At 26.2% G+C, this 65,437-nt stretch overlaps 3 protein-coding genes across 3 annotated transcripts; all 3 read right to left on the reverse strand.

The window, feature by feature from the left end:
• Positions 1–1,631: 1,631 nt before the first annotated feature.
• LOC129965403 (uncharacterized) lies at positions 1,632–11,764 on the reverse strand. Its single transcript, XM_056079250.1, has 9 exons — positions 9,591–11,764; positions 8,629–8,670; positions 6,421–6,990; positions 5,631–5,784; positions 4,715–5,216; positions 4,043–4,212; positions 3,260–3,389; positions 2,734–2,946; positions 1,632–2,288 (listed from the first exon to the last, which is right to left on the reverse strand). The coding sequence occupies exons 1-9, from the start codon at positions 9,637–9,639 to the stop codon at positions 2,148–2,150; spliced, it is 1,971 nt and encodes a 656-aa protein (XP_055935225.1). The 5' UTR covers positions 9,640–11,764; the 3' UTR covers positions 1,632–2,147.
• An 11,838-nt stretch (positions 11,765–23,602) lies between these two features.
• Positions 23,603–34,079, reverse strand: LOC129965371 (uncharacterized). Its single transcript, XM_056079203.1, has 9 exons — positions 32,227–34,079; positions 31,255–31,296; positions 29,049–29,618; positions 28,266–28,419; positions 27,351–27,852; positions 26,679–26,848; positions 25,896–26,025; positions 25,370–25,582; positions 23,603–24,923 (listed from the first exon to the last, which is right to left on the reverse strand). The coding sequence occupies exons 1-9, from the start codon at positions 32,273–32,275 to the stop codon at positions 24,783–24,785; spliced, it is 1,971 nt and encodes a 656-aa protein (XP_055935178.1). The 5' UTR covers positions 32,276–34,079; the 3' UTR covers positions 23,603–24,782.
• Positions 34,080–46,854: 12,775 nt separating this feature from the next.
• Positions 46,855–57,076, reverse strand: LOC129965395 (uncharacterized). The gene is made up of 9 exons (XM_056079240.1): positions 54,912–57,076; positions 53,950–53,991; positions 51,737–52,306; positions 50,947–51,100; positions 50,031–50,532; positions 49,359–49,528; positions 48,576–48,705; positions 47,571–47,783; positions 46,855–47,121 (listed from the first exon to the last, which is right to left on the reverse strand). The coding sequence occupies exons 1-9, from the start codon at positions 54,958–54,960 to the stop codon at positions 46,981–46,983; spliced, it is 1,971 nt and encodes a 656-aa protein (XP_055935215.1). The 5' UTR covers positions 54,961–57,076; the 3' UTR covers positions 46,855–46,980.
• Between the last annotated feature and the right edge of the window lie 8,361 nt (positions 57,077–65,437).

A 65,437-nucleotide genomic window follows, 5' to 3' on the forward strand; every position in this document is an offset into this window, starting at 1 on the left:
TTTGTAAAGTATAAATTACAGTTGAGAAAAAAACAAGTTCACTAAAATTCATCACATCGAATACATAAGAAAAGGGCACAATACATTTATATATATATTGCATACACATATATAAATTTTAGCAGAATAAATGCAGTTATGAAAATAAAATTATTCTTCCATACTAATACAATTACAGGTTTATAAAACTTCTTGATCCTGAGAAATATATATCATGCAATAAAAAAATTATTTTTTATATTTAATGGGAAACAATATTGAATCAGAATACATAAAATCAAATTAGTATTCATATACATTACATGATGTAAATTTTATAGATAGAACATACAAAACAATCAATTGAGAATGATCAACATGAAATGATATATATGAACAAGAACACTTGTAGAGATTTAAATTAAATTTCAATTAAAATGGAAGACCTCAGAAACATCTTCATCATGGGTCTTAGAAGAAAGAAATCATAAGATCACATTCAAAGTAAGACAATTAAAAAATTTAATTTTACTTTGTAAGTTTCGTGCAAAACTGCCTTTCTAAAAGGATCATTATCAATAATTAGCAAGATATTTTCATGGTACACACTGATAACTTATTTTCATACAATTCTACAATTCCAGCATCTTATTTTATTTTAAAAATTAATTTATATGATTAAAATAATGCAATAAGAATTGTTTTGTATCACAGAAAAGGCTATTCTGGACATGGAAACTTTAAAATACTTCCATACGACTCATCTATAATGTAAACTATTTAAAATGATTATAAAAGTTATAAGAAATATGTCTAGGTTGAATTAAGAAAAACGAGTTAATACCTAAAATAAACTGAAAATGCTCTTCCAATAGTATTTTAAACAGTATAAAGCTGAATATTTTAGAAGACAGATTTTTGAAAAGTTATCATTTAAATGCTACTTAAAACATAAACTATGAAAGCTATAGGAAATATGTCCAGGTTGAGTTAAAAAGTAAAGTCGACAAAATTAATGTTAGTATTCAATCACGTTAAGAATAATGTTTTTATTTCATAAAATATGTTTAATATTTTTATTTTACAAAAAATTCAAAAAGCAAATTAATAAAAAGGTGATTACTTTTTATTTCAGTGATAAAATTGGTCACAATCTAATAAGCACTAACTTATAAAATAGAATTCAAAAATCAAAGAATAGCCTTACATAAAACTGTATGCAGATTTGGATAATTTAATAAAACAAACCACAGCAGTGGACTTCCTATTTCCCGTAGAGTATATCAATGACATTACAGGAAGGAACAATATGAGGAAAGTAGGGAATCATTTTTAAACATTGTATTTCATTTAAAATTCATCAAACTATTTACATACTTTAGATTATTAGTGCTTTCTTACTGAAATCAATTGTAAATTTAACAATAAATTTAGAGTTAAATAAAAGAATCACAATTTTTTTATTATTAAACTAAATGTTAAAAATATCTTGCCAGAATAATTTGGGTTGCAAATTTAATAGCATATTATAAATTTTTGTTTAATTTGAATTTCAAATTAAAGAACATTTTATTTATAACAAATTTGTACACGCAAGTAGTGTACTACTCATAAAACTAAAAAGTGACATCACAGGAACGCTTCATGGTAGAAAATAAAAAATCATGTATAAAATGTAGAAAATTTAGTGCCAACTAATTTCCAGAACTAATAAAGGCATATTAAACAAAAAACTTCACAGCAATCACAATTATAAATGATTTTGTCATTTCACTCAGAAGTGGACTGTTCAGAGATCCTGTTTTTAGGTATAAACAGAAGATTCTGACATTTCACAGTAGTTCAACTTGCACTCCCAAACATTACACCCACCATAGTGCTAACTGTAAGCCAAATGCTTGAATAGTCAATTTAGGAGATTCATTGACAAAAAATAAATCTCTTGTGTAATATACACACACAAATTTCTTATTCATAACAAAATAAATGCTCAGTAGCTTGAAAGTGGTAGAAAATATCAACTGAAGCAAAAAACACTTCTCTGTACGGTTTACAGCAATCCAGTTTGCTCTTGAGGATTCCATCCTGAGAAAAATATCACGAGTAACCTCATGACAGTAGATGATGTAAGCATCCTCAGATTCGATTATCACAGTAGAATGAAGCTTTTATGTTATGTTGTAGACAATTCGTGTGTTGGTAGATGTCCAGTGTAGAACTGTATCCCCAGAAATCTTTCTAAGTGCAGCAATGTGAGCTGCAACATGTATGGCCATACCAGGATGGGAAGAATTAGTACCTTTGGGAACCTACGCAAAAGAAATATTAATTAAAAAATAAATAGAGTATTAAAAATTGACTCATAGCAAATCAAAACATTTTGTAAAAGTTATAATAGTTAAACTTCTAGTTATAAATAAATTTGTACCTTAATCCAATAGTTCTTAGATCATTTTAAAGTTGAATAATTTCATGTTATTAAGAAATGAAAATGTTTTTTGAGCTACATTTTTGCTGGGATAAAACTTAAAATTTCTAATGCAAAAACTGCCTAAAAAAATATTAATATAAATTTGCTCATAGCAAATAAATTTAAGGTTTTTAGTTTTGGAGCAAAACCTTTTGAAAGACACTGTACACTATAAATGAAATATTCAGCAGTCAGAAATACTGTTTAAAGTATATATTTTAAAGCTATATATTTAGATATATATATGACATTATGTGGAAGGGAAAAAAAAAAAAAACACTTACCACTGAAGGTACAAAATAAGGTGCATCTGTTTCTAGTAACAGACGTTCTAAAGGCAACTGCCGAACTACTTCATGAGTTGGAGTAGCAGAAGGGAATGTCACCAAGTTTGTGATTCCAATGAAAACATTAGGAAATTCTTGTATCCACTTTTGAGCCCTTTTCCAGCTACCAGTGAAGCAATGCAAGTGGAAAATCGTGTCTCTAGGTAGTATCTAAAAGAAAAAAAATATATGCATATAAAAATGTGATTCAATATGCCAATGATGCATGAACTACATATAGGAAATATTTTTATAATCATTTAATAAAGACTCACAGTCCTAAAAAAAATTAAATCCCAAATGCCATTCAGGCATTGAGACAAAAATGCCAAAATAAAGTTTCAATGTATCTTACAAGATCAAGATACCAATTAAAACATATTTGGTGAAATAATCATTATATTGATAATTAGTAAATAATGAGTTAAATAAAGGTTAAGATTACCTATACATGATGAGAGTTATTTATAACATTTTTACTTACTTCATGCATAATTTTAATAGTATCAGCATCAGCATCCTGACAATGGATTACCAGCCGCAGTTTCCTTTCTTGGGCAATTCTTAATTGCCTTCTAAATGCATGATGTTGTTCTAACTTTGAACACTGATTTCTAAAGAAGGAAAGACAAAAATTACTTATTAATCTTAAAATTCAATTAAACAAACTATAAACAAAACAGATTAACTCTCTCTCTTATTTTATAGGGAGATTTCAGATAAATAAAATTTAAAGGCCTGCTGAATCAAGCCGTAACCCTAGATCAGTCACAAAAATTTAGTAGTAAAATAAGACAAAATATCTACCAAACACAGATGCAGTTTCTTAACAAACTCTGCAACAAATTTTCTTTCGGTGGAAACGAATTAAAAAATTTCTGTAAGCATAATGACAAGAAAATCTAAAGATCTTATATTAGAAATGAAGACAGAGAGGATCTTTAATAGCATGAAGTAATTAAATGCAACTTTATTATCACCAAAATAAAAATCAGTAATGAAGTATGAGTATCAATACAGAAAACAAAGGTCTCATATTATTAAATGGTATTCAGATACACTTTTATACGTCTGGCAGAACTAATGAACTTATTTCTTGAACCATTTGTATCATTAATTATAATCAATTTTTAATTATCCATAGAATAGCTATAATAGTCATCATAGCAGCAATTGGTTCTCTCTGCTATGAATGAACAGTGAAATTTTGATATGGAATGTGATGAATTTGTAAAAAAATAAAAAGTGATTTAAACCTCTAACTTACCCCTTTGAATAATCCAATCCAATTTCGCCTAAGGCTTTAACTTTTGGATGGTTCAGAGCATTTAACAAATCTTCTTCTGTTTTGCCATCATAAAATTTTGCTGATTTTGGGTGACAACCAAAAGCTCCCCAAACATTATCTTGCTCAAGATGTTTTTGCCACATTTGTTTCTGTAAAGAAGAAATGTATGTTTAATGTAACCTTTATATAAACACAGTTTTTATTTTAGTTTGAAAGGGAAGAAGGATCCATTAGTATTTTTTCAAACAAGAATATGGTTGTCTAAACAATCTGACATGAAAACAAGAAAAACATTTTTGAATTAAATCATAAATATCCTTTGTAAAAATCATACATGCATACTAATTAGCCTTAAATCTATTAAAATTTAAGAAAAGATTTGAAAATGGACAACGTACATCTCAGTCACCAATAAAAGAATTGTTTTTAAAGAAAAAATTTCCTTTTTCATTAAATCTGAATAGAACTGAAGTACAAACTTATATAACAATTTTTGAAAAATGTTGAGTACTAAAAAAAGCGTTCAAAAGATAACAATCTTTTCAACCTTGTTTCAGATTGTTTTTAAGACAATTTTTTAGATGTATATTAAGATATTTAAAAAGTTAAGCTGATAAAAAAATAAAAATAAACTTTCAATAAAATCCTTACCTTAGCAAATGTCAATGGCTTGCAGAAGACTGCTATACAACCCTTATAGCTTTGCGGATAACTATCTTTATGCTGAGCCATATAATCAGCATATGTACCTTGAAACTTCTCACGAGCCAACAATAAATCAATATGACAATGAGAATCAAAGAAGCCTGTTGTGGATTTCAGAACCATCAAAGAAGCAACATCATAGCTTGCCAACTTAGCTACATTATTTTTATTCTTGTCCATATGATTATTATGAAATGTCTCACAACAGTCTACATTACTACTTCCAGATTTTGAATTTTTTGGCCCTGTTTCTTTTTCTTGATATGACTTCTCATACAAATATTGCTTTGTATTTTTATCAATAACTCCAGTACTTTGATCAGTTTTGAATCCAGATTGTAATTTGCCACGGAATAAAGAATTCTCCCCAGAAGATTTTTCATTTTTTGAAAAATTTCTTCCAAGCATTAATTCTAATTTTATTCCATCTTGTTGATGCATGATACGCCTAGAGAAAAGAAAAAAAAAATTATAATTAGACAAATGTCAATGAATGGAAATAATGACTTCCGTACATCACTCGTAATATTTTAACACACAAAATAGAGGGAAAAGCTAATTGTAAAGCCTTTTATTTTTTAAAAAAAGTCAACTCAAATAATGTAAATAAAATAATAATAGAAATAATCATAATAATTTGAATTTATATAAATTACAAAGAAGAAAAATTATTACTGGTTTGATTGATTTCATATTAAAAATTAAAAAAAAAAAGTTAAAATATGCATTTAATTCAACTGTCCCATTTTTATTTATGCAGTAGAGAAAATATGTTGCAACAATAATGTTAAAACAGAAATTTATGAATAGATATATACATTTCATTACGATTAAGATAATATTTAAACATGTAAATATTTACCTATCATGTTTTTCGAATTTACATTTTTCATTAGTAAGAGGAGCATCTTTCAAAGAACTATTTGCAGATGAAAGTGAATTTCTAGATGACAATGGTGAAATATTGAAAGCTCCAAGATCTGATGGATTATACATTGCAACTGGAGATATTTCCCCTGAAAAAGTAAAAACACTTTTAAATTCAAAATAAGCAGCAGACAACAAGTAGTAATTAAAATAAACCACAATAAATATTTTTTAAAAAAAGAGCTATGTTCGCATAACCGCAAGAAAAATAATATGAAGGAAAGCTGGGAGCACACACAAATATTTTAATAATAAACATGACCATTACTGAAAAAAGAAATCTATAAATTCAGAAAATTTGAGATTAAAGTTTATATTAAAACCACACTATATCATTGATTGAAATAACATTCAACTATCTAAATTTATATATGCAATAGATATCTTATAAATACAATTTTTCAACTATATGATTTCGAATACCTAAAGGCAAATCTTTTAGAATTTGCAAAGATAACAAGTACTACAAATGTACCGAAAACTGCTCTGCATAGAAAAATATAAGGAATCTATATGATTTCACAATAAATTTCAGAAATAAGCATTTATGTACTGCCAAGAGAAAAAAAAAAGTCACTTATTATTAACTCTTAATGGTAAACACTGTATTTGAAAATAGATCCATAAAATCAGAAATTTCAATTTTGTTAACCAAACATCCTTTCATTGAACCAATTTTGTAGAAAAACATCAAAATTTAAAACTAAGAAAAACAAATATCTTACCAGATGAATCGGTCATGCTTGGAGGAGAAATGCTAAGACTGGAGAAATATTGATCAGGAAAATCAGACTTTAGTTGCTGCAATGCCATTAGACGGTTCTTTATAATCCAAGCATCAGTGTCATCACTAGGAACCATATTTAAAGTTTCTTGAATTGAAGCCATGTGAGTATTCCTTACCCAGAAATGCAGATCAGATAAAGAGGTTTCAGTAACATGATTGGTTGGTAAATTATACTCATTGTTGTTCTTCATTAGGCAAGGATTTTGAAAATTTGTAGCCATTGCGTCTGCAGGATTGGGAATATGCATACTAGGTAGATCAGATAATGATGCAGCTTGATTTTGAACTGTGTTCAAACTTTCCCGATCAAATGCACTTTTTGTTAAAAATGGGATGGCTTCACTATCAGGACTGGGTGACGAACTACTCGCATTCATATCTATCAGGAGAGGATTTTCACAACTTGCAGCCATAACTTCAGTGGATTTCGGCTTGTGTGTATTAGGTCTATAAGCAGATGCAGTTTTATTCTCAGTTATCTTACATTTTCCCTTGCATGCTACAGGATCTGTAAATTAAAGACTTATTAATATACAAATTTGATCGATAGTATTACTTAAGTATTGTGAAAAAATTACTAAAATAATAACACTACAATAATTAAACATAAATTAATTTGACTTTTTCTACATACTGTACAATTTTATTTCAAGCCCTGACTTTCACAAATCATCTGTTGAAAGAAATTTATACGGATTTGAAAGAATTCGATTTAATCTAAATTTTCTAAATCTGTTAAGTGAACAAGTTCAAATTCTCATCCCATTTTTCTTACAATATATAAAATTTGCACAAAATGCAGAAATGTGTTTAATACTAATTAACACCAATGAAAAAACACATTCTAAGAACAATTCCATTAAATACTGCAAAAGAAAATATATAAAAAGGATTCCAGATTATTTTTCTTAACATACAGGGGGAAAAAAATCAAAAATACAATTTTAATATTTTTCTTGTTTATACATATATACAAAATTTTTTTTCGCTTCATGACTACTTATAGAAGAAATCATGAAATTATAATTCATATTCATTATAAATTCATTCACTTTACAAATGACATCATTTAAATCGTGCAAATTTAGAAATTATGTGTCAATAAAATTTTTCTTTTCTATTCAATTTACATAACATTAAAAAAAAAAAAAAACTTTAAAAGAAAAAAAATCTGAACTTCCTCTTGCATCTCAGTTTCTTATTCATCACAAAAGTAGTGGGAATTCTTTCCATATGTCCATAGAATTCATGAACAATAAAATAAATCTTAATATGTTATAGATGTTTCAATGATAGTATTACATTTAGTTGAAAATTTATTAGCAAATGCTGCACTCGTTAAATGAAATAGTCTTGAATTTTGCTAGCCAAACAATTATCATATATGTTTAATCTTAATAATATCCATTGCACATATTAATTTTAATAATAACTCTTCTGGCTAAGTATTTTAACAATCCAATTGATCACAGATCGAAACAATAAATAGAAACAAATACAGCAGTAGATTGAAATGAATCATGCATTAAATTTAAAATAGCAAAAATTCTAAAAACTTTTAATCAATCACAGAACTAATAAAATTTGACAAAATTTATATAAGTTTCTCATTATCATCTTGATACAGATGCTTTTGTGAAATACGTTTGCTTTTTGTCCAATAGTCTATTTCATAGAAAGGTATGAGATAGATGCACCCTCCCCCCCCATTATTATTATTATTATTATTATCAGAGACGAATCATATCAATCAAGAGTATGCCAACTTAATTAGCTAGGAATCGATGGCTATGTTTCTTTGATTAAATCTACATATATATATATATATACTTTTTTTAAGCATCATCTAAACATATCATGATTAGATTTTATTAAGGATGACAATTGGAATTTTTCAGAAATGATAACTGCCAGAATTATGAGGGATTTAAAGAGGGCAAAGTTCTAAATTTGATATGATATTTTCCCCTTTCACGGTTTTGAAAAGGATTGACTCATGTTTTTAAATCTATCCTATATCAAAAATTGTATCGGTGATATCATTTTACAACAAGTTTAAGAATACAAAACCTAACTCAATATAAAAAAAGAATAGTAAACAAATAATGAAGATTTACCAGAAAAAAAGAATGTTTTAAAATCTTACCATTTTGGGACAAAGACGAAGAGCGAAGTGCAGATTGGAGGGCTAGAAGACAAATATACAAGTCAAAATTAGTTTTAAAATTTAGATAAAGCACATTTAAATAAAATTTTAATACATAATATAACAAGACAACTCAAGCAGATAAAATCTTAACTGTATAATAGATTAGATTAAAAAAATTGTAATTGAAAATATGTCAAAAAATTTGATCATTTTAAGGACAAACAAATCACAACAATATTGCAGAATGCCTAAAGGTTTATGAAAAGAGTAAAATAATTCATCTTAATGGATTTTCATTTTTTTTTTTTAATCTTTCAAAAATTGAGAACTTCAAAATAATTTTAAAGACAGTAGGTAAAAATTTGAAATAAATAAGATAAAAGAAAAATTAATCATCATAAAAATATTATACCCATGCCTCGACATAATATTTCACTTTGAAAAGTAAAAACTAACCTTTTTGAAACTAGCACAGTTAAACATAATAGAATAGAAAACTTCCCTGAATGATCAGCATCAAATAACATATGTTTTTTTATTTTACTAAAAATTCAATACACAATAATTCTAATCTACTAATAAATTTTAATCTAATAATAAAATAAATTTTATAAATCTGATAATAAATTTCAATGTTACAAGACATAAAAAAATAATAATCCAATATTTCATTTCCATTATCACATTAAAAAAACTTCAATTCTATTTATAAAGAGTTTATAAATTATTAAATTCCTACTTTGCAAAAAAAAAAAAAGCAATTGCTACACAGAAAGCAAGCAATTCAAGTCTTCCTTTTTTTAATTTGCGTTAATGTCGTAAGTACAACACTAAATTGGAATTTGATCAAAATACCAACACTTCATAAACAACAAAAAATGAAATAAATAAGATTATTTATTAATGCTTATTCATTAATCTACTATGGCAGTATTTTAATAAAATGATTTATTATTTACCTTTGTTGAAAATCCTCCGTTGTCCGACTGATTCAAGTGCCTGCTTCATTTTTATTGCAATCCAGACGAAAGCGATTTCAAAACAAGCGGGTGAGAAAATACTAACACAAGAATAAAACAACCAACACTATGTGAAAACAGCGTAAGAGTGTGCCAAGCGTCTTCCAAGCGTGGTAAGTCATTGCTTTTCTCTCGCCAAATTGGCTCAGGAATCAACCAATAAGCTTTGACAGAAGAATTTCCAGTCACCACTAATTGATGAATATTCAGAGAGGGTTGCAAAAGACAGCCGCCAGGTTACCATGTTAGGCTGTTTATTACATTAACGTTTCGTTAGAAATATATCAAATTAAAAAAAAAAAGCTAATATTTTGAATTTAAACAAAAATAATTTGCAAATTGACAGTAAATCCGCTATGATTTTAAATGTTTTATTATAAACTTGAAATTTAATACAAACAAAATGTGTTCATATTTTGAAGAAATTAAAACACAATTTGCTATTTTAATATACAGCAGGTTAAACTTCTTGTTTGTATATTATTAAATTCTTTACATAAATTTCAAATTATATCCTTCGAAGAATTCACATTCTTTGCTTCCCTATCAAACAAAATTCTAGAAAAATTGATGTTCAAAGATTTTCCATTGATTTTTTTGAAGTCCAAATATTTTCGAAAAATTTTCTTGTAACTATTAGGGTTATAGGAAGGGGGAAAGAACAGTGGCATGTTTTCTAACATATACATTCTAATAATTTAAATAAAAGTATTGAAAATTTCCACACAACTTATCTTAAAGTCATTTTAAACAGCTGCCAAGTTTCTAATTGGAAGTTTTAATTACCCAACATGTGCCAGTCCTAAAATCTTCATTTAATATTAAAAACTTAAATGTAAAAAGCGACTTAAAAATAAGACTGAATTTGTTTAAATTTGGGGTATATTGAATAACAAAGGTATAGAGAATTGTTTTTCTATAACCAAGTAACAACTCTAACAATGCATATCATCAAAGGAATCATTGTCATAAAAATAATCAGCATACTATGAAATTAACAATGATACATTCATTTATGATACAAGCATTAAAATTGTGTTGTCTAATAAATTAGTGTTGTTAGCCATAAAACTGTGCGTGTGTAAATTCGTTTAATCCACGTGTTCTTGGATTCGTGGCCACGTGTTCTAAGCAAAACCAATTATTTATATTTCTGTTTTAACTGAAAAAAATGTTTTATTCGTGTATTTATTTTTAGATTCTATTTCAAACAATTTCTCTAATTATGCATAATTCACTAAGTTTTCCGAAATGAATTTTTTTTGTTTTGTTTCTATATTTAAAAAAATCCATCCTTGCCTATTCTTTCCAATCTATGAAGAGCAATAAAAAACACTATTTAAAATTAACTTCATATTTTAGAATACTTTTATTCATGTTCAGTCATGTGAATATCTTGTAATAAGTGTAGTTTTGAATAAGCATCATGTAAAAGAAATTAATTTCAGCTGAATTATGATAAAAATTGCACATACTTATATAGAAATTTACCAAAATGCCAAATAGGTAAATCAAATTCTTCTTGTTTACTTAGAAGTTTGTTATATCAAGTTTGGACACAATAAAGTTTCCCAAAATTTCGCTATTTAAATTTTTAAAAATTATATTAGCAGAGCATATAAATAATTGAAAGTTGTGTCTAATACAAGACCAGAAAATTGAGCCAAAACGTTTTATTTTTCTGGCTTAGTGCAAAAATATTTTTAAATGTTATAAAAAGAATTCTAATTACAGTTTTAATAATATAGTATTTTGAATAAGTGATTTCATTTGCATTTTCATAATTACTGAATTTCATCATTTTTCTCCCCGATATTACTTAATAGAGATTACGAATACGTATCTGATAATTTAATGAATGGACAACTAGTTCTGTTAAATTGATTACGTTTTAAAATTTCTTAAATTAATAGTTTGTGGTTGTTTTTATTGTTGATTTGATTCAATCTATGCTTTAATAAATTCATTCAAAGATGCATTTGTATCCAATCAGACTATAAGTAACAGTATTTTGTTCAAGCATGCTTTTCCACCATCAACTAAGAAACTACAAGAATCTGTTAATTATTAAATAGGAACCAAAATATTAACTACTTTAAGTAGTAATATTTAAATGTAATTATCAATTTATGCATTTGTGGAAATTTAAACACTATGTCCAGGTTTTCAAAAAAAATAATAATAATAATAATAATAATAATTTTGTTATAGCCATTTAATTTTTCAAAAATTTCTTTCCTGGTATAGGATTGTCAAACTGCTTGTTATTTTGATAATGAAAATGTGGTAAAAACAGTTGCAAGATTTTATTCAAAACTAAGTTTTATTTTTCAAGTTTTTGAACACTTATAAATTTTTGATGATATTAAGGGAAAAAAATATTTTTTTGAATTGGATTTTATTTTTACAGTATGACAAGTGAAAAAAAAAAAATTACTATGATTTGAAGAGATTGTCTGAGATTTGAAACTATACAGCATAGCTGGTAACTACAATTTCAAAAATAATACAATCTCAATCAATAATAATAATAATAAATTTTTTTCCAAGAAATTTCTTTTGTTATCCATCTACGTTTTTTATAAGATTTAATAAATCACATCAAACAGTTTATACTTAACTCCTCTATTACTTACTATTTAGAGAAACAATAGATAATGGAATAATCTATGAACTTCTATTTTATTTTCCTTGGAAATAGTGAGAGTTAGCTACGAGAAATTTCCCATCTAAATTATGTCACATATGGAAGATTAAAGAATATTTTAAGGAAAGACATGCCCACACTTTATTACAAAGAATGGATCCACTGAATCTTTACTATGAGTATTTATATAATTTAATACTTTTAAAACTTAAAGTGAATCAATTCCTAACAAATATATATAGGATCAGTTTTCCTTAAATTTTTTAGGATTAAGTCTCGTTATCTAATAATAATAATGGATGATTATACTGTCTATAAGTCCAAGACACGATTTATTTATTTAATATTTTTCAAAAAGGTTTGATGACAAATGTGCGAGGATATTACATAATTAAAATTTAATACTGGTACATTTCTATTCAATAGAGAGGTCAGCTGACCGGGAATCCTCAGAAAATTCCGAGAGGTTGGAAAAAAAATCAGGGACATTTATTATAAACCTGGAAATTTTTTTGATAAATTTTATTAAACATAATTCGCTGTTATTTCTTCTTAGGCAGAATGAAACACAGATTTTCGCAACTAATGAAAATCAAATTTTTACTGATAGTCTAAAATAGACTATGGAGGAGAAAGATTAACTACCATATCTAATTTATTGGGTACATGTTTAAATATATAAGATTTTCGCCTAAAGTTTTTGTTGGCTTGTTTTCGGAACGTCAACTTATCGACGTAATTAGCGAAAAGGGTTTTGCGCACTATGGAAAAAGACAGCCTAACTAAAAGCCAAGATCCTGTTACTGTTATGATTTTAAGTTTTAATGGGTCTCTTATATTTAAAATAATACATATGGAACCCCTTTCTTTCTTTGAACGTCAAATCGATCTCACCATGTGTTACAAGAGAGAAAATATGAATTTTGGGTATTAATATTCAAAACTGGTTGTAAAATATTGACGCATTATTATAATTCCAAAATAATGTATTTTAATTAAATAAGTATTTTACATTAATTACTTTTTCCTCTCTTTTCGGGGACCTTTTTGTTGAATTAGGAAATATAGGACGTTATTGCTATTAATTTCATAAACAAATTTTGTGTGTATTTTTAAACATTATTTATAGGGATTCACTAAATTCTTCATATGGATGTCATTGCTCATATTTTCTTTTCACATTTTCTTTAAAATTTTATGTTTATCTAAAATTCCCCATACATTCAACAATTTACTTTATAAATTAAAAAATAATAAAAAACACGAGATATTCATTTGTTTTAATACATGATATGTACAAATATCTCTTGTTATTTATCCAAAAAATTTTTGATCAAGAAAGAAGCGTTTTTCTTATATGGTTTGATGTATATGATACTGTTTGACACAAAAACTTATAAAATTCATCCATACTATCGTTTTTTTAAATTTATACTTCTAAAAACTTGTTCATTTTATGCAATAAAAAAAAAGATATATTTTTCGAGCTAAACATTGATCTAGTGAGCGAGCGATTTTTTATTATTATTACAGTTATTGTACAAAATATCACCCAATTTTTGTTCTGATTGTTATGTTGACAAACAGTATCAATAAGGGAGACCCCACTAGAAGAAAACAAAACATTTCATTTTTAAGCACTCCCCATTGTGTATAAATTTTTGGACTGCATTTTTCGTGAGTAAATATAACAAACATTTCTGAGATATGACTGGCTGTCTAAACGCTCGGTTAGATGGGCATATTCCAATAATTGGCTACTTTTGGTTAATATATTTGCAAAAAAAAAAGGGGGAGGCGGGTTTTACATAATTGAAGCTTATCCGAAATTCAATAAATGAAAATTATCATTTTTTTCTGAGAATTAAATTTTATTTTAAATTCATTTTAGTTAAAAGAGTAGAACATTTTTTCAAATGCAGTTAAGAACAAACAAATGTACAAAAATTAGAGAATAAAATAAAACGACATCATTTTGTTGATATTAGAAGTATCCCCAATAATGTCAGGAAAATTTAAACAGCAGCAATGCTGGCCACCCTGAGTCCTTGAATATAACTAATGAGTCCTTGAATATAACAGAAATTATATGATTATATAATTTATAGCAAATGTGGCTTAGAATTATTACAATAAAAACATACACACTTTAAATAGGATAAAAATAAGCACAGTAATAACTTTGCAATATTGTAATTTTATGAAACACTGGAAGAGAATCATTACTTCTGAATAAACCCCCAAAATGAAGAATTCTGAAATACTTCATTGGTGCTTTTACTAGTAACTTGTGTGATGCAGTATTGTTATATAAACTTTAGAATGATATTCGTAAACCATTTTTTTCTGCTTCAAGTAACACTAGAAGTCTAATTTTGAAAAATTGAATTCCTTTCAAAGTTTATCTTTAGGAAGCTATTGTACTTAAAAGGCTTTCTTATTTCTGGATTTTAAAAATTTTTCATTCAGGGTCCTGTCTTTATCACTTTTCATTCAAGTTTTATTTCAGATATGTGCAATCTGATCACATTAACGCAGCCATTAGAAAATATCAAAAAAAACCTTGCATGTGTTGCACGTGGAGCAGTCAGATAAACAGAACTGATTAATCATTTATGTTCAAATTAATATGGATTTTTTTGGTAATATCACTAAATGAATAAATGGGTTATATATATATGTATTCACTCTACTTTCAAAACAGCACTTCAGATTTTTTTTTTTTTTTTTTTTTTTTTTGCTTCTTAAACAATTTTCATATGCTTCTATAGTTCTTGGAACAGTTTTAAATGTTTTGTATGTCGCTGTTGATCAAACAGATATGGCCAACTATAAGTTTCTGAAAGCGAGACTCTATACAAACAACTGACTAAAACATTTTCAAAAAAAAAAAAAAACATATATTTTAAAAATACATATAATTCTTTTTTCAAGGGAAGGATTCTTTGAAATAGCACTCTAAAAAATAGTAAAATGAAAATTGCTGAACTACAACATATTACAAAAGTAATCATGGAAACATATTTAATATTAAAATGGTTTGATGGAAATCACATAATTTTCAAAGGTCAATTTTTACTGTAACATATAATAGAATTTAGAATAGTCTCATGTTATTTCAATTAAGATATACATTTATTCAATGAATTTCTGAATTTTTAGCTTCAAAAGAGATTAATCAACAATCAAATATCTAATACGAAAGCTGTGAAATAATTTTTAGTTCATTGGAAGATTTTATCTATCCACTGAAATATTTCACTAACTATGTTTGTGTAGGAAGTAGGAACAAATATTTTTTTTTTTATAATCTTAAAAGAGAAATTGACTATTGAAAAATGTCAGAAGTGATTAATTATCTTTAATTTGTTTTCAAAAAGATGTCAATGCCACAGGGTTCTTAGTAAACCTGTATATTTTCTTAATAATTTAGACTAAATAAGAAAAAGTAAACAAGTACATCCAATCATTAAGAACAACAACATTATGAAAATACAAAAAAAAGTCCCTTTATTCAAAAAAAGTTCTCTTATAAATTAAGTTCTATAAAATACTGTGAAACTAAAGGATATAGAGAAAATGCAAAACAAAGCAAAATGACATTTGAGGAAAAAAATAAACTTGAGTAATGTTAAATTAATCCTGAGTTCAAAATTAATCATGAGTTAAACAATGCAATATATATACTTAAAAGCTATAAAGAAAAATTTTCTTTCAGCTAAGGAAAAATAAAAATAAAAAATCTAGCAGGAAGTTTCTAATTGCATGAATGTCATATGAAAAAAGTGAAATAACATATTTCTTCTTCACCTTCATTTGAAAATTGTAATTTTTAACTCTTACTCGCTCTAAATTTAAAATTGGCAGTTTATGACAGAAAATATGGCAGTTGAATTCACCCACATTAATAAAAAAAAATAATAATAAATTTATAATACAGCCTTTGAGGTGCATTGAGACATCATTACAGCTATATGTGTGCCAAATTGCATGATCATAAATGTGATTGATTTGTCTAAGTAATACAGACACATACATTTTCTTTTATAAGTATAGATATATTGCAAAATAATAATAAGAAGAATTTTACAGACATGATAGACACTAGAGGAAAAAATTTTACACATAGAGTTATGGAATAGTAATTTATTTACAATTACATAAACTCAATTCTGAGTTGAGCAATGCTATCAAAATATATTTCGAGAACTTAAACACTTTTTACTAATACAGAATCCTTATATTCATTTCTAAATAATTATATATTTAATCCTTTAACATTAATTAAATAAATAATTTCTACCAAAATAAATCAATATACATTTAAATAACACATATTATGAAAAACATATATATTTTCATATGAATATAAACAAATTACAAAATAAACTTAAACTTAATAAATAAAAGAAAAATAAATCTTGAATACACGAAGAAAGGAGTGTGAAAAAAATTATCAGCTTGTGTCACACTACGATGCTCGCAAAATACTTTGCAAGAATAGAAATATACACTTTTTATTAATATAGAATTCTTGTATTCAATCCTAAATACAGAATAACTATCATTTAAGTTTAATCACAAAAGCAGCAGAAAAATATGAAATTCCATTAGATGAACAATTATTCTTTTTTAAAATTTAAATAAAAATAATTATTATTAAACTTTTATAAAAATAAAACTCTTACAATTTATAGTCTAACAATAAGAAGAGATGGTTAAAACAACAAATTACAAAAAAGAAACAAAGAAAAAAGTACAGAATAACTTATGTTTCATACTTGAAATATATAAAAATTTTAAATTCAAATCAAATTATAAAATCAACTTGTGCATTTGAAAGAATAATTTATCTCTTATAAAACACACGACACGAGATTATAATATTTGAGAACGAGTGATTCTGTCCAAATCATGTATGAGAAGGCTATCATTTGTAATAAAATTGCTGGAAAAATTAAGCATCAGTTAAATTAATTTCATCATAAATTCATTTAAAATTCTTAGTAAAATTATGATGCATTTAACTGTAATGCTTCACCTTCTTGAGCATTAAAAAAATTATAAATCTACCAAAACAAAATAAAGATTAAATGAAAATGCAAATGTAGTGAATTTTCTTTCTTTCTTTTTTGACATTGCTGTTATGTTTTAAAATTTGTTTGTGATAATAAAAAGTAAATTTTAAAGCATTATTAAAAACAAAAGTATATAATACAACAGTTAAGAATTCGAATTCCATGTTTGTAGTTGAACCTTTCAATATACAAAACTGCTGCTAATTATATTTGCTATTGATTACATCTTGAAATTTTAGGCACACACACAATTAAATCTGCCTTTAAAAATATCTTTATTGGCAATATGTATAAAGTTAACAGATATAAAAATTTAAATGTGAAAATTTATAAGATTTCAAAAGGATACAGTAGGAAGTAGTGCCTTTATTAAAAGTTAGTTTTACTTTGAAACAGATTACTTATACCATTGAAAATAGATAAAACAGTAATTTCTTCATGCTCATTCTGAAAGGAAGGCTTTTAAATATTTCCACACTTCATATAGTCTAAGAAAAATAAAAGATTTTTCTCATATAAAATTGAAAATTAATTGCTATTCTATCATGTGGAAACCATTGTTAATTATAAAAAGAAACTGAAACAGAAATGTGTTGTCTAAAAAGCATATAAAATATGGATTAAATATCAGCACATCACTAAAGTATTTCCGGGTTATTCAATTAAGATAATTATTTTCTTTCATTAAAAAGACATATATGAAAATATTTCACTCTAGCTTGTTTTTCAAGAAAAAAACTTATTAGCTAAACTTTACAGGAAAAAATTTATAAATTTCAATGTGTATAAAATTTGATCAGGCCTATGAAATTTTTCCAATATATTTCCTTTATAATCCAGAGCAAAGTTTCAGATTTGTAAAATAAAACAAACAGTGGACAATGACTCATTAAACAATTGATGCAAACTATTTAATGGTATCTAATTAAATATAATAGAAAAGAGAATATTCTTTATATGAAATTAGGAAATGTTTTCTTTAAAAAATAATAACATTGAAATTGAATTAAATATTAAAGATTTCTCAAAAATATATAAATTTAATATAAGCCACAATTTTATAAATTTCCGTAATTGAGGAAATTCCCGAAACGAAGTAAGCCATTACCTGCTAAGGTAAAAATGTACGCGTTATAATAGTTCACAATTATAAAATCGGTATCGTTAGTTCTAAAACAGTAACCTATACAAAATAAATTATCACAGCGAAGATTTGTATATAAATTGACATTGTTCGAAATTGCGGCCACATAAAATGTTGTTTATTCACGTGCTTTTCTATTTCTTCATCTAGAAAATTAATGCAAACAAAAAACAAATGAAATGGGTACTGCATACCAGAGAACACTAAGAGAATATTCGAAAGAAAATATATATATATATATATATATTTCTTAGAAGCACAACAAGATTAAATCCATTTAAATTTTTGTATTTATCTGAATTAAACCGAGAAATTAAGAATTAAAAATAAATATTGTCATGGTTATGTTATATTATGGCTAAATATCGTCCATGCAGAAGAAAAGGATTAAAAATTCCGCTACATCATAACAAAATGGAGTTGAGTCATCAGATGGATACATTGTAAGAAATCGGCTGGCTTCACCACTAATCATCTTTTAGATAAATTGATAAACTTGATTCATAATGATTTGTTTTAAAGGATATTTGGAGACGGGTCTTCTTATTCCAAATCATTTAATTTTATTGTGAAAAAATATTTCAGAATTAAATTATCTCTAAACTTGCAATCCACACTAATACTGCAATATTTGACCGGTTATTTAAGAGTTAATTCAACGAACCTTCCTAGATTTTCATTGTTTATGCTGCAGGTGCTACATTAAATTACGAGTCCATTAAATTATTTCTATGTCATCTGCTAAAAGACTTTTAAAATATTGATAACATAGCGAGAAGTCCAAAAGCGGTAATATGAGATTTGAAATGATAAAATATAAATAAATATTTTATTTATGTTTTTACGAGGAAAATCATTTACGAGGGAAATGAATGTATTGAAGCAAGTATTATATGTTGAAAGAACGTCTAAATAAGGCAAGTATTATATGTTGTAATACGGATTGCAACACTATTCAACCCAATATACATATAAGTGAAATGCGGTGGAATAATTACCGACAGGCAGAAATTAATGATTCTATTGACTGTTATTTTTGAAATACATTATGCTAATGAGTTACTTATATTTATGATTTGAAACTGAGAAAAGTATTAAACAAAGCTGTATGCGTATAAATTAAATTTTAATCCTTACAACTACAAATGAAAGAAAAAGGACATTTTTTTAAGCTTATTAAAGGAGACTATACTTTTATTTATTTGATTTTAGGAGACTATATTAATTATTTGTTAAAGGAGACTGTAAATTTATTTATTTATAAGTTTTTGTTTTACAAACCACATAAAAGGTTTCAGGAGAAACACAAACAGTTGTAATCAAGAGATACACAAATGCAAAATTAAGAAGTTACTAAACATTAATTTCAAACTGATTAGGATAAAATGTCAAAGTGCTTGTTTCCTTTCACTTTTCGTAAAAATTAAAAATCAGCGCATTTTTAAAATAACACTGAATAAATAAATAAAAGAATCGAATCAATTCCAAAAGAAGAAGAATCATTATTTTTTTCGAAGAAACTGATACTTACAATGCTATTTTGAATGGAATAAGATCCGCCTTTTGTAGAAATTATATGTGCTAAATACGCAGATCATTTTTCTAAGAGAGGACAACGCGGACTTCTATCTTTTTGTCTTCCCTTTCTTCTTCCTTAATCAAAATTATAATCGTATCCTTTTGGCCGTCAAACGATATCCCTTATTTCGATAACGAATGTTTTATCTCAGTTAACATTTAAAGCCTCAGGGGTGTTTTTTAATTCTCTCCTTTCTGATTTTGCTATAAACGACTACTTTAGAGGAATTATTTTCGGTTCTTATTTCTGGAACTTTTAAAGCTACATTTAGAATTAGCAATTGCGCTATTTAATGTAGAAATGATATTGCCAATATAGACTTCACTTGTCAATATAGACTTATCATAATATTTTCACTTTCACCTAGATCATAAATAGATAAAATTCGGTACAATGATTTAACGTCCATAATGTCAAATTTTGAGCCAAATTCAACTTCGGGTTGGTTGCCTAATTTTTCAGAAACATGTAAACACGATAATTCAAACAGTTTGAATTTTCCATGATACATCTAAGTTTTTAAAGAAATTTCGCCGATACTTCTACGTTTAAAAAAAAAAAAAAAAAAAAAAAACGTGGAATTTCCAATGTTTCTCCTATCCTCAAAATGATGTTGTTTTAATTTATTTTCCGCATTTATTGCACACTATGTTCATAACTGTATTTGAAAAAATTGTTTTCCTCTTTTTAACTTAGAATACCTCATAATTTAACAGAAAGATATCAAGGAAAAAAAAATTAATTATAGCAAAATATTTAATTAAAATAAATTCTTTTAAAATTATATTAATGTGTCGATATTTTACATTCACATTAAAATAATTTAGAATATTAATGCTCAAAATTTATGCTTTCATAATCGTAGTGCGATCGATTTGAATTTCGAAAAAATAGATTCTTATTTCATATATATATACATAAAGAGAGAGACAGAGAATGGTTCTATTATATAATATCTTTTTAAATAAAAGCGACGCATTAAAGTTCAAAATTATAACAATAACAGAAGCTGGGTCTTAGTTAGGGTGCTTTATCCCATAGATAGCAAAGACAAAACCATTTTCACTAATTATGTCAATATGTTAATTTAGCCATTATTATTTAACCTAAACTGTTTTGGTTTAACGCCAAACCCAGATTCAATTGCGAATCTTTCTTGAGATGATAAGTGAAGGAATTACATGTCATCAAATTATTATTGCAATAGTAAAAATAATGCAGGAAAATTGAGTAAAGTACATTACTTTAGAAAGTAAAGTAAGGCAAAGAATAAACTGGTTAGTAGACACAGAAGAGCTAACACAATTTGAATCAACAATTTAGTTTAGATCACAAGAGTTGTTCTTCAGAACTGTAGGAAATTCTGAAAAAGCACTAACGTGGCTACATATCCGAAATGCCAATCCCTCGGAAGTAGAAATATTCCCCAACCTGGTGCATATGCAGAAATGTGGATAACCTCTGTTTCGACAATCAATGATTGATTTTCATCAAATGACAATGTTTCATTCTACTTAGGAAAAAATACTAGCGAATTGTCATTTTCGACAGCAATTAATGATTTATCAAAAAATTCCAGTTTTAAAATTAATTCCATCCCTCTCCTTCAAGTTACGGAATTCCTTGACGATTCCCGGATTTCCTGTTCAGCTGACAACCCTGTACATATATATATATTAAATTTTATAACATCTACCGGAAGTATGTTATCTTTAAATATATTATCTGCAGTCCTAAACAATGACTACATCTGTATGTCTAAGGAAACAGTCATACCGACACCAGTAAAAGATTTAACAGTATGTACTAGTGGAGGGCAAATCCTTAATTACAACCAATTATGTTTCACAGCACAGTTGTTACACCTTCTAAACGCATTTTAATGAAGGATTTTTAAAGTTATTTGGGTAGAAACCGATTGGATTTAATTGAGATTCTGTAGCATAAATAGACTTTATAATAGGCAACTTTTCAAAGTTTGGACATTTTGATATCAATTTTAATAAGAGATCTCTGTTACAACATGGAAGAGATGAAGTTAGTATTTTTCAAGAAATGATTTCTGAATCCACACAGACAAAAAGAAATTTTGTAAAGCATTTCAAAATAATATAATTTCTTAAAAATAAGACATATTCTTGATTTCGCCTTTAAAAAAATGAATCTATTCACACCAAAAGGTAACAATTATAATACTTAAAAATTTATTTATGTCCGGAGTATTCGAATAAATTTCAAGATACACCAGAATAAAGTAATAATGTTATTGATGACATATATTATAATTTAAATCGACAAAAACTCTCTTTAAAACTTTTTTTTAAAATGTAAACATTCACAACCATGACTCGATGGAATGCGATATGCAGGCATACCATGGACACCTAATGTAATATAACTGCTGAAGGTGTTCTAAAGCTTCTCATGAAAGCTAAAACTAAGAGGAAACCAATTTAAATGGATAAAAGCAATTTATTAAAAAGAAACATACTAAATTACAGAAAAAATTAGTCTTATTTGAATACATTTAAAAGTTTGTAAAGTATAAATTACAGTTGAGAAAAAAACAAGTTCACTAAAATTCATCACATCGAATACATAAGAAAAGGGCACAATACATTTATATATATATTGCATACACATATATAAATTTTAGCAGAATAAATGCAGTTATGAAAATAAAATTATTCTTCCATACTAATACAATTACAGGTTTATAAAACTTCTTGATCCTGAGAAATATATATCATGCAATAAAAAAATTATTTTTTTATATTTAATGGGAAACAATATTGAATCAGAATACATAAAATCAAATTATTATTCATATACATTACATGATGTAAATTTTATAGATATAACATACAAAACAATCAATTGAGAATGATCAACATGAAATGATATATATGAACAAGAACACTTGTAGAGATTTAAATTAAATTTCAATTAAAATGGAAGACCTCAGAAACATCTTCATCATGGGTCTTAGAAGAAAGAAATCATAAGATCACATTCAAAGTAAGTCAATTAAAAAATTTAATTTTACTTTGTAAGTTTAGTGCAAAACTGCCTTTATAAAAGGATCATTATCAATAATTAGCAAGATATTTTCATGGTACACACTGATAACTTATTTTCATACAATTCTACAATTCCAGCATCTTATTTTATTTTAAAAATTAATCTATATGATTAAAATAATGCAATAAGCATTGTTTTGTATCACAGAAAAGGCTATTCTAGACATGGAAACTTTAAAATACTTCCATACGACTCATCTATAATGTAAACTATTTAAAATGATTATAAAAGTTATAAGAAATATGTCTAGGTTGAATTAAGAAAAACGAGTTAATACATAAAATGAACTGCCAAATGCTCTTCCAATTGTATTTTAAACAGTATAAAGCTGAATATTTTAGAAGACAGATTTTTGAAAAGTTATCGTTTAAATGCTACTTAAAGCATAAACTATGAAAGCTATAGGAAATATGTCCAGGTTGAGTTAAAAAGTAAAGTCGACAAAATTAATGTTAATATTCAATCACGTTAAGAATAATGTTTTTATTTCATAAAATATGTTTAATATTTTTATTTTATAAAATATTCAAAAAGCAAATTAATAAAAAGGGGATTACTTTTTATTTCAGTGATAAAATTGGTCACAATCTAATAAGAACTAACTTATAAAATAGAATTCAAAAATCAAAGAATAGCCTTACATAAAACTGTATGCAGATTTGGATAATGTAATAAAACAAACCACAGCAGTGGACTTCCTATTTCCCGTAGAGTATATCAATGACATTACAGGAAGGAACAATATGAGGAAAGTAGAGAATCATTTTTAAACATTGTATTTCATTTAAAATTCATCAAACTATTTACATACTTTAGATTATTAGTGCTTTCTTACTGAAATCAATTGTAAATTTAACAATAAATTTAGTGTTAAATAAAAGAATCACAATTTTTTTATTATTAAACTAAATGTTAAAAATATCTTGCCAGAATAATTTGGGTTGCAAATTTAATAGCATATTATAAATTTTTGTTTAATTTGAATTTCAAATTAAAGAACATTTTATTTATAACAAATTTGTACACGCAAGTTGTGTACTACTTAAAAAAATAAAAAGTGACACCACAGGAACACTTGATGGTAGAAAATAAAAAATCATGTATAAAATGTAAACAATTTAGTGCCAACTAATTTCCAGAACTAATAAAGGCATATTAAACAAAAAACTTCACAGCAATCACAATTATAAATGATTTTGTCATTTCACTCAGAAGTGGACTGTTCAGAGATCCTGTTTTCAGGTATAAACAGAAGATTCTGACATTTCACAGTAGTTCAACTTGCACTCCCAAAAATTACACCCACTATAGTGCTAACTGTAAGCCAAATGCTTGAATAGTCAATTTAGGAGATTCATTGACAAAAAATAAATCTCTTGTGTAATATACACACACAAATTTCTTATTTCATAACAAAATAAATGCTCAGTAGCTTGAAAGTGGTAGAAAATATCAACTGAAGCAAAAAACACTTCTCTGTACGGTTTACAGCAATCCAGTTTGCTCTTGAGGATTCCATCCTGAGAAAAATATCACGAGTAACCTCATGACAGTAGATGATGTAAGCATCCTTAGACTCGATTATCACAGTAGAATGAAGCTTTTATGTTATGTTGTAGACAATTCGTGTGTTGGTAGATGTCCAGTGTAGAACTGTATCCACAGAAATCTTTCTAAGTGCAGCAATGTGAGCTGCAACATGTATGGCCATACCAGGATGGGAAGAATTAGTACCTTTGGGAACCTACGCAAAAGAAATATTAATTAAAAAATAAATAGAGTATTAAAAATTGACTCATAGCAAATCAAAACATTTTGTAAAAGTTATAATAGTTAACCTTCTAGTTATAAATAAATTTGTACCTTAATCCAATAGTTCTTAGATCATTTTAAAGTTGAATAATTTCATGTTATTAAGAAATGAAAATGTTTTTTGAGCTACATTTTTGCTGGGATAAAACTTAAAATTTCTAATGCAAAAACTGCCTAAAAAAATATTAATATAAATTTGCTCATAGCAAATAAATTTAAGGTTTTTAGTTTTGGAGCAAAACATTTTGAAAGACACTGTACACTAAAATGAAATATTCAGCAGTCAGAAATACTGTTTAAAGTATATATTTTAAAGCTATATATTTAGATATATATATGACATTATGTGGAAGGGGAAAAAAAAAAAAAAACACTTACCACTGAAGGTACAAAATAAGGTGCATCTGTTTCTAGTAACAGACGTTCTAAAGGCAACTGCCGAACTACTTCATGAGTTGGAGTAGCAGAAGGGAATGTCACCAAGTTTGTGATTCCAATGAAAACATTAGGAAATTCTTGTATCCACTTTTGAGCCCTTTTCCAGCTACCAGTGAAGCAATGCAAGTGGAAAATCGTGTCTCTAGGTAGTATCTAAAAGAAAAAAAATATATGCATATAAAAATGTGATTCAATATGCCAATGATGCATGAACTACATATAGGAAATATTTTTATAATCATTTAATAAAGACTCACAGTCCTAAAAAAAATTAAATCCCAAATGCCATTCAGGCATTGAGACAAAAATGCCAAAATAAAGTTTCAATGTATCTTACAAGATCAAGATACCAATTAAAACATATTTGGTGAAATAATCATTATATTGATAATTAGTAAATAATGAGTTAAATAAAGGTTAAGATTACCTATACATGATGAGAGTTATTTATAACATTTTTACTTACTTCATGCATAATTTTAATAGTATCAGCATCAGCATCCCGACAATGGATTACCAGCCGCAGTTTCCTTTCTTGGGCAATTCTTAATTGCCTTCTAAATGCATGATGTTGTTCTAACTTTGAACACTGATTTCTAAAGAAGGAAAGACAAAAATTACTTATTAATCTTAAAATTCAATTAAACAAACTATAAACAAAACAGATTAACTCTCTCTCTTATTTTATAGGGAGATTTCAGATAAATAAAATTTAAAGGCCTGCTGAATCAAGCCGTAACCCTAGATCAGTCACAAAAATTTAGTAGTAAAATAAGACAAAATATCTACCAAACACAGATGCAGTTTCTTAACAAACTCTGCAACAAATTTTCTTTCGGTGGAAACGAATTAAAAAATTTCTGTAAGCATAATGACAAGAAAATCTAAAGATCTTATATTAGAAATGAAGACAGAGAGGATCTTTAATAGCATGAAGTAATTAAATGCAACTTTATTATCACCAAAATAAAAATCAGTAATGAAGTATGAGTATTAATACAGAAAACAAAGGTCTCATATTATTAAATGGTATTCAGATACACTTTTATACGTCTGGCAGAACTAATGAACTTATTTCTTGAACCATTTGTATCATTAATTATAATCAATTTTTAATTATCCATAGAATAGCTATAATAGTCATCATAGCAGCAATTGGTTCTCTCTGCTATGAATGAACAGTGAAATTTTGATATGGAATGTGATGAATTTGTAAAAAAATAAAAAGTGATTTAAACCTCTAACTTACCCCTTTGAATAATCCAATCCAATTTCGCCTAAGGCTTTAACTTTTGGATGGTTCAGAGCATTTAACAAATCTTCTTCTGTTTTGCCATCATAAAATTTTGCTGATTTTGGGTGACAACCAAAAGCTCCCCAAACATTATCTTGCTCAAGATGTTTTTGCCACATTTGTTTCTGTAAAGAAGAAATGTATGTTTAATGTAACCTTTATATAAACACAGTTTTTATTTTAGTTTGAAAGGGAAGAAGGATCCATTAGTATTTTTTCAAACAAGAATATGGTTGTCTAAACAATCTGACATGAAAACAAGAAAAACATTTTTGAATTAAATCATAAATATCCTTTGTAAAAATCATACATGCATACTAATTAGCCTTAAATCTATTAAAATTTAAGAAAAGATTTGAAAATGGACAACGTACATCTCAGTCACCAATAAAAGAATTGTTTTTAAAGAAAAAATTTCCTTTTTCATTAAATCTGAATAGAACTGAAGTACAAACTTATATAACAATTTTTGAAAAATGTTGAGTACTAAAAAAAGCGTTCAAAAGATAACAATCTTTTCAACCTTGTTTCAGATTGTTTTTAAGACAATTTTTTAGATGTATATTAAGATATTTAAAAAGTTAAGCTGATAAAAAAATAAAAATAAACTTTCAATAAAATCCTTACCTTAGCAAATGTCAATGGCTTGCAGAAGACTGCTATACAACCCTTATAGCTTTGCGGATAACTATCTTTATGCTGAGCCATATAATCAGCATATGTACCTTGAAACTTCTCACGAGCCAACAATAAATCAATATGACAATGAGAATCAAAGAAGCCTGTTGTGGATTTCAGAACCATCAAAGAAGCAACATCATAGCTTGCCAACTTAGCTACATTATTTTTATTCTTGTCCATATGATTATTATGAAATGTCTCACAACAGTCTACATTACTACTTCCAGATTTTGAATTTTTTGGCCCTGTTTCTTTTTCTTGATATGACTTCTCATACAAATATTGCTTTGTATTTTTATCAATAACTCCAGTACTTTGATCAGTTTTGAATCCAGATTGTAATTTGCCACGGAATAAAGAATTCTCCCCAGAAGATTTTTCATTCTTTGAAAAATTTCTTCCAAGCATTAATTCTAATTTTATTCCATCTTGTTGATGCATGATAGACCTAGAGAAAAGAAAAAAAAAATTATAATTAGACAAATGTCAATGAATGGAAATAATGACTTCCGTACATCACTCGTAATATTTTAACACACAAAATAGAGGGAAAAGCTAATTGTAAAGCCTTTTATTTTTTTAAAAAAGTCAACTCAAATAATGTAAATAAAATAATAATAGAAATAATCATAATAATTTGAATTTATATAAATTACAAAGAAGAAAAATTATTACTGGTTTGATTGATTTCATATTAAAAATTAAAAAAAAAAGTTAAAATATGCATTTAATTCAACTGTCCCATTTTTATTTATGCAGTAGAGAAAACATGTTGCAACAATAATGTTAAAACAGAAATTTATGAATAGATATATACATTTCATTACGATTAAGATAATATTTAAACATGTAAATATTTACCTATCATGTTTTTCGAATTTACATTTTTCATTAGTAAGAGGAGCATCTTTCAAAGAACTATTTGCAGATGAAAGTGAATTTCTAGATGACAATGGTGAAATATTGAAAGCTCCAAGATCTGATGGATTATACATTGACACTGGAGATATTTCCCCTGAAAAAGTAAAAACACTTTTAAATTCAAAATAAGCAGCAGACAACAAGTAGTAATTAAAATAAACCACAATAAATATTTTTTTAAAAAAGAGCTATGTTCGCATAACCGCAAGAAAAATAATATGAAGTGGAGTACACACAAATATTTTAATAATAAACATGACCATTACTGAAAAAAGAAATCTATAAATTCAGAAAATTTGAGATTAAAGTTTATATTAAAACCACACTATATCATTGACTGAAATAACATTCAACTATCTAAATTTATATATGCAATAGATATCTTATAAATACAATTTTTCAACTATATGATTTCGAATACCTAAAGGCAAATCTTTCAGAATATGTAAAGATAACAAGTACTACAAATGTACCGAAAACTGCTCTGCATAGAAAAATATAAGGAATCTATATGATTTCACAATAAATTTCAGAAATAAGCATTTATGTACTGCCAAGAGAAAAAAAAAAGTCACTTATTATTAACTCTTAATGGTAAACACTGTATTTGAAAATAGATCCATAAAATCAGAAATTTCAATTTTGTTAACCAAACATCCTTTCATTGAACCAATTTTGTAGAAAAACATCAAAATTTAAAACTAAGAAAAACAAATATCTTACCAGATGAATCGGTCATGCTTGGAGGAGAAAGGCTAAGACTGGAGGAATATTGATCAGGAAAATCAGACTTTAGTTGCTGCAATGCCATTAGACGGTTCTTTATAATCCAAGCATCAGTGTCATCACTAGGAACCATATTTAAAGTTTCTTGAATTGAAGCCATGTGAGTATTCCTTACCCAGAAATGCAGATCAGATAAAGAGGTTTCAGTAACATGATTGGTTGGTAAATTATACTCATTGTTGTTCTTCATTAGGCAAGGATTTTGAAAATTTGTAGCCATTGCGTCTGCAGGATTGGGAATATGCATACTAGGTAGATGAGATAATGATGCAGCTTGATTTTGAACTGTGTTCAAACTTTCCCGATCAAATGCACTTTTTGTTAAAAATGGGATGGCTTCACTATCAGGACTGCGTGACGAACTACTCTCATTCATATCTATCAGGAGAGGATTTTCACAACTTGCAGCCATAACTTCAGTGGATTTCGGCTTGTGTGTATTAGGTCTATAAGCAGATGCAGTTTTATTCTCAGTTATCTTACATTTTCCCTTGCATGCTACAGGATCTGTAAATTAAAGACTTATTAATATACAAATTTGATCGATAGTATTACTTAAGTATTGTGAAAAAATTACTAAAATAATAACACTACAATAATTAAACATAAATTAATTTGACTTTTTCTACATACTGTACAATTTTATTTCAAGCCCTGACTTTCACAAATCATCTGTTGAAAGAAATTTATACGGATTTGAAAGAATTCGATTTAATCTAAATTTTCTAAATCTGTTAAGTGAACAAGTTCAAATTCTCATCCCATTTTTCTTACAATATATAAAATTTGCACAAAATGCAGAAATGTGTTTAATACTAATTAACACCAATGAAAAAACACATTCTAAGAACAATTCCATTAAATACTGCAAAAGAAAATATATAAAAAGGATTCCAGATTATTTTTCTTAACATACAGGGGAAAAAAAAATCAAAAATACAATTTTAATATTTTTCTTGTTTATACATAGATACAAAATTTTTTTTCGCTTCATGACTACTTATAGAAGAAATCATGAAATTATAATTCATATTCATTATAAATTCATTCACTTTACAAATGACATCATTTAAATCGTGCAAATTTAGAAATTATGTGTCAATAAAATTTTTCTTTTCTATTCAATTTACATAACATTAAAAAAAAAAAAACTTTAAAAGAAAAAAAATCTGAACTTCCTCTTGCATCTCAGTTTCTTATTCATCACAAAAGTAGTGGGAATTCTTTCCATATGTCCATAGAATTCATGAACAATAAAATAAATCTTAATATGTTATAGATGTTTCAATGATAGTATTACATTTAGTTGAAAATTTATTAGCAAATGCTGCACTCGTTAAATGAAATAGTCTTGAATTTTGCTAGCCAAACAATTATCATATATGTTTAATCTTAATAATATCCATTGCACATATTAATTTTAATAATAACTCTTCTGGCTAAGTATTTTAACAACCCAATTGATCACAGATCGAAACAATAAATAGAAACAAATACAGCAGTAGATTGAAATGAATCATGCATTAAATTTAAAATAGCAAAAATTCTAAAAACTTTTAATCAATCACAGAACTAATAAAATTTGACAAAATTTATATAAGTTTCTCATTATCATCTTGATACAGATGCTTTTGTGAAATACGTTTGCTTTTTGTCCAATAGTCTATTTCATAGAAAGGTATGAGATAGATGCACCCTCCCCCCCCATTATTATTATTATTATTATTATCAGAGACGAATCATATCAATCAAGAGTATGCCAACTTAATTAGCTAGGAATCGATGGCTATGTTTCTTTGATTAAATCTACATATATATATATATACATTTTTTTAAGCATCATCTAAACATATCATGATTAGATTTTATTAAGGATGACAATTGGAATTTTTCAGAAATGATAACTGCCAGAATTATGAGGGATTTAAAGAGGGCAAAGTCCTAAATTTGATATGATATTTTCCCCTTTCACGGTTTTGAAAAGGATTGACTCATGTTTTTTAATCTATCCTATATCAAAAATTGTATCGGTGATATCATTTTACAACAAGTTTAAGAATACAAAACCTAACTCAATATAAAAAAAGAATAGTAAACAAATAATGAAGATTTACCAGAAAAAAAGAATGTTTTAAAATCTTACCATTTTGGGACAAAGACGAAGAGCGAAGTGCAGATTGGAGGGCTAGAGGACAAATATACAAGTCAAAATTAGTTTTAAAATTTAGATAAAGCACATTTAAATAAAATTTTAATACATAATATAACAAGACAACTCAAGCAGATAAAATCTTAACTGTATAATAGATTAGATTAAAAAAATTGTAATTGAAAATATGTCAAAAAATTTGATCATTTTAAGGACAAACAAATCACAACAATATTGCAGAATGCCTAAAGGTTTATGAAAAGAGTAAAATAATTCATCTTAATGGATTTTCATTTTTTTTTTTTTTTAATCTTTCAAAATTGAGAACTTCAAAATAATTTTAAAGACAGTAGGTAAAAATTTGAAATAAATAAGATAAAAGAAAAATTAATCATCATAAAAATATTATACCCATGCCTCGACATAATATTTCACTTTGAAAAGTAAAAACTAACCTTTTTGAAACTAGCACAGTTAAACATAATAGAATAGAAAACTTCCCTGAATGATCAGCATCAAATAACATATGTTTTTTATTTTACTAAAAATTCAATACACAATAATTCTAATCTACTAATAAATTTTAATCTAATAATAAAATAAATTTTATAAATCTGATAATAAATTTTAATGTTACAAGACATAAAAAAATAATAATCCAATATTTCATTTCCATTATCACATTAAAAAAACTTCAATTCTATTTATAAAGAGTTTATAAATTATTAAATTCCTACTTTGCAAAAAAAAAAAAAAAAAAAAAAGCAATTGCTACACAGAAAGCAAGCAATTCAAGTCTTCCTTTTTTTAATTTGCGTTAATGTCGTAAGTACAACACTAAATTGGAATTTGATCAAAATACCAACACTTCATAAACAACAAAAAATGAAATAAATAAGATTATTTATTAATGCTTATTCATTAATCTACTATGGCAGTATTTTAATAAAATGATTTATTATTTACCTTTGTTGAAAATCCTCCGTTGTCCGACTGATTCAAGTGCCTGCTTCATTTTTATTGCAATCCAGACGAAAGCGATTTCAAAACAAGCGGGTGAGAAAATACTAACACAAGAATAAAACAACCAACACTATGTGAAAACAGCGTAAGAGTGTGCCAAGCGTCTTCCAAGCGTGGTAAGTCATTGCTTTTCTCTCGCCAAATTGGCTCAGGAATCAACCAATAAGCTTTGACAGAAGAATTTCCAGTCACCACTAATTGATGAATATTCAGAGAGGGTTGCAAAAGACAGCCGCCAGGTTACCATGTTAGGCTGTTTATTACATTAACGTTTCGTTAGAAATATATCAAATTAAAAAAAAAAAAGCTAATATTTTGAATTTAAACAAAAATAATTTGCAAATTGACAGTAAATCCGCTATGATTTTAAATGTTTTATTATAAACTTGAAATTTAATACAAACAAAATGTGTTCATATTTTGAAGAAATTAAAACACAATTTGCTATTTTAATATACAGCAGGTTAAACTTCTTGTTTGTATATTATTAAATTCTTTACATAAATTTCAAATTATATCCTTCGAAGAATTCACATTCTTTGCTTCCCTATCAAACAAAATTCTAGAAAAATTGATGTTCAAAGATTTTCCATTGATTTTTTTGAAGTCCAAATATTTTCGAAAAATTTTCTTGTAACTATTAGGGTTATAGGAAGGGGGAAAGAACAGTGGCATGTTTTCTAACATATACATTCTAATAATTTAAATAAAAGTATTGAAAATTTCCACACAACTTATCTTAAAGTCATTTTAAACAGCTGCCAAGTTTCTAATTGGAAGTTTTAATTACCCAACATGTGCCAGTCCTAAAATCTTCATTTAATATTAAAAACTTAAATGTAAAAAGCGACTTAAAAATAAGACTGAATTTGTTTAAATTTGGGGTATATTGAATAACAAAGGTATAGAGAATTGTTTTTCTATAACCAAGTAACAACTCTAACAATGCATATCATCAAAGGAATCATTGTCATAAAAATAATCAGCATACTATGAAATTAACAATGATACATTCATTTATGATACAAGCATTAAAATTGTGTTGTCTAATAAATTAGTGTTGTTAGCCATAAAACTGTGCGTGTGTAAATTCGTTTAATCCACGTGTTCTTGGATTCGTGGCCACGTGTTCTAAGCAAAACCAATTATTTATATTTCTGTTTTAACTGAAAAAAATGTTTTATTCGTGTATTTATTTTTAGATTCTATTTCAAACAATTTCTCTAATTATGCATAATTCACTAAGTTTTCCGAAATGAATTTTTTTTGTTTTGTTTCTATATTTAAAAAAATCCATCCTTGCCTATTCTTTCCAATCTATGAAGAGCAATAAAAAACACTATTTAAAATTAACTTCATATTTTAGAATACTTTTATTCATGTTCAGTCATGTGAATATCTTGTAATAAGTGTAGTTTTGAATAAGCATCATGTAAAAGAAATTAATTTCAGCTGAATTATGATAAAAATTGCACATACTTATATAGAAATTTACCAAAATGCCAAATAGGTAAATCAAATTCTTCTTGTTTACTTAGAAGTTTGTTATATCAAGTTTGGACACAATAAAGTTTCCCAAAATTTCGCTATTTAAATTTTTAAAAATTATATTAGCAGAGCATATAAATAATTGAAAGTTGTGTCTAATACAAGACCAGAAAATTGAGCCAAAACGTTTTATTTTTCTGGCTTAGTGCAAAAATATTTTTAAATGTTATAAAAAGAATTCTAATTACAGTTTTAATAATATAGTATTTTGAATAAGTGATTTCATTTGCATTTTCATAATTACTGAATTTCATCATTTTTCTCCCCGATATTACTTAATAGAGATTACGAATACGTAACTGATAATTTAATGAATGGACAACTAGTTCTGTTAAATTGATTACGTTTTAAAATTTCTTAAATTAATAGTTTGTGGTTGTTTTTATTGTTGATTTGATTCAATCTATGCTTTAATAAATTCATTCAAAGATGCATTTGTATCCAATCAGACTATAAGTAACAGTATTTTGTTCAAGCATGCTTTTCCACCATCAACTAAGAAACTACAAGAATCTGTTAATTATTAAATAGGAACCAAAATATTAACTACTTTAAGTAGTAATATTTAAATGTAATTATCAATTTATGCATTTGTGGAAATTTAAACACTATGTCCAGGTTTTCAAAAAAAATAATAATAATAATAATAATAATAATTTTGTTATAGCCATTTAATTTTTCAAAAATTTCTTTCCTGGTATAGGATTGTCAAACTGCTTGTTATTTTGATAATGAAAATGTGGTAAAAACAGTTGCAAGATTTTATTCAAAACTAAGTTTTATTTTTCAAGTTTTTGAACACTTATAAATTTTTGATGATATTAAGGGAAAAAAATATTTTTTTGAATTGGATTTTATTTTTACAGTATGACAAGTGAAAAAAAAAATTACTATGATTTGAAGAGATTGTCTGAGATTTGAAACTATACAGCATAGCTGGTAACTACAATTTCAAAAATAATACAATCTCAATCAATAATAATAATAATAAATTTTTTTCCAAGAAATTTCTTTTGTTATCCATCTACGTTTTTTATAAGATTTAATAAATCACATCAAACAGTTTATACTTAACTCCTCTATTACTTACTATTTAGAGAAACAATAGATAATGGAATAATCTATGAACTTCTATTTTATTTTCCTTGGAAATAGTGAGAGTTAGCTACGAGAAATTTCCCATCTAAATTATGTCACATATGGAAGATTAAAGAATATTTTAAGGAAAGATATGCCCACACTTTATTACAAAGAATGGATCCACTGAATCTTTACTATGAGTATTTATATAATTTAATACTTTTAAAACTTAAAGTGAATCAATTCCTAACAAATATATATAGGATCAGTTTTCCTTAAATTTTTTAGGATTAAGTCTCGTTATCTAATAATAATAATGGATGATTATACTGTCTATAAGTCCAAGACACGATTTATTTATTTAGTATTTTTCAAAAAGGTTTGATGACAAATGTGCGAGGATATAACATAATTAAAATTTAATACTGGTACATTTCTATTCAATAGAGAGGTCAGCTGACCGGGAATCCTCAGAAAATTCCGAGAGGTTGGAAAAAAAATCAGGGACATTTATTATAAACCTGGAAATTTTTTGATAAATTTTATTAAACATAATTCGCTGTTATTTCTTCTTAGGCAGAATGAAACACAGATTTTCGCAACTAATGAAAATCAAATTTTTACTGATAGTCTAAAATAGACTATGGAGGAGAAAGATTAACTACCATATCTAATTTATTGGGTACATGTTTAAATATATAAGATTTTCGCCTAAAGTTTTTGTTGGCTTGTTTTCGGAACGTCAACTTATCGACGTAATTAGCGAAAAGGGTTTTGCGCACTATGGAAAAAGACAGCCTAACTAAAAGCCAAGATCCTGTTACTGTTATGATTTTAAGTTTTAATGGGTCTCTTATATTTAAAATAATACATATGGAACCCCTTTCTTTCTTTGAACGTCAAATCGATCTCACCATGTGTTACAAGAGAGAAAATATGAATTTTGGGTATTAATATTCAAAACTGGTTGTAAAATATTGACGCATTATTATAATTCCAAAATAATGTATTTTAATCAAATAAGTATTTTACATTAATTACTTTTTCCTCTCTTTTCGGGGACCTTTTTGTTGAATTAGGAAATATAGGACGTTATTGCTATTAATTTCATAAACAAATTTTGTGTGTATTTTTAAACATTATTTATAGGGATTCACTAAATTCTTCATATGGATGTCATTGCTCATATTTTCTTTTCACATTTTCTTTAAAATTTTATGTTTATCTAAAATTCCCCATACATTCAACAATTTACTTTATAAATTAAAAATAATAAAAAACACGAGATATTCATTTGTTTTAATACATGATATGTACAAATATCTCTTGTTATTTATCCAAAAAATTTTTGATCAAGAAAGAAGCGTTTTTCTTATATGGTTTGATGTATATGATACTGTTTGACACAAAAACTTATAAAATTCATCCATACTATCGTTTTTTTAAATTTATACTTCTAAAAACTTGTTCATTTTATGCAATAAAAAAAAAAAAGATATATTTTTCGAGCTAAACATTGATCTAGTGAGCGAGCGATTTATTATTATTATTACAGTTATTGTACAAAATATCACCCAATTTTTGTTCTGATTGTTATGTTGACAAACAGTATCAATAAGGGAGACCCCACTAGAAGAAAACAAAACATTTCATTTTTAAGCACTCCCCATTGTGTATAAATTTTTGGACTGCATTTTTCGTGAGTAAATATAACAAACATTTCTGAGATATGACTGGCTGTCTAAAAGCTCGGTTAGATGGGCATATTCCAATAATTGGCTACTTTTGGTTAATATATTTGCAAAAAAAAGAGGGGGAGGCGGGTTTTACATAATTGAAGCTTATCCGAAATTCAATAAATGAAAATTATCATTTTTTTCTGAGAATTAAATTTTATTTTAAATTCATTTTAGTTAAAAGAGTAGAACATTTTTTCAAATGCAGTTAAGAACATACTGTACAAAAATTAGAGAATAAAATAAAACGACATCATTTTGTTGATATTAGAAGTATCCCCAATAATGTCAGGAAAATTTAAACAGCAGCAATGCTGGCCACCCTGAGTCCTTGAATATAACTAATGAGTCCTTGAATATAACAGAAATTATATGATTATATAATTTATAGCAAATGTGGCTTAGAATTATTAAAATAAAAACATACACACTTTAAATAGGATAAAAATAAGCACAGTAATAACTTTGCAATATTGTAATTTTATGAAACACTGGAAGAGAATCATTACTTCTGAATAAACCCCCAGAATGAAGAATTCTGAAATACTTCATTGATGCTTTTACTAGTAACTTGTGTGATGCAGTATTGTTATATAAACTTTAGAATGATATTCGTAAACCATTTTTTTCTGCTTCAAGTAACACTAGAAGTCTAATTTTGAAAAATTGAATTCCTTTCAAAGTTTATCTTTAGGAAGCTATTGTACTTAAAAGGCTTTCTTATTTCTGGATTTTAAAAATTTTTCATTCAGGGTCCTGTCTTTATCACTTTTCATTCAAGTTTTATTTCAGATATGTGCAATCTGATCACATTAACGCAGCCATTAGAAAATATCAAAAAAAACCTTGCATGTGTTGCACGTGGAGCAGTCAGATAAACAGAACTGATTAATCATTTATGTTCAAATTAATATGGATTTTTTCGGTAATATCACTAAATGAATAAATGGGTTATATATATATGTATTCACTCTACTTTCAAAACAGCACTTCAGATTTTTTTTTTGCTTCTTAAACAATTTTCATATGCTTCTATAGTTCTTGGAACAGTTTTAAATGTTTTGTATGTCGCTGTTGATCAAACAGATATGGCCAACTATAAGTTTCTGAAAGCGAGACTCTTTACAAACAAGTGACTAAAACATTTTCAAAAAAAAAAACAAAAAAAAAAACATATATTTTAAAAATACATATAATTCTTTTTTCAAGGGAAGGATTCTTTGAAATAGCACTCTAAAAAATAGTAAAATGAAAATTGCTGAACTACAACATATTACAAAAGTAATCATGGAAACATATTTAATATTAAAATGGTTTGATGGAAATCACATTATTTTCATAGGTCAATTTTTACTGTAACATATAATAGAATTTAGAATAGTCTCATGTTATTTCAATTAAGATATACATTTATTCAATGAATTTCTGAATTTGTAGCTTCAAAAGAGATTAATCAACAATCAAATATCTAATACGAAAGCTGTGAAATAATTTTTAGTTCATTGGAAGATTTTATCTATCCACTGAAATATTTCACTAACTATGTTTGTGTAGGAAGTAGGAACAAATATTTTTTTTTTATAATCTTAAAAGAGAAATTGACTATTGAAAAATGTCAGAAGTGATTAATTATCTTTAATTTGTTTTCAAAAAGATGTCAATGCTACAGGGTTCTTAGTAAACCTGTATATTTTCTTAATAATTTAGACTAAATAAGAAAAAGTAAACAAGTACATCCAATCATTAAGAACAACAACATTATGAAAATACAAAAAAAAGTCCCTTTATTCAAAAAAAGTTCTCTTATAAATTAAGTTCTATAAAATACTGTGAAACTAAAGGATATAGAGAAAATGCAAAACAAAGCAAAATGACATTTGAGGAAAAAAATAAACTTGAGTAATGTTAAATTAATCCTGAGTTCAAAATTAATCATGAGTTAAACAATGCAATATATATACTTAAAAGCTATAAAGAAAAATTTTCTTTCAGCTAAGGAAAAATAAAAAATCTAGCAGGAAGTTTCTAATTGCATGAATGTCATATGAAAAAAGTGAAATAACATATTTCTTCTTCACCTTCATTTGAAAATTGTAATTTTTAACTCTTACTCGCTCTAAATTTAAAATTGGCAGTTTATGACAGAAAATATGGCAGTTGAATTCACCCACATTAATAAAAAAAATAATAATAAATTTATAATACAGCCTTTGAGGTGCATTGAGACATCATTACAGCTATATGTGTGCCAAATTGCATGATCATAAATGTGATTGATTTGTCTAAGTAATACAGACACATACATTTTCTTTTATAAGTATAGATATATTGCAAAATAATAATAAGAAGAATTTTACAGACATGATAGACACTAGAGGAAAAAATTTTACACATAGAGTTATGGAATAGTAATTTATTTACAATTACATAAACTCAATTCTGAGTTGAGCAATGCTATCAAAATATATTTCGAGAACTTAAACACTTTTTACTAATACAGAATCCTTATATTCATTTCTAAATAATTATATATTTAATCCTTTAACATTAATTAAATAAATAATTTCTACCAAAATAAATCAATATACATTTAAATAACACATATTATGAAAAACATATATATTTTCATATGAATATAAACAAATTACAAAATAAACTTAAACTTAATAAATAAAAGAAAAATAAATCTTGAATACACGAAGAAAGGAGTGTGAAAAAAATTATCAGCTTGTGTCACACTACGATGCTCGCAAAATACTTTGCAAGAATAGAAATATACACTTTTTATAAATATAGAATTCTTGTATTCAATCCTAAATACAGAATAACTATCATTTAAGTTTAATCACAAAAGCAGCAGAAAAATATGAAATTCCATTAGATGAACAATTATTCTTTTTTAAAATTTAAATAAAAATAATTATTATTAAACTTTTATAAAAATAAAACTCTTACAATTTATAGTCTAACAATAAGAAGAGATGGTTAAAACAACAAATTACAAAAAAGAAACAAAGAAAAAAGTACAGAATAACTTATGTTTCATACTTGAAATATATAAAAATTTTAAATTCAAATCAAATTATAAAATCAACTTGTGCATTTGAAAGAATAATTTATCTCTTATAAAACACACGACACGAGATTATAATATTTGAGAACGAGTGATTCTGTCCAAATCATGTATGAGAAGGCTATCATTTGTAATAAAATTGCTGGAAAAATTAAGCATCAGTTAAATTAATTTCATCATAAATTCATTTAAAATTCTTAGTAAAATTATGATGCATTTAACTGTAATGCTTCACCTTCTTGAGCATTAAAAAAATTATAAATCTACCAAAACAAAATAAAGATTAAATGAAAATGCAAATGTAGTGAATTTTCTTTCTTTCTTTTTTGACATTGCTGTTATGTTTTAAAATTTGTTTGTGATAATAAAAAGTAAATTTTAAAGCATTATTAAAAACAAAAGTATATAATACAACAGTTAAGAATTCGAATTCCATGTTTGTAGTTGAACCTTTCAATATACAAAACTGCTGCTAATTATATTTGCTATTGATTACATCTTGAAATTTTAGGCACACACACAATTAAATCTGCCTTTAAAAATATCTTTATTGGCAATATGTATAAAGTTAACAGATATAAAAATTTAAATGTGAAAATTTATAAGATTTCAAAAGGATACAGTAGGAAGTAGTGCCTTTATTAAAAGTTAGTTTTACTTTGAAACAGATTACTTATACCATTGAAAATAGATAAAACAGTAATTTCTTCATGCTCATTCTGAAAGGAAGGCTTTTAAATATTTCCACACTTCATATAGTCTAAGAAAAATAAAAGATTTTTCTCATATAAAATTGAAAATTAATTGCTATTCTATCATGTGGAAACCATTGTTAATTATAAAAAGAAACTGAAACAGAAATGTGTTGTCTAAAAAGCATATAAAATATGGATTAAATATCAGCACATCACTAAAGTATTTCCGGGTTATTCAATTAAGATAATTATTTTCTTTCATTAAAAAGACATATATGAAAATATTTCACTCTAGCTTGTTTTTCAAGAAAAAAACTTATTAGCTAAACTTTACAGGAAAAAATTTATAAATTTCAATGTGTATAAAATTTGATCAGGCCTATGAAATTTTTCCAATATATTTCCTTTATAATCCAGAGCAAAGTTTCAGATTTGTAAAATAAAACAAACAGAGGACAATGACTCATTAAACAATTGATGCAAACTATTTAATGGTATCTAATTAAATATAATAGAAAAGAGAATATTCTTTATATGAAATTAGGAAATGTTTTCTTTAAAAAATAATAACATTGAAATTGAATTAAATATTAAAGATTTCTCAAAAATATATAAATTTAATATAAGCCACAATTTTATAAATTTCCGTAATTGAGGAAATTCCCGAAAAGAAGTAAGCCATTACTTGCTAAGGTAAAAATGTACGCGTTATAATAGTTCACAATTATAAAATCGGTATCGTTAGTTCTAAAACAGTAACCTATACAAAATAAATTATCACAGCGAAGATTTGTATATAAATTGACATTGTTCGAAATTGCGGCCACATAAAATGTTGTTTATTCACGTGCTTTTCTATTTCTTCATCTAGAAAATTAATGCAAACAAAAAACAAATGAAATGGGTACTGCATACCAGAGAACACTAAGAGAATATTCGAAAGAAAATATATATATATATATATATTTCTTAGAAGCACAACAAGATTAAATCCATTTAAATTTTTGTATTTATCTGAATTAAACCGAGAAATTAAGAATTAAAAATAAATATTGTCATGGTTATGTTATATTATGGCTAAATATCGTTCATGCAGAAGAAAAGGATTAAAAATTCCGCTACATCATAACAAAATGGAGTTGAGTTATCAGATGGATACATTGTAAGAAATCGGCTTTCTTCACCACTAATCATCTTTTAGATAAATTGATAAACTTGATTCATAATGATTTGTTCTAAAGGATATTTTGAGACGGGTCTTCTTATTCCAAATCATTTAATTTTATTGTGAAAAAATATTTCAGAATTAAATTATCTCTAAACTTGCAATCCACACTAATACTGCAATATTTGACCGGTTATTTAAGAGTTAATTCAACGAACCTTCCTAGATTTTCATTGTTTATGCTGCAGGTGCTACATTAAATTACGAGTCCATTAAATTATTTCTATGTCATCTGCTAAAAGACTTTTAAAATATTGATAACATAGCGAGAAGTCCAAAAGCGGTAATATGAGATTTGAAATGATAAAATATAAATAAATATTTTATTTATGTTTTTACGAGGAAAATCATTTACGAGGGAAATGAATGTATTGAAGCAAGTATTATATGTTGAAAGAACGTCTAAATAAGGCAAGTATTATATGTTGTAATACGGATTGCAACACTATTCAACCCAATATATATATAAGTGAAATGCGGTGGAATAATTACCGACAGGCAGAAATTAATGATTCTATTGACTGTTATTTTTGAAATACATTAAGCTAATGAGTTACTTATATTTATGATTTGAAACTGAGAAAAGTATTAAACAAAGCTGTATGCGTATAAATTAAATTTTAATCCTTACAACTACAAATGAAAGAAAAAGGACATTTTTTTAAGCTTATTAAAGGAGACTATACTTTTATTTATTTGATTTTAGGAGACTATATTAATTATTTGTTAAAGGAGACTGTAAATTTATTTATTTATAAGTTTTTGTTTTACAAACCACATAAAAGGTTTCAGGAGAAACACAAACAGTTGTAATCAAGAGATACACAAATGCAAAATTAAGAAGTTACTAAACATTAATTTCAAACTGATTAGGATAAAATGTCAAAGTGCTTGTTTCCTTTCACTTTTCGTAAAAATTAAAAATCAGCGCATTTTTAAAATAACACTGAATAAATAAATAAAAGAATCGAATCAATTCCAAAAGAAGAAGAATCATTATTTTTTTCGAAGAAACTGATACTTACAATGCTATTTTGAATGGAATAAGATCCGCCTTTTGTAGAAATTATATGTGCTAAATACGCAGATCATTTTTCTAAGAGAGGACAACGCGGACTTCTATCTTTTTGTCTTCCCTTTCTTCTTCCTTAATCAAAATTATAATCGTATCCTTTTGGCCGTCAAACGATATCCCTTATTTCGATAACGAATGTTTTATCTCAGTTAACATTTAAAGCCTCAGGGGTGTTTTTTAATTCTCTCCTTTCTGATTTTGCTATAAACGACTACTTTAGAGGAATTATTTTCGGTTCTTATTTCTGGAACTTTTAAAGCTACATTTAGAATTAGCAATTGCGCTATTTAATGTAGAAATGATATTGCCAATATAGACTTCACTTGTCAATATAGACTTATCATAATATTTTCACTTTCACCTAGATCATAAATAGATAAAATTCGGTACAATGATTTAACGTCCATAATGTCAAATTTTGAGCCAAATTCAACTTCGGGTTGGTTGCCTAATTTTTCAGAAACATGTAAACACGATAATTCAAACAGTTTGAATTTTCCATGATACATCTAAGTTTTTAAAGAAATTTCGCCGATACTTGTACGTTTAAAAAAAAAAAAAAAAAAAAAAAAAAAAAACCGTGGAATTTCCAATGTTTCTCCTATCCTCAAAATGATGTTGTTTTAATTTATTTTCCGCATTTATTGCACACTATGCTCATAACTGTATTTGAAAAAATTGTTTTCATCTTTTTAACTTAGAATACCTCATAATTTAACAGAAAGATATCAAGGAAAAAAAATTAATTATAGCAAAATAGTTAATTAAAATAAATTCTTTTAAAATTATATTAATTTGTCGATATTTTACATTCATATTAAAATAATTTAGAATATTAATGCTCAAAATTTATGCTTTCATAATCGTAGTGCGATCGATTTGAATTTCGAAAAAATAGATTCTTATTTCATATATATATACATAAAGAGAGAGACAGAGAATGGTTCTATTATATAATATCTTTTTAAATAAAAGCGACGCATTAAAGTTCAAAATTATAACAATAACAGAAGCTGGGTCTTAGTTAGGGTGCTTTATCCCATAGATAGCAAAGACAAAACCATTTTCACTAATTATGTCAATATGTTAATTTAGCCATTATTATTTAACCTAAACTGTTTTGGTTTAACGCCAAACCCAGATTCAATTGCGAATCTTTCTTGAGATGATAAGTGAAGGAATTACATGTCATCAAATTATTATTGCAATAGTAAAAATAATGCAGGAAAATTGAGTAAAGTACATTACTTTAGAAAGTAAAGTAAGGCAAAGAATAAACTGGTTAGTAGACACAGAAGAGCTAACACAATTTGAATCAACAATTTAGTTTAGATCACAAGAGTTGTTCTTCAGAACTGTAGGAAATTCTGAAAAAGCACTAACGTGGCTACATATCCGAAATGCCAATCCCTCGGAAGTAGAAATATTCCCCAACCTGGTGCATATGCAGAAATGTGGATAACCTCTGTTTCGACAATCAATGATTGATTTTCATCAAATGACAATGTTTCATTCTACTTAGGAAAAAATACTAGCGAATTGTCATTTTCGACAGCAATTAATGATTTATCAAAAAATTCCAGTTTTAAAATTAATTCCATCCCTCTCCTTCAAGTTACGGAATTCCTTGACGATTCCCGGATTTCCTGTTCAGCTGACAACCCTGTACATATATATATATTAAATTTTATAACATCTACCGGAAGTTTGTTATCTTTAAATATATTATCTGCTGTCCTAAACAATGACTACATCTGTATGTCTAAGGAAACAGTCATACCGACACCAGTAAAAGATTTAACAGTATGTACTAGTGGAGGGCAAATCCTTAATTACAACCAATTATGTTTCACAGCACAGTTGTTACACCTTCTAAACGCATTTTAATGAAGGATTTTTAAAGTTATTTGGGTAGAAACCGATTGGATTTAATTGAGATTCTGTAGCATAAATAGACTTTATAATAGGCAACTTTTCAAAGTTTGGACATTTTGATATCAATTTTAATAAGAGATCTCTGTTACAACATGGAAGAGATGAAGTTAGTATTTTTCAAGAAATGATTGATAATTGAAACAGTGATGATTGATAACAATGAAATGATACATTTAAAAGTTTGTAAAGTATAAATTACAGTTGAGAAAAAAACAAGTTCACTAAAATTCATCACATCGAATACATAAGAAAAGGGCACAATACATTTATATATATATTGCATACACATATATAAATTTTAGCAGAATAAATGCAGTTATGAAAATAAAATTATTCTTCCATACTAATACAATTACAGGTTTATAAAACTTCTTGATCCTGAGAAATATATATCATGCAATAAAAAAATTATTTTTTTATATTTAATGGGAAACAATATTGAATCAGAATACATAAAATCAAATTATTATTCATATACATTACATGATGTAAATTTTATAGATATAACATACAAAACAATCAATTGAGAATGATCAACATGAAATGATATATATGAACAAGAACATTTGTAGAGATTTAAATTAAATTTCAATTAAAATGGAAGACCTCAGAAACATCTTCATCATGGGTCTTAGAAGAAAGAAATCATAAGATCACATTCAAAGTAAGTCAATTAAAAAATTTAATTTTACTTTGTAAGTTTAGTGCAAAACTGCCTTTATAAAAGGATCATTATCAATAATTAGCAAGATATTTTCATGGTACACACTGATAACTTATTTTCATACAATTCTACAATTCCAGCATCTTATTTTATTTTAAAAATTAATCTATATGATTAAAATAATGCAATAAGCATTGTTTTGTATCACAGAAAAGGCTATTCTAGACATGGAAACTTTAAAATACTTCCATACGACTCATCTATAATGTAAACTATTTAAAATGATTATAAAAGTTATAAGAAATATGTCTAGGTTGAATTAAGAAAAACGAGTTAATACATAAAATGAACTGCCAAATGCTCTTCCAATTGTATTTTAAACAGTATAAAGCTGAATATTTTAGAAGACAGATTTTTGAAAAGTTATCATTTAAATGCTACTTAAAGCATAAACTATGAAAGCTATAGGAAATATGTCCAGGTTGAGTTAAAAAGTAAAGTCGACAAAATTAATGTTAATATTCAATCACATTAAGAATAATGTTTTTATTTCATAAAATATGTTTAATATTTTTATTTTATAAAATATTCAAAAAGCAAATTAATAAAAAGGGGATTACTTTTTATTTCAGTGATAAAATTGGTCACAATCTAATAAGAACTAACTTATAAAATAGAATTCAAAAATCAAAGAATAGCCTTACATAAAACTGTATGCAGATTTGGATAATGTAATAAAACAAACCACAGCAGTGGACTTCCTATTTCCCGTAGAGTATATCAATGACATTACAGGAAGGAACAATATGAGGAAAGTAGGGAATCATTTTTAAACATTGTATTTCATTTAAAATTCATCAAACTATTTACATACTTTAGATTATTAGTGCTTTCTTACTGAAATCAATTGTAAATTTAACAATAAATTTAGTGTTAAATAAAAGAATCACAATTTTTTTATTATTAAACTAAATGTTAAAAATATCTTGCCAGAATAATTTGGGTTGCAAATTTAATAGCATATTATAAATTTTTGTTTAATTTGAATTTCAAATTAAAGAACATTTTATTTATAACAAATTTGTACACGCAAGTTGTGTACTACTTAAAAAAATAAAAAGTGACACCACAGGAACACTTGATGGTAGAAAATAAAAAATCATGTATAAAATGTAAACAATTTAGTGCCAACTAATTTCCAGAACTAATAAAGGCATATTAAACAAAAAACTTCACAGCAATCACAATTATAAATGATTTTGTCATTTCACTCAGAAGTGGACTGTTCAGAGATCCTGTTTTCAGGTATAAACAGAAGATTCTGACATTTCACAGTAGTTCAACTTGCACTCCCAAAAATTACACCCACTATAGTGCTAACTGTAAGCCAAATGCTTGAATAGTCAATTTAGGAGATTCATTGACAAAAAATAAATCTCTTGTGTAATATACACACACAAATTTCTTATTCCATAACAAAATAAATGCTCAGTAGCTTGAAAGTGGTAGAAAATATCAACTGAAACAAAAAACACTTCTCTGTACGGTTTACAGCAATCCAGTTTGCTCTTGAGGATTCCATCCTGAGAAAAATATCACGAGTAACCTCATGACAGTAGATGATGTAAGCATCCTTAGACTCGATTATCACAGTAGAATGAAGCTTTTATGTTATGTTGTAGACAATTCGTGTGTTGGTAGATGTCCAGTGTAGAACTGTATCCACAGAAATCTTTCTAAGTGCAGCAATGTGAGCTGCAACATGTATGGCCATACCAGGATGGGAAGAATTAGTACCTTTGGGAACCTACGCAAAAGAAATATTAATTAAAAAATAAATAGAGTATTAAAAATTGACTCATAGCAAATCAAAACATTTTGTAAAAGTTATAATAGTTAACCTTCTAGTTATAAATAAATTTGTACCTTAATCCAATAGTTCTTAGATCATTTTAAAGTTGAATAATTTCATGTTATTAAGAAATGAAAATGTTTTTTGAGCTACATTTTTGCTGGGATAAAACTTAAAATTTCTAATGCAAAAACTGCCTAAAAAAATATTAATATAAATTTGCTCATAGCAAATAAATTTAAGGTTTTTAGTTTTGGAGCAAAACATTTTGAAAGACACTGTACACTAAAATGAAATATTCAGCAGTCAGAAATACTGTTTAAAGTATATATTTTAAAGCTATATATTTAGATATATATATGACATTATGTGGAAGGGGAAAAAAAAAAAAAAAAAACACTTACCACTGAAGGTACAAAATAAGGTGCATCTGTTTCTAGTAACAGACGTTCTAAAGGCAACTGCCGAACAACTTCATGAGTTGGAGTAGCAGAAGGGAATGTCACCAAGTTTGTGATTCCAATGAAAACATTAGGAAATTCTTGTATCCACTTTTGAGCCCTTTTCCAGCTACCAGTGAAGCAATGCAAGTGGAAAATCGTGTCTCTAGGTAGTATCTAAAAGAAAAAAAATATATGCATATAAAAATGTGATTCAATATGCCAATGATGCATGAACTACATTTAGAAAATATTTTTATAATCATTTAATAAAGACTCACAGTCCTAAAAAAAATTAAATCCCAAATGCCATTCAGGCATTGAGACAAAAATGCAGCTGCAATTCAACAAACATTATATATAAAACTATAACTGCTTCTCTCTAAAGTCAGTGGGCTTGTCTATTTCAAGTGCCATTAGAAACAACAACTACTAATGCTTCTTAAACTATATTCCGATATTCACTTTTAATGAATGAAAAAATATTCAGTTCAAAATAATTAACAAGGAGGAAGGAAACTTTTCCTCCTCTGTTGTCTAATTACATTCATGAAAATCCAGAAAACGGATATAAGTTAATAAATTTAAACTGAATGCTCTTCATTGTCATAAAAATAGGTAAAAAATCAATAAATCATATTACACAAGAATTATTGCAATCAACGTAATTGAAATTCTTATAACCTTTTAAAATAACGTATGTTGAAATGCCTTGTTGGCGATGTTAAAATACTCAAATCTTTTATAAAATTAACACTATGGAAACAAATCCTTCTTCTTAGTATTAAATTTTTAAATACAAGGATTTCAAACTTGAAATAAAGTTTCAATGTATCTTACAAGATCAAGATACCAATTAAAACATATTTGGTGAAATAATCATTATATTGATAATTAGTAAATAATGAGTTAAATAAAGGTTAAGATTACCTATACATGATGAGAGTTATTTATAACATTTTTACTTACTTCATGCATAATTTTAATAGTATCAGCATCAGCATCCCGACAATGGATTACCAGCCGCAGTTTCCTTTCTTGGGCAATTCTTAATTGCCTTCTAAATGCATGATGTTGTTCTAACTTTGAACACTGATTTCTAAAGAAGGAAAGACAAAAATTACTTATTAATCTTAAAATTCAATTAAACAAACTATAAACAAAACAGATTAACTCTCTCTCTTATTTTATAGGGAGATTTCAGATAAATAAAATTTAAAGGCCTGCTGAATCAAGCCGTAACCCTAGATCAGTCACAAAAATTTAGTAGTAAAATAAGACAAAATATCTACCAAACACAGATGCAGTTTCTTAACAAACTCTGCAACAAATTTTCTTTCGGAGGAAACGAATTAAAAAATTTCTGTAAGCATAATGACAAGAAAATCTAAAGATCTTATATTAGAAATGAAGACAGAGAGGATCTTTAATAGCATGAAGTAATTAAATGCAACTTTATTATCACCAAAATAAAAATCAGTAATGAAGTATGAGTATTAATACAGAAAACAAAGGTCTCATATTATTAAATGGTATTCAGATACACTTTTATACGTCTGGCAGAACTAATGAACTTATTTCTTGAACCATTTGTATCATTAATTATAATCAATTTTTAATTATCCATAGAATAGCTATAATAGTCATCATAGCAGCAATTGGTTCTCTCTGCTATGAATGAACAGTGAAATTTTGATATGGAATGTGATGAATTTGTAAAAAAATAAAAAGTGATTTAAACCTCTAACTTACCCCTTTGAATAATCCAATCCAATTTCGCCTAAGGCTTTAACTTTTGGATGGTTCAGAGCATTTAACAAATCTTCTTCTGTTTTGCCATCATAAAATTTTGCTGATTTTGGGTGACAACCAAAAGCTCCCCAAACATTATCTTGCTCAAGATGTTTTTGCCACATTTGTTTCTGTAAAGAAGAAATGTATGTTTAATGTAACCTTTATATAAACACAGTTTTTATTTTAGTTTGAAAGGGAAGAAGGATCCATTAGTATTTTTTCAAACAAGAATATGGTTGTCTAAACAATCTGACATGAAAACAAGAAAAACATTTTTGAATTAAATCATAAATATCCTTTGTAAAAATCATACATGCATACTAATTAGCCTTAAATCTATTAAAATTTAAGAAAAGATTTGAAAATGGACAACGTACATCTCAGTCACCAATAAAAAAATTGTTTTTAAAGAAAAAATTTTCTTTTTCATTAAATCTGAATAGAACTGAAGTACAAACTTATATAACAATTTTTGAAAAATGTTGAGTACTAAAAAAAGCGTTCAAAAGATAACAATCTTTACAACCTTGTTTCAGATTGTTTTTAAGACAATTTTTTAGATGTATATTAAGATATTTAAAAAGTTAAGCTGATAAAAAAATAAAAATAAACTTTCAATAAAATCCTTACCTTAGCAAATGTCAATGGCTTGCAGAAGACTGCTATACAACCCTTATAGCTTTGCGGATAACTATCTTTATGCTGAGCCATATAATCAGCATATGTACCTTGAAACTTCTCACGAGCCAACAATAAATCAATATGACAATGAGAATCAAAGAAGCCTGTTGTGGATTTCAGAACCATCAAAGAAGCAACATCATAGCTTGCCAACTTAGCTACATTATTTTTATTCTTGTCCATATGATTATAATGAAATGTCTCACAACAGTCTACATTACTACTTCCAGATTTTGAATTTTTTGGCCCTGTTTCTTTTTCTTGATATGACTTCTCATACAAATATTGCTTTGTATTTTTATCAATAACTCCAGTACTTTGATCAGTTTTCAATCCAGATTGTAATTTGCCACGGAATAAAGAATTCTCCCCAGAAGATTTTTCATTCTTTGAAAAATTTCTTCCAAGCATTAATTCTAATTTTATTCCATCTTGTTGATGCATGATAGGCCTAGAGAAAAGAAAAAAAAAAATTATAATTAGACAAATGTCAATGAATGGAAATAATGACTTCCGTACATCACTCGTAATATTTTAACACACAAAATAGAGGGAAAAGCTAATTGTAAAGCCTTTTATTTTTTTAAAAAAGTCAACTCAAATAATGTAAATAAAATAATAATAGAAATAATCATAATAATTTGAATTTATATAAATTACAAAGAAGAAAAATTATTACTGGTTTGATTGATTTCATATTAAAAATTAAAAAAAAAAGTTAAAATATGCATTTAATTCAACTGTCCCATTTTTATTTATGCAGTAGAGAAAACATGTTGCAACAATAATGTTAAAACAGAAATTTATGAGTAGATATATACATTTCATTACGATTAAGATAATATTTAAACATGTAAATATTTACCTATCATGTTTTTCGAATTTACATTTTTCATTAGTAAGAGGAGCATCTTTCAAAGAACTATTTGCAGATGAAAGTGAATTTCTAGATGACAATGGTGAAATATTGAAAGCTCCAAGATCTGATGGATTATACATTGCAACTGGAGATATTTCCCCTGAAAAAGTAAAAACACTTTTAAATTCAAAATAAGCAGCAGACAACAAGTAGTAATTAAAATAAACCACAATAAATATTTTTTTAAAAAAGAGCTATGTTCGCATAACCGCAAGAAAAATAATATGAAGGAAAGCTGGGAGCACACACAAATATTTTAATAATAAACATGACCATTACTGAAAAAAGAAATCTATAAATTCAGAAAATTTGAGATTAAAGTTTATATTAAAACCACACTATATCATTGATTGAAATAACATTCAACTATCTAAATTTATATATGCAATAGATATCTTATAAATACAATTTTTCAACTATATGATTTCGAATACCTAAAGGCAAATCTTTCAGAATTTGCAAAGATAACAAGTACTACAAATGTACCGAAAACTGCTCTGCATAGAAAAATATAAGGAATCTATATGATTTCACAATAAATTTCAGAAATAAGCATTTATGTACTGCCAAGAGAAAAAAAAAAGTCACTTATTATTAACTCTTAATGGTAAACACTGTATTTGAAAATAGATCCATAAAATCAGAAATTTCAATTTTGTTAACCAAACATCCTTTCATTGAACCAATTTTGTAGAAAAACATCAAAATTTAAAACTAAGAAAAACAAATATCTTACCAGATGAATCGGTCATGCTTGGAGGAGAAAGGCTAAGACTGGAGAAATATTGATCAGGAAAATCAGACTTTAGTTGCTGCAATGCCATTAGACGGTTCTTTATAATCCAAGCATCAGTGTCATCACTAGGAACCATATTTAAAGTTTCTTGAATTGAAGCCATGTGAGTATTCCTTACCCAGAAATGCAGATCAGATAAAGAGGTTTCAGTAACATGATTGGTTGGTAAATTATACTCATTGTTGTTCTTCATTAGGCAAGGATTTTGAAAATTTGTAGCCATTGCGTCTGCAGGATTGGGAATATGCATACTAGGTAGATCAGATAATGATGCAGCTTGATTTTGAACTGTGTTCAAACTTTCCCGATCAAATGCACTTTTTGTTAAAAATGGGATGGCTTCACTATCAGGACTGGGTGACGAACTACTCTCATTCATATCTATCAGGAGAGGATTTTCACAACTTGCAGCCATAACTTCAGTGGATTTCGGCTTGTGTGTATTAGGTCTATAAGCAGATGCAGTTTTATTCTCAGTTATCTTACATTTTCCCTTGCATGCTACAGGATCTGTAAATTAAAGACTTATTAATATACAAATTTGATCGATAGTATTACTTAAGTATTGTGAAAAAATTACTAAAATAATAACACTACAATAATTAAACATAAATTAATTTGACTTTTTCTACATACTGTACAATTTTATTTCAAGCCCTGACTTTCACAAATCATCTGTTGAAAGAAATTTATACGGATTTGAAAGAATTCGATTTAATCTAAATTTTCTAAATCTGTTAAGTGAACAAGTTCAAATTCTCATCCCATTTTTCTTACAATATATAAAATTTGCACAAAATGCAGAAATGTGTTTAATACTAATTAACACCAATGAAAAAACACATTCTAAGAACAATTCCATTAAATACTGCAAAAGAAAATATATAAAAAGGATTCCAGATTATTTATCTTAACATACAGGGGAAAAAAAAATCAAAAATACAATTTTAATATTTTTCTTGTTTATACATAGATACAAAATTTTTTTTCGCTTCATGACTACTTATAGAAGAAATCATGAAATTATAATTCATATTCATTATAAATTCATTCACTTTACAAATGACATCATTTAAATCGTGCAAATTTAGAAATTATGTGTCAATAAAATTTTTCTTTTCTATTCAATTTACATAACATTAAAAAAAGAAAAAAAAAAAAACTTTAAAAGAAAAAAAAATCTGAACTTCCTCTTGCATCTCAGTTTCTTATTCATCACAAAAGTAGTGGGAATTCTTTCCATATGTCCATAGAATTCATGAACAATAAAATAAATCTTAATATGTTATAGATGTTTCAATGATAGTATTACATTTAGTTGAAAATTTATTAGCAAATGCTGCACTCGTTAAATGAAATAGTCTTGAATTTTGCTAGCCAAACAATTATCATATATGTTTAATCTTAATAATATCCATTGCACATATTAATTTTAATAATAACTCTTCTGGCTAAGTATTTTAACAATCCAATTGATCACAGATCGAAACAATAAATAGAAACAAATACAGCAGTAGATTGAAATGAATCATGCATTAAATTTAAAATAGCAAAAATTCTAAAAACTTTTAATCAATCACAGAACTAATAAAATTTGACAAAATTTATATAAGTTTCTCATTATCATCTTGATACAGATGCTTTTGTGAAATACGTTTGCTTTTTGTCCAATAGTCTATTTCATAGAAAGGTATGAGATAGATGCACCCTCCCCCCCCATTATTATTATTATTATTATCAGAGACGAATCATATCAATCAAGAGTATGCCAACTTAATTAGCTAGGAATCGATGGCTATGTTTCTTTGATTAAATCTACATATATATATATATATACTTTTTTTAAGCATCATCTAAACATATCATGATTAGATTTTATTAAGGATGACAATTGGAATTTTTCAGAAATGATAACTGCCAGAATTATGAGGGATTTAAAGAGGGCAAAGTTCTAAATTTGATATGATATTTTCCCCTTTCACGGTTTTGAAAAGGATTGACTCATGTTTTTAAATCTATCCTATATCAAAAATTGTATCGGTGATATCATTTTACAACAAGTTTAAGAATACAAAACCTAACTCAATATAAAAAAAGAATAGTAAACAAATAATGAAGATTTACCAGAAAAAAAGAATGTTTTAAAATCTTACCATTTTGGGACAAAGACGAAGAGCGAAGTGCAGATTGGAGGGCTAGAAGACAAATATACAAGTCAAAATTAGTTTTAAAATTTAGATAAAGCACATTTAAATAAAATTTTAATACATAATATAACAAGACAACTCAAGCAGATAAAATCTTAACTGTATAATAGATTAGATTAAAAAAATTGTAATTGAAAATATGTCAAAAAATTTGATCATTTTAAGGACAAACAAATCACAACAATATTGCAGAATGCCTAAAGGTTTATGAAAAGAGTAAAATAATTCATCTTAATGGATTTTCATTTTTTTTTTTTAATCTTTCAAAAATTGAGAACTTCAAAATAATTTTAAAGACAGTAGGTAAAAATTTGAAATAAATAAGATAAAAGAAAAATTAATCATCATAAAAATATTATACCCATGCCTCGACATAATATTTCACTTTGAAAAGTAAAAACTAACCTTTTTGAAACTAGCACAGTTAAACATAATAGAATAGAAAACTTCCCTGAATGATCAGCATCAAATAACATATGTTTTTTTATTTTACTAAAAATTCAATACACAATAATTCTAATCTACTAATAAATTTTAATCTAATAATAAAATAAATTTTATAAATCTGATAATAAATTTCAATGTTACAAGACATAAAAAAATAATAATCCAATATTTCATTTCCATTATCACATTAAAAAAACTTCAATTCTATTTATAAAGAGTTTATAAATTATTAAATTCCTACTTTGCAAAAAAAAAAAAAGCAATTGCTACACAGAAAGCAAGCAATTCAAGTCTTCCTTTTTTTAATTTGCGTTAATGTCGTAAGTACAACACTAAATTGGAATTTGATCAAAATACCAACACTTCATAAACAACAAAAAATGAAATAAATAAGATTATTTATTAATGCTTATTCATTAATCTACTATGGCAGTATTTTAATAAAATGATTTATTATTTACCTTTGTTGAAAATCCTCCGTTGTCCGACTGATTCAAGTGCCTGCTTCATTTTTATTGCAATCCAGACGAAAGCGATTTCAAAACAAGCGGGTGAGAAAATACTAACACAAGAATAAAACAACCAACACTATGTGAAAACAGCGTAAGAGTGTGCCAAGCGTCTTCCAAGCGTGGTAAGTCATTGCTTTTCTCTCGCCAAATTGGCTCAGGAATCAACCAATAAGCTTTGACAGAAGAATTTCCAGTCACCACTAATTGATGAATATTCAGAGAGGGTTGCAAAAGACAGCCGCCAGGTTACCATGTTAGGCTGTTTATTACATTAACGTTTCGTTAGAAATATATCAAATTAAAAAAAAAAAGCTAATATTTTGAATTTAAACAAAAATAATTTGCAAATTGACAGTAAATCCGCTATGATTTTAAATGTTTTATTATAAACTTGAAATTTAATACAAACAAAATGTGTTCATATTTTGAAGAAATTAAAACACAATTTGCTATTTTAATATACAGCAGGTTAAACTTCTTGTTTGTATATTATTAAATTCTTTACATAAATTTCAAATTATATCCTTCGAAGAATTCACATTCTTTGCTTCCCTATCAAACAAAATTCTAGAAAAATTGATGTTCAAAGATTTTCCATTGATTTTTTTGAAGTCCAAATATTTTCGAAAAATTTTCTTGTAACTATTAGGGTTATAGGAAGGGGGAAAGAACAGTGGCATGTTTTCTAACATATACATTCTAATAATTTAAATAAAAGTATTGAAAATTTCCACACAACTTATCTTAAAGTCATTTTAAACAGCTGCCAAGTTTCTAATTGGAAGTTTTAATTACCCAACATGTGCCAGTCCTAAAATCTTCATTTAATATTAAAAACTTAAATGTAAAAAGCGACTTAAAAATAAGACTGAATTTGTTTAAATTTGGGGTATATTGAATAACAAAGGTATAGAGAATTGTTTTTCTATAACCAAGTAACAACTCTAACAATGCATATCATCAAAGGAATCATTGTCATAAAAATAATCAGCATACTATGAAATTAACAATGATACATTCATTTATGATACAAGCATTAAAATTGTGTTGTCTAATAAATTAGTGTTGTTAGCCATAAAACTGTGCGTGTGTAAATTCGTTTAATCCACGTGTTCTTGGATTCGTGGCCACGTGTTCTAAGCAAAACCAATTATTTATATTTCTGTTTTAACTGAAAAAAATGTTTTATTCGTGTATTTATTTTTAGATTCTATTTCAAACAATTTCTCTAATTATGCATAATTCACTAAGTTTTCCGAAATGAATTTTTTTTGTTTTGTTTCTATATTTAAAAAAATCCATCCTTGCCTATTCTTTCCAATCTATGAAGAGCAATAAAAAACACTATTTAAAATTAACTTCATATTTTAGAATACTTTTATTCATGTTCAGTCATGTGAATATCTTGTAATAAGTGTAGTTTTGAATAAGCATCATGTAAAAGAAATTAATTTCAGCTGAATTATGATAAAAATTGCACATACTTATATAGAAATTTACCAAAATGCCAAATAGGTAAATCAAATTCTTCTTGTTTACTTAGAAGTTTGTTATATCAAGTTTGGACACAATAAAGTTTCCCAAAATTTCGCTATTTAAATTTTTAAAAATTATATTAGCAGAGCATATAAATAATTGAAAGTTGTGTCTAATACAAGACCAGAAAATTGAGCCAAAACGTTTTATTTTTCTGGCTTAGTGCAAAAATATTTTTAAATGTTATAAAAAGAATTCTAATTACAGTTTTAATAATATAGTATTTTGAATAAGTGATTTCATTTGCATTTTCATAATTACTGAATTTCATCATTTTTCTCCCCGATATTACTTAATAGAGATTACGAATACGTATCTGATAATTTAATGAATGGACAACTAGTTCTGTTAAATTGATTACGTTTTAAAATTTCTTAAATTAATAGTTTGTGGTTGTTTTTATTGTTGATTTGATTCAATCTATGCTTTAATAAATTCATTCAAAGATGCATTTGTATCCAATCAGACTATAAGTAACAGTATTTTGTTCAAGCATGCTTTTCCACCATCAACTAAGAAACTACAAGAATCTGTTAATTATTAAATAGGAACCAAAATATTAACTACTTTAAGTAGTAATATTTAAATGTAATTATCAATTTATGCATTTGTGGAAATTTAAACACTATGTCCAGGTTTTCAAAAAAAAAAATAATAATAATAATAATAATAATTTTGTTATAGTCATTTAATTTTTCAAAAATTTCTTTCCTGGTATAGGATTGTCAAACTGCTTGTTATTTTGATAATGAAAATGTGGTAAAAACAGTTGCAAGATTTTATTCAAAACTAAGTTTTATTTTTCAAGTTTTTGAACACTTATAAATTTTTGATGATATTAAGGGAAAAAAATATTTTTTTGAATTGGATTTTATTTTTACAGTATGACAAGTGAAAAAAAAAATTACTATGATTTGAAGAGATTGTCTGAGATTTGAAACTATACAGCATAGCTGGTAACTACAATTTCAAAAATAATACAATCTCAATCAATAATAATAATAATAAATTTTTTTCCAAGAAATTTCTTTTGTTATCCATCTACGTTTTTTATAAGATTTAATAAATCACATCAAACAGTTTATACTTAACTCCTCTATTACTTACTATTTAGAGAAACAATAGATAATGGAATAATCTATGAACTTCTATTTTATTTTCCTTGGAAATAGTGAGAGTTAGCTACGAGAAATTTCCCATCTAAATTATGTCACATATGGAAGATTAAAGAATATTTTAAGGAAAGACATGCCCACACTTTATTACAAAGAATGGATCCACTGAATCTTTACTATGAGTATTTATATAATTTAATACTTTTAAAACTTAAAGTGAATCAATTCCTAACAAATATATATAGGATCAGTTTTCCTTAAATTTTTTAGGATTAAGTCTCGTTATCTAATAATAATAATGGATGATTATACTGTCTATAAGTCCAAGACACGATTTATTTATTTAATATTTTTCAAAAAGGTTTGATGACAAATGTGCGAGGATATAACATAATTAAAATTTAATACTGGTACATTTCTATTCAATAGAGAGGTCAGCTGACCAGGAATCCTCAGAAAATTCCGAGAGGTTGGAAAAAAAATCAGGGACATTTATTATAAACCTGGAAATTTTTTGATAAATTTTATTAAACATAATTCGCTGTTATTTCTTCTTAGGCAGAATGAAACACAGATTTTCGCAACTAATGAAAATCAAATTTTTACTGATAGTCTAAAATAGACTATGGAGGAGAAAGATTAACTACCATATCTAATTTATTGGGTACATGTTTAAATATATAAGATTTTCGCCTAAAGTTTTTGTTGGCTTGTTTTCGGAACGTCAACTTATCGACGTAATTAGCGAAAAGGGTTTTGCGCACTATGGAAAAAGACAGCCTAACTAAAAGCCAAGATCCTGTTACTGTTATGATTTTAAGTTTTAATGGGTCTCTTATATTTAAAATAATACATATGGAACCCCTTTCTTTCTTTGAACGTCAAATCGATCTCACCATGTGTTACAAGAGAGAAAATATGAATTTTGGGTATTAATATTCAAAACTGGTTGTAAAATATTGACGCATTATTATAATTCCAAAATAATGTATTTTAATTAAATAAGTATTTTACATTAATTACTTTTTCCTCTCTTTTCGGGGACCTTTTTGTTGAATTAGGAAATATAGGACGTTATTGCTATTAATTTCATAAACAAATTTTGTGTGTATTTTTAAACATTATTTATAGGGATTCACTAAATTCTTCATATGGATGTCATTGCTCATATTTTCTTTTCACATTTTCTTTAAAATTTTATGTTTATCTAAAATTCCCCATACATTCAACAATTTACTTTATAAATTAAAAAATAATAAAAAACACGAGATATTCATTTGTTTTAATACATGATATGTACAAATATCTCTTGTTATTTATCCAAAAAATTTTTGATCAAGAAAGAAGCGTTTTTCTTATATGGTTTGATGTATATGATACTGTTTGACACAAAAACTTATAAAATTCATCCATACTATCGTTTTTTTAAATTTATACTTCTAAAAACTTGTTCATTTTATGCAATAAAAAAAAAAGATATATTTTTCGAGCTAAACATTGATCTAGTGAGCGAGCGATTTTTTATTATTATTACAGTTATTGTACAAAATATCACCCAATTTTTGTTCTGATTGTTATGTTGACAAACAGTATCAATAAGGGAGACCCCACTAGAAGAAAACAAAACATTTCATTTTTAAGCACTCCCCATTGTGTATAAATTTTTGGACTGCATTTTTCGTGAGTAAATATAACAAACATTTCTGAGATATGACTGGCTGTCTAAAAGCTCGGTTAGATGGGCATATTCCAATAATTGGCTACTTTTGGTTAATATATTTGCAAAAAAAAAGGGGGAGGCGGGTTTTACATAATTGAAGCTTATCCGAAATTCAATAAATGAAAATTATCATTTTTTTCTGAGAATTAAATTTTATTTTAAATTCATTTTAGTTAAAAGAGTAGAACATTTTTTCAAATGCAGTTAAGAACATACTGTACAAAAATTAGAGAATAAAATAAAACGACATCATTTTGTTGATATTAGAAGTATCCCCAATAATGTCAGGAAAATTTAAACAGCAGCAATGCTGGCCACCCTGAGTCCTTGAATATAACTAATGAGTCCTTGAATATAAGAGAAATTATATGATTATACAATTTATAGCAAATGTGGCTTAGAATTATTACAATAAAAACATACACACTTTAAATAGGATAAAAATAAGCACAGTAATAACTTTGCAATATTGTAATTTTATGAAACACTGGAAGAGAATCATTACTTCTGAATAAACCCCCAGAATGAAGAATTCTGAAATACTTCATTGGTGCTTTTACTAGTAACTTGTGTGATGCAGTATTGTTATATAAACTTTAGAATGATATTCGTAAACCATTTTTTTCTGCTTCAAGTAACACTAGAAGTCTAATTTTGAAAAATTGAATTCCTTTCAAAGTTTATCTTTAGGAAGCTATTGTACTTAAAAGGCTTTCTTATTTCTGGATTTTAAAAATTTTTCATTCAGGGTCCTGTCTTTATCACTTTTCATTCAAGTTTTATTTCAGATATGTGCAATCTGATCACATTAACGCAGCCATTAGAAAATATCAAAAAAAACCTTGCATGTGTTGCACGTGGAGCAGTCAGATAAACAGAACTGATTAATCATTTATGTTCAAATTAATATGGATTTTTTCGGTAATATCACTAAATGAATAAATGGGTTATATATATATGTATTCACTCTACTTTCAAAACAGCACTTCAGATTTTTTTTTTTTTTTTTTTTTTTGCTTCTTAAACAATTTTCATATGCTTCTATAGTTCTTGGAACAGTTTTAAATGTTTTGTATGTCGCTGTTGATCAAACAGATATGGCCAACTATAAGTTTCTGAAAGCGAGACTCTTTACAAACAACTGACTAAAACATTTTCAAAAAAAAAAAACAAAAAAAAAAACATATATTTTAAAAATACATATAATTCTTTTTTCAAGGGAAGGATTCTTTGAAATAGCACTCTAAAAAATAGTAAAATGAAAATTGCTGAACTACAACATATTACAAAAGTAATCATGGAAACATATTTAATATTAAAATGGTTTGATGGAAATCACATTATTTTCATAGGTCAATTTTTACTGTAACATATAATAGAATTTAGAATAGTCTCATGTTATTTCAATTAAGATATACATTTATTCAATGAATTTCTGAATTTGTAGCTTCAAAAGAGATTAATCAACAATCAAATATCTAATACGAAAGCTGTGAAATAATTTTTAGTTCATTGGAAGATTTTATCTATCCACTGAAATATTTCACTAACTATGTTTGTGTAGGAAGTAGGAACAAATATTTTTTTTTTATAATCTTAAAAGAGAAATTGACTATTGAAAAATGTCAGAAGTGATTAATTATCTTTAATTTGTTTTCAAAAAGATGTCAATGCTACAGGGTTCTTAGTAAACCTGTATATTTTCTTAATAATTTAGACTAAATAAGAAAAAGTAAACAAGTACATCCAATCATTAAGAACAACAACATTATGAAAATACAAAAAAAAGTCCCTTTATTCAAAAAAAGTTCTCTTATAAATTAAGTTCTATAAAATACTGTGAAACTAAAGGATATAGAGAAAATGCAAAACAAAGCAAAATGACATTTGAGGAAAAAAATAAACTTGAGTAATGTTAAATTAATCCTGAGTTCAAAATTAATCATGAGTTAAACAATGCAATATATATTCTTAAAAGCTATAAAGAAAAATTTTCTTTCAGCTAAGGAAAAATAAAAAATCTAGCAGGAAGTTTCTAATTGCATGAATGTCATATGAAAAAAGTGAAATAACATATTTCTTCTTCACCTTCATTTGAAAATTGTAATTTTTAACTCTTACTCGCTCTAAATTTAAAATTGGCAGTTTATGACAGAAAATATGGCAGTTGAATTCACCCACATTAATAAAAAAAATAATAATCAATTTATAATACAGCCTTTGAGGTGCATTGAGACATCATTACAGCTATATGTGTGCCAAATTGCATGATCATAAATGTGATTGATTTGTCTAAGTAATACAGACACATACATTTTCTTTTATAAGTATAGATAGATTGCAAAATAATAATAAGAAGAATTTTACAGACATGATAGACACTAGAGGAAAAAATTTTACACATAGAGTTATGGAATAGTAATTTATTTACAATTACATAAACTCAATTCTGAGTTGAGCAATGCTATCAAAATATATTTCGAGAACTTAAACACTTTTTACTAATACAGAATCCTTATATTCATTTCTAAATAATTATATATTTAATCCTTTAACATTAATTAAATAAATAATTTCTACCAAAATAAATCAATATACATTTAAATAACACATATTATGAAAAACATATATATTTTCATATGAATATGAATATAAACAAATTACAAAATAAACTTAAACTTAATAAATAAAAGAAAAATAAATCTTGAATACACGAAGAAAGGAGTGTGAAAAAAATTATCAGCTTGTGTCACACTACGATGCTCGCAAAATACTTTGCAAGAATAGAAATATACACTTTTTATAAATATAGAATTCTTGTATTCAATCCTAAATACAGAATAACTATCATTTAAGTTTAATCACAAAAGCAGCAGAAAAATATGAAATTCCATTAGATGAACAATTATTCTTTTTTAAAATTTAAATAAAAATAATTATTATTAAACTTTTATAAAAATAAAACTCTTACAATTTATAGTCTATCAATAAGAAGAGATGGTTAAAACAACAAATTACAAAAAAGAAACAAAGAAAAAAGTACAGAATAACTTATGTTTCATACTTGAAATATATAAAAATTTTAAATTCAAATCAAATTATAAAATCAACTTGTGCATTTGAAAGAATAATTTATCTCTTATAAAACACACGACACGAGATTATAATATTTGAGAACGAGTGATTCTGTCCAAATCATGTATGAGAAGGCTATCATTTGTAATAGAATTGCTGGAAAAATTAAGCATCAGTTAAATTAATTTCATCATAAATTCATTTAAAATTCTTAGTAAAATTATGATGCATTTAACTGTAATGCTTCACCTTCTTGAGCATTAAAAAAATTATAAATCTACCAAAACAAAATAAAGATTAAATGAAAATGCAAATGTAGTGAATTTTCTTTCTTTCTTTTTTGACATTGCTGTTATGTTTTAAAATTTGTTTGTGATAATAAAAAGTAAATTTTAAAGCATTATTAAAAACAAAAGTATATAATACAACAGTTAAGAATTCGAATTCCATGTTTGTAGTTGAACCTTTCAATATACAAAACTGCTGCTAATTATATTTGCTATTGATTACATCTTGAAATTTTAGGCACACACACAATTAAATCTGCCTTTAAAAATATCTTTATTGGCAATATGTATAAAGTTAACAGATATAAAAATTTAAATGTGAAAATTTATAAGATTTCAAAAGGATACAGTAGGAAGTAGTGCCTTTATTAAAAGTTAGTTTTACTTTGAAACAGATTACTTATACCATTGAAAATAGATAAAACAGTAATTTCTTCATGCTCATTCTGAAAGGAAGGCTTTTAAATATTTCCACACTTCATATAGTCTAAGAAAAATAAAAGATTTTTCTCATATAAAATTGAAAATTAATTGCTATTCTATCATGTGGAAACCATTGTTAATTATAAAAAGAAACTGAAACAGAAATGTGTTGTCTAAAAAGCATATAAAATATGGATTAAATATCAGCACATCACTAAAGTATTTCCGGGTTATTCAATTAAGATAATTATTTTCTTTCATTAAAAAGACATATATGAAAATATTTCACTCTAGCTTGTTTTTCAAGAAAAAAACTTATTAGCTAAACTTTACAGGAAAAAATTTATAAATTTCAATGTGTATAAAATTTGATCAGGCCTATGAAATTTTTCCAATATATTTCCTTTATAATCCAGAGCAAAGTTTCAGATTTGTAAAATAAAACAAACAGTGGACAATGACTCATTAAACAATTGATGCAAACTATTTAATGGTATCTAATTAAATATAATAGAAAAGAGAATATTCTTTATATGAAATTAGGAAATGTTTTCTTTAAAAAATAATAACATTGAAATTGAATTAAATATTAAAGATTTCTCAAAAATATATAAATTTAATATAAGCCACAATTTTATAAATTTCCGTAATTGAGGAAATTCCCGAAAAGAAGTAAGCCATTACCTGCTAAGGTAAAAATGTACGCGTTATAATAGTTCACAATTATAAAATCGGTATCGTTAGTTCTAAAACAGTAACCTATACAAAATAAATTATCACAGCGAAGATTTGTATATAAATTGACATTGTTCGAAATTGCGGCCACATAAAATGTTGTTTATTCACGTGCTTTTCTATTTCTTCATCTAGAAAATTAATGCAAACAAAAAACAAATGAAATGGGTACTGCATACCAGAGAACACTAAGAGAATATTCGAAAGAAAATATATATATATATATATATATATTTCTTAGAAGCACAACAAGATTAAATCCATTTAAATTTTTGTATTTATCTGAATTAAACCGAGAAATTAAGAATTAAAAATAAATATTGTCATGGTTATGTTATATTATGGCTAAATATCGTCCATGCAGAAGAAAAGGATTAAAAATTCCGCTACATCATAACAAAATGGAGTTGAGTCATCAGATGGATACATTGTAAGAAATCGGCTGCCTTCACCACTAATCATCTTTTAGATAAATTGATAAACTTGATTCATAATGATTTGTTTTAAAGGATATTTTGAGACGGGTCTTCTTATTCCAAATCATTTAATTTTATTGTGAAAAAATATTTCAGAATTAAATTATCTCTAAACTTGCAATCCACACTAATACTGCAATATTTGACCGGTTATTTAAGAGTTAATTCAACGAACCTTCCTAGATTTTCATTGTTTATGCTGCAGGTGCTACATTAAATTACGAGTCCATTAAATTATTTCTATGTCATCTGCTAAAAGACTTTTAAAATATTGATAACATAGCGAGAAGTCCAAAAGCGGTAATATGAGATTTGAAATGATAAAATATAAATAAATATTTTATTTATGTTTTTACGAGGAAAATCATTTACGAGGGAAATGAATGTATTGAAGCAAGTATTATATGTTGAAAGAACGTCTAAATAAGGCAAGTATTATATGTTGTAATACGGATTGCAACACTATTCAACCCAATATACATATAAGTGAAATGCGGTGGAATAATTACCGACAGGCAGAAATTAATGATTCTATTGACTGTTATTTTTGAAATACATTATGCTAATGAGTTACTTATATTTATGATTTGAAACTGAGAAAAGTATTAAACAAAGCTGTATGCGTATAAATTAAATTTTAATCCTTACAACTACAAATGAAAGAAAAAAGGACATTTTTTTAAGCTTATTAAAGGAGACTATACTTTTATTTATTTGATTTTAGGAGACTATATTAATTATTTGTTAAAGGAGACTGTAAATTTATTTATTTATAAGTTTTTGTTTTACAAACCACATAAAAGGTTTCAGGAGAAACACAAACAGTTGTAATCAAGAGATACACAAATGCAAAATTAAGAAGTTACTAAACATTAATTTCAAACTGATTAGGATAAAATGTCAAAGTGCTTGTTTCCTTTCACTTTTCGTAAAAATTAAAAATCAGCGCATTTTTAAAATAACACTGAATAAATAAATAAAAGAATCGAATCAATTCCAAAAGAAGAAGAATCATTATTTTTTTCGAAGAAACTGATACTTACAATGCTATTTTGAATGGAATAAGATCCGCCTTTTGTAGAAATTATATGTGCTAAATACGCAGATC

This window comes from Argiope bruennichi, chromosome 4 (genome assembly GCF_947563725.1).
Source record: "Argiope bruennichi chromosome 4, qqArgBrue1.1, whole genome shotgun sequence".
Taxonomy (NCBI): Eukaryota; Metazoa; Arthropoda; class Arachnida; order Araneae; family Araneidae; genus Argiope; species Argiope bruennichi.

Bases quoted from the DNA above. Each gene is read 5' to 3' on its own strand.
- LOC129965403 (XM_056079250.1), bottom strand. From the start codon at position 9,639: ATGAAGCAGGCACTTGAATCAGTCGGACAACGGAGGATTTTCAACAAA. The intron at 4,213-4,714 runs GTAAGGATTTTA...TCTTCTTTACAG, and splicing joins AGCCATTGACATTTGCTAAG to AAACAAATGTGGCAAAAACA. The intron at 3,390-4,042 runs GTAAGTTAGAGG...TTCCTTCTTTAG, and splicing joins GGATTGGATTATTCAAAGGG to AAATCAGTGTTCAAAGTTAG.
- LOC129965371 (XM_056079203.1), bottom strand. From the start codon at position 32,275: ATGAAGCAGGCACTTGAATCAGTCGGACAACGGAGGATTTTCAACAAA. The intron at 28,420-29,048 runs GTAAGATATTTG...TTACTTTTTCAG, and splicing joins AAGCATGACCGATTCATCTG to GGGAAATATCTCCAGTGTCA. The intron at 26,026-26,678 runs GTAAGTTAGAGG...TTCCTTCTTTAG, and splicing joins GGATTGGATTATTCAAAGGG to AAATCAGTGTTCAAAGTTAG.
- LOC129965395 (XM_056079240.1), bottom strand. From the start codon at position 54,960: ATGAAGCAGGCACTTGAATCAGTCGGACAACGGAGGATTTTCAACAAA. The intron at 51,101-51,736 runs GTAAGATATTTG...TTACTTTTTCAG, and splicing joins AAGCATGACCGATTCATCTG to GGGAAATATCTCCAGTTGCA. The intron at 48,706-49,358 runs GTAAGTTAGAGG...TTCCTTCTTTAG, and splicing joins GGATTGGATTATTCAAAGGG to AAATCAGTGTTCAAAGTTAG.